The 63,833-nt window shown below is 38.9% G+C and overlaps 3 protein-coding genes across 3 annotated transcripts; 1 reads left to right on the top strand and 2 right to left on the bottom strand.

Moving 5' to 3' along the window:
• Window positions 1–8,010: 8,010 nt before the first annotated feature.
• Window positions 8,011–10,547, bottom strand: LOC119650162 (nuclear receptor coactivator 5). Its single transcript, XM_038052709.1, has 3 exons — window positions 10,426–10,547; window positions 9,913–10,361; window positions 8,011–9,858 (listed from the first exon to the last, which is right to left on the bottom strand). Exons 2-3 carry the CDS (start codon window positions 10,347–10,349, stop codon window positions 9,099–9,101), a joined length of 1,197 nt encoding a protein of 398 aa, XP_037908637.1. The 5' UTR covers window positions 10,350–10,361; window positions 10,426–10,547; the 3' UTR covers window positions 8,011–9,098.
• A 5,005-nt stretch (window positions 10,548–15,552) lies between these two features.
• On the bottom strand, window positions 15,553–29,713 carry LOC119648674 (cell division cycle protein 27 homolog). The gene is made up of 3 exons (XM_038050465.1): window positions 29,146–29,713; window positions 28,980–29,055; window positions 15,553–18,458 (listed from the first exon to the last, which is right to left on the bottom strand). The coding sequence occupies exons 1-3, from the start codon at window positions 29,167–29,169 to the stop codon at window positions 16,051–16,053; spliced, it is 2,508 nt and encodes an 835-aa protein (XP_037906393.1). The 5' UTR covers window positions 29,170–29,713; the 3' UTR covers window positions 15,553–16,050.
• Window positions 29,714–32,065: 2,352 nt separating this feature from the next.
• LOC119647756 (protein KIAA0100) lies at window positions 32,066–53,333 on the top strand. The gene is made up of 14 exons (XM_038048874.1): window positions 32,066–32,273; window positions 32,336–32,459; window positions 32,521–32,730; window positions 32,785–32,946; window positions 40,155–40,292; window positions 40,348–40,620; window positions 40,673–40,816; window positions 40,869–42,284; window positions 42,336–42,479; window positions 48,657–49,114; window positions 49,171–49,651; window positions 49,711–50,734; window positions 50,788–52,859; window positions 52,925–53,333. Exons 1-14 carry the CDS (start codon window positions 32,191–32,193, stop codon window positions 52,976–52,978), a joined length of 6,783 nt encoding a protein of 2,260 aa, XP_037904802.1. The 5' UTR covers window positions 32,066–32,190; the 3' UTR covers window positions 52,979–53,333.
• Window positions 53,334–63,833: the final 10,500 nt, after the last annotated feature.

Below are 63,833 nucleotides of genomic sequence, written 5' to 3' on the forward strand. Positions count from 1 at the left end.
AGTTATGCATTCATAATTATCAAAGGCGCAACAACCGGTAGTCGGTCTAAGCCTGCCTTAATAAGTAACTCCTGATACCCCGGTTTTGCGCCGAGGTCCACCAATTCAATATCCCTAAAAGCTGCCTGGCGTCCTGACCTACGCCATCGCTCCCTCTCAGGCATGGTCTGCCTCGTCTTCTTTTTCTACCATAGATATTGCCCTTATAGACTTTCCGGACTGGATCATCCTCATCCATACGGATTAAGTGACCCGCCCACTGCAACATATTGAGCCGGATTTTATCCACAAACAGATGGTCGTGGCATCGCTCATAAATTTCGTTGTTATGTACGCTACGGAATCGTCCATCCTCATATAGGCGGCTAAAAATTCTTCAGAGGATTCTCCTCTCGAACGCGGCCAAGAGTTCGCAGTTTTTTTTTTGCTAAGAACCCAAGTCTCCGAGGAATACATAAGGCCTGGCAAGATCATAGTCTTGTACAGTAAGAGCTGTGACCCTATTGTGAGACGTTTCGAGCGAAACACTTTTTCTAAGTTTAAATAGGCTCTGTTGGCAACCAACAACCGTGCAAGGATTTCATCGTCATAGCTGTTATCGGTTGTAATTTTCAACCCTAGATAGGAGAAATTTTCAACGGTCTCAAAGCTGTAGTTCATCGGCTTTAGTCTTTCCAATTTCCTCGTCGTACTTGTGATATCTATCAATTTTTAGACTTCGTTATTCTCATGTGAATATAATCGCTGACTGTGTTTAATTGCATGGTCTTTAATGACCTCACTAACCATCAGTTTATTAGGAAATCTATTTATTTTAATGTATGTCCTCAGCTCCTTTGCTTTTGCACGCCGTATTGGGAAGAGATCTGCCTCACCCTCAATCGAGGGGCCAGTATATATATTGGCGAGATCTTTACACTAGGATATTATGTTGCTGACTTTTCTCAATGCACATATTTTGACAGTCGCATTGAAGATTACTTTTAAGTTATGAATTTTGTTTGGGTCTTCACTATTATCAATGTTGTCTTTTTGACACGTTGGGTATCATCCCCCCAACCTAGAGATGTTTATTGTTTTAAACTTCGGACTTCAATTGCTTCGCAACCCTGTGGATAGACCGGTTTGCTGTCCTGTAAGCATATCGGGCACACCCAACAGTGGAAACTCAATACAATATACTACTGACTCCCTTTCTTGAGCAATATGGCTCAAATTATTGCTTGCGCTAGTTTTGGTACAGTTCATTAACGATCTCTGTTTAATTCCTTCTTAATATAACCAAAATGATTTATAATATACAACATAACTTAACCCCAAACATTTGAAAACGGTATCTGTGTCTAAGTTTGTAACCCTTGTCCTGTATGTTCACACAAGCTTCGACATACTTGTGCTTGCAAGTGTCGTCACAAAACGTATTGAAACATACTTTTCTGGCAACACAGGCCCCAATGCCCAAAAACCGAGTAACAACTAGCAGACATAGGCCGAAAGCCTGGCCAATTCTCGTCCCCACGTACAATCTTCGTGGTCAGACCAGAGAACTTAGCTTGCCGGGATAACTAAAATCTACAACTACAATTTTGTCTAATAATTTCCGGTGAAAATTCTGCCTATCAGATCAGCCAATTTTTCTAGCTAGTTTTTCTTCATCGGTATAGTATACTATTAACTCGTTTACATTGGAGCTGGGAGTGAAATAGCCTGAGATGTTCTCTTAAAAGTTTCGTTTTCTTGCTGTAGTTCTTTAATTTGGGAGTTACGCTTTAACATAAGTTTCTCCAAACTGTTGAAGTTTCCTCGCTGTTCCTCATTTTTCTTTGCCTGAGGTTTTCTCGATACATTACTAATTGGTTTTATAACTTTAGGTATTCCTTCTGTTGCAGTTAGTGCGATATTTTCTGTACATTAATTCACATTGATGATCTTATAACCCTCGATCAATGCAATGAAAGGTTCTTCCCAGAATCCAACCGACTTGGGTGGACTTTCCAATGCAGCCATTTTCGAAAAAATGGCCCAAAAGAATTATATATATTGGATCCTTTTAAAAAATCTTAGACGTCAATACCCGCGAATCAAAGTAGCAAAATTTGCGATAGTTCGTTTACTGGAAGAAAAAAGCTAGAAAATATTATTTAGGCGTATATTCATGATCATTTATTTAAGAAGGAAAAACACCTGCAAAATGATATACAGAAGACGTGAAGATGAGAAAATAGCGCAAATTTGGAAGAATTCTCTAAAAACGTTAAACGCCGATATCTCTTAAATCATATGAAAGTAACTGAAAAGTACAGAAATATTGTGAAAAAATTTAAAATCCCATAGCTCCTTTGATAATGAGAGTTTGAATAAAGGCGGCTCTAGTTATCATTAATAAGAGAGGCAACACAGGCCCCAAACAAAATTCCTGGAAATTCGCAAACTCTTCTGCAATGGTTTAGACACCAACATCTCCGTTAATATTGAGTTTTCGACAAAAAGGAGCGAAATTACGATCACTAATTCAGTGGGAAAACAAACGTGGAAAATGCCTTATGTTGCTACAAACCAAGTGAATGGACATGAACTAAGAATTCTTCTCAGACATAAATGTTGGGACTATCCCAGTTCCCGTGGTACCATTATACCCCTCGGAAGGTTTCATGACCCAAAGCCACTTCAGATGAATCCCCGAGCAGACGCGAGTCTTATAGCCTTTATTAATCCCTGGAGCATTCGCCTACTGCTCACAGCCGGCAAGTCTAAGTTAGTACAGCGTTTCCCGATGCCACCACATGGAGATTCTCTTCTCTTCTTCTTCCATACCACCACCTCAGAACACAAACAATTGGGTACGTCGGATTTTCACCCGCTAAATGACCCCACCGCCACTTGTATTGGTAGTGCACCCACTAACTTGGGTGTAAACTTTTGCTCCGCGAAGTTCTTTTAAAGACCATTGAATTTATAAAGCTCAATTCTGGGGATAAGTAATTATCTCAAACATTGAGTTACTACAGCGAGCACAATCAAAAATATTGCGAACGATTGCCGATGTCCCATAGTACGTAAAGAGCCCAAGAATCCACCAGGACCTGAAAATTCCAACTTTCAGATTTTGCCTACATTAAGTTAGTATTTGTTGTACGTTCAAGATTTGAAGCAACTTTTCTGTTTAAAAAGTAAAATTCCGTTACATTGACAAATGGCGCTGTTTTACAGTGATAACATAGTAGCTGTGGTGTTTTTGCGATGGAGAAAGACGGATCGAAAATCAGCCGTGTCCTGAATGGCAAACGAATTTGAAAGCAATGAAAGGAGAATTAATTAACTGTTGTTGAACTATCAGGAAGGTTCAACGTACACCATTCCACCATAGAAAAAAGAACTCGATCCCTAAGTTATGTTTTGATATGAAATTGAAATTTGATACTTGGGTTCCTATGAATTATTTCTGAGAAACAAGGGAAATCACACATCACACATAGAAAAAGATCAGAACGTTTTCTTTACTGCATATTAGTCACTGCGGATAAGAAAGGGATTCTTTTCAAAAATAGCAAACGCCACAGGAAGAAGGGAGACCGCCTAAACAATTGCGTTTTACACCTGAATAGATAACATTTTTTACTATTTACTCAGTGGGAATGAGAAATGGTTTTTTTTTATAGAAATGGCAAATGCCGCAGAACCGTTTGCAACAATAACGAAACATCCCCATGACATGATTTCACCCCGTAAGGTCTTATTGTGTGTTTGGTGGAATATTCGAGGGATTATTCACTGGGATCTATTATCACGCAACCAAACCCTAACAGGAGAAGTGCACTATGCCCAGCTAGAACGTCTCGAGACAGCGTTGGAAAAACATCCATCCCTGCTGAATTGAAGTAATATCATATTCCACCATGACCAAGCCAGGCCTCATACTGTTGAATTTAGAGAAAAATGACGGAGTAAGGTTGGCAGTGGATCTAACCCCCGTATTTTCCTGACCTTGTCCCCATTAGATTTTTTTTTTGTTTTGTTCTTTGGGCAATCATTCGGAAGGAAGGGATTTTTTTAAAGAAGGCGCTGTAAAAATCTGGTGAGTTTCTTCTTATCAAAGTCGTCTGAATGTTCACATTCTCTAAATGTGGCAACTCCGCTAACAGGTTTTCTGAAATTGCCTCCTTTTTATCTACGCCACTCAGAGATTACCAGATTTCAAACGCTTTATTCCTTAAGCAAGTCGGGAAATCGGAAATTGGGCGCTTCAGGTATGAAAGGTTTTGTTTGCTTCTTGTGTGAGTACATTCGAGTGTAGAACTATCCTATTTGTACGTAGCCCGTTATTTACAGGGTAAAGACAACTTTGAGTTACTGTAACTTTGTTAGTAATAGTATGATTTTGATCAAGCTTGGAGATAATATGCTTCATATTATATTTTATACTACTACCAACTTTTATAACTATGAGATAAACCTAAAGGGGGTTTTACTCAATTTTCCCAAAAATATGGTAATATACTATCATTAACTTAATTTGAACAGATATCGATATGGAGAGTATTTTGAAGCCTGGGCACCATATAGAGGCAGCTTCATGATTCTTTTCAGATTTTTCGGTTGAGTAGTTTCTGAGAATGAGTCCGTTAAAGAAATCATCAATTTCCATCCCCCCCCCCCCCGCCACTCCCCACCTTTCTAACAAATCTCAAAACTAAAACCAGCTTCAAAAAATACTAATTAAGACCTTTCATTTGATACCCCACATGACTATATTTGGTGAAAAAAATGCTTACATCCCCCTTTTACATGTATGGGGACCCCCCCCCCTAAATCGCAACGTAGAAGGATAACACTCACTGCATGTCTGGGGGTTCACAGGTCCCACCTTCTCACCAAATTTCGTGTCAATTGGTGTAGCTGTTTCTGAGAAAAGTTCCTGTGGTAGACAGACAGACAGACATTGAACCGATTTTAATAAGGTTTTGTTTTGCAAACAAAACCTTAAAAAGAGAAACATTTTCCAGATTTTATTTTTGTTTGTTGTTAATCACTCGGCACACTGTTTTTCTGAGATAACTGTAATTTTCCAGGAAACATACAAAATGAAAGCAGAAAAAGTCTGTGTGCACTCATCGAATTAGAGAATTCTGCGGAATATGACGTTTCAAATGCACTTTCCCGAAATTGTCCTGCATCTATTATTAATCGGTTTTTATTTATGAATTGGAAATCAAGCAAAAGTTCAATAAGCAAATTTGACCGGATACCATCAGGAAATATTTAAAAAGGCTGGATACCGTGGACAAGCCGCGCTGCGAAAACCTTTCATTTTACCAATTAATCGAAAAAAGTGCGTTGCCTTTGCTAAACAATCCAAATCGTTTTGGAAGGATGTTTTGTTTTCGGACGAAAGCAAGTTTTGCATTTTAAGAATAAATGGCATTCCACAAAGAAAATTTACTTCCAACAGTGAAACACGGTGGTGGTGGAGTAATGGTTTGGAGGTGTATGTCGGTTAAAGGCGTAGGTAACCTTGAGTTTATTGAGTCAAAAATGGATAAACTAGCTTATCTTAATGTTTAAGGAATAATCTAGAGCAAAGTGCGCAAAATCACGGCTTGGGTCTGTTGGCCTCTATCAGAGTGTTGGCCTACTATAATGAACGACGCCTCGCGGTAATGGAGTCGAAAATGTGGGGTAGAGGCTAGTGGCGCAACATGCCTTGATCACATACGAAATAAGAATATCCACGATCGATATTTAGTTGCATTGATGGTAGAAAATTGGGAGGGAGGCGTCTTCGATGGTATGAACATGTAATTCGCACTGACGAGAACTCATTTGCCAAGATTGATCCGAACATCCAAATCTATGGAAAACGACTAAAAGACCGACATCCAGATCAGCCCTTTGACCGAGCAAAATGGCGAAACCGATCAAGACGAGCCGATCCTGTTTTTGAACGGGACGAAAGCTGAGGAAGAGGAAGAATCCTCCTATAACGCCTCCTTCATATCAATAAGACGTGTCAAAACGCATTTTTCTCATAACATGATTTGTCAAAATGTCGCGCAACATAACTAACAATTTTCAACATTTTTACATGAAAATTTACAAAGAAACACATAAGTAAGTTCATTGTAATTATCTTTAATGACTGATCAAAGTCATTTTTTTAGGCGAGATTGAACAAATTTAAACAACTGCTAGACAATTCTCTAAAAATCTATATATCTAAAATTCCGTACGTCATTCTCTAGCTACACTGATGCAGATTAAAACAATTAAAACAAGTTTATTGTAGATACACACAATTTTGCAACAACATAGTTGATTATACATCGCATGATACTAGCAGGTTTCATGGTAATCGTATTGAAATCAACAAAGTTATACTGCATCAAATTTGTACTTTTCATGAGAGAAGCCTACACCACAAATCATTCCATTACATTAGCAACTACTAAAACCAGCTTGCTATATCTGAGTTGACTCGGTGAGTAAGACACGCAGTCAACTTAACCACTTTGCATTCGTAAATACTAATACGAATAAATTCTTACGATGATTTTCTATGAATACGAGTGCATTCGTATTCAAAGAAGTGAATATTTCGACATTTACACAAGTGAATACGAATATGGTTGTATTTTTACGTCCGAAAGTGAATACAAACGTATTCATATTTGCGAGAACGAGTTCTGTTGGATTAATATTTCTAAGTCCGAATACGTTTTTTTTATAATGAAATGTTAGTATTCGCCTAGAGAGCGGATATTAACATCTTAGTGATCTTATCATGTTGTAGGTATGTACGGTGGAGTCGGCCTTAATTTCCAATAAGAAAATTGAAAGGCGTTGCAAGTGTAGACAAAAACGATTGTGCATGAAAACTTGAAAGATATTTTTAAGCCTAAAATTACAGAGCAAAGACATATTTTTCTTCCTCTGTGCTTGTGTCAGGTAAATATTTATGCCAGTATCAGACATCAGACAGACAAATGTCTGTTCCCGATGATTGTTTCAGACATAGTCTACTTCTGTATCACGCAAATGTCTGATCCTGCCTCAGCGGAATTAACGAAGCAATTATCTCACACAGTACGTGCATATAAATAATTGGCATTTACGAAATAGACACATATAAATATTTAAGTTTCTTAATGGAATTCAGCTCAGTGGTTAGAGCAGAAGGCCGCGGTTCAAATCTCACTGGTGGCAGTGTGATTTGTATCATGATTTGACATGGATACCGGTCGACTCAGGTGTGAATGAGTACCTGAGTCAAATCAGGGTAGTAATTTCGGGCGAACGTAATGCTGACCACATTGCCTCCTGCAGGGTACTGTAACCGTGTAGTGTACCGTTACGGTCTTGAATGAAGTGCTCTAACACACTTCAAGGCCCTGATCCAATATGGATTGTTGCGCCAACGATTATTATTATTATTAATGGAATTCACAGTGGACACTTACATTTATGCGCATCTCAATTCGCCATTTCAGCTTGCAACCAATAAGTAGTATTCACTTGTGTAAATACCGAAATATTCTCTTTTTCGAATTCGAATGCAGAAAGTCATCGTACGAATTTATTCGTATTCGTATTTATGAATACACAATTTGCCCAACGCTGCTTTGATCGAGGACCATATGAGATTACGTTGAGACCATATGGAATTTATATTTACTTTCTTTTTTGTTTTTTACTCAATTGTAAATTGAATTTATAAGAAATATATAATAATAATAATAATCGTTGGCGCAACAACCCATGTTGGATCAGGGCCTTGAAGTGTGTTAGTTCAAGACCGTAACGGTACACTAGGAGGCAATGTGGTCAGCATTGCGCTCCCCCGAGATTATTACTGTACTCAGGTACTCATATTCACAGCTGAGTCGACTGGTATCCGACGTCACCACCAGTGAGATTTGAACCGCGACCCGTATGACAGCCTTGCGCTCTAACCACTCAGCTATCCGGAAAATATATAGTACCATAAAGTTGGATATGAATATAAATTAAAAGTAGATTAACAAAGCGTCAAATTTATTTTCTTCCTTTGAATTTACTACACTCTAATCTAATCTAATCAAGAAATATCAGCACCACATTGAAGCCAATAGTCTGAAATACAATATACAAAGGTCCTATACGTATATAAGCCGAACGTGTCTTCCTACCTATAAAATATTGAAAAATTTCTTTCAAACGCTATCATCTGAAATTCATTTACTAAATGTATTACATTAGGAACTAATCCGATTTCTGAACCGGACAACGCCTAAATGAGGATAAGAAAACGGTAATTACCAATTATATGTCCACACCACCTACGCTTATCAAATACTCAAACCATTAAGGATTATTTTGATGGATAGTGAATGGTGAATGATTTCATGAGATCACAATGGTTAAACGGACATGGATTCCGAGATAAGAAATGTTTGCCCTTTTTTCGCTTTTTAAATTTTTTAGTAAGATTTTGTGCGGAACAAAACCAAATGGGAATTTTAAATAAATTTAACTACTATTAAAAACGTTATTGGGTGTGAAGATTTTGTATTTTATATGAATCAATTCACTCTATGACATGTATGACGTCATCCTCATATAAAGTGGGCGCATCCGAACTGTAGGAAGCATGGGAATGTTATTTTATGTTTATGTTAGATATTAACATACATATGTATAGCACCAGTGGATGGTCTATATTTATGAATTTAATGCCTACATGTATATATTTGCAGTTTAGAAATGTATGAGGGACTGTTTTTAACTTTCAGCTATGTACAGATAGGAAAACGTGCATAGAAAGTTCCTCACATAAGATGAACGCAAAACCTTTATACTCTAAGCGTAAAGCTTCCGGTATTCCGACTTGCTTGTGATTTCGCCGTTAGCTAGGTCAAAAAAAATCTCAGAGAATTTGTTACTTTACACTCTATATCAAAATAGAGGCCCTGAAAGTCACTTCTTTAAAGTTGGGCAAAAATTATAATAATGTTGATAACAACTAATAGAAAAAGATCCAAAAACCGAAAGAAATTACGTGCACAGTCTATGTAGGCTAACCTTTACTTAATCTCGCAAATACTTCATAACAGCAATATTAATTTCTAAAACTTATAATGAGCTTCAATCGTCGCAACTAGGGGTGATATTTTCATCAGAGAATCAAGCGCCTTCTGTACTCTGACATCTTTAAGTAATTCAATTGTTTCTGGATCACTTTGAATTGAATGAATCGTGGGATATACCAAATCATTCTTACTATCTGTTATCGACGGTTTATTGAGAATGTTCAATATTTTCTTCTGCAATTCGATCTCCGGGTCAGGCTTCACAACTGCAGGCTTTGGATTCAGCAATGGCGGAACAGGAGCACTGACATCTTCTCCGATTTCAGCCTTCACTTGCTTCTGCCTTTGCTCCATCAAATACTTGATAACCCTATCGTATTGCAAGACAGTAATTGGTCGATTCTCAGCGAGCAAGTTCAGTAAGGCCTGAATCGCTTCTGGGTGCCGGTGAGCTGAAGTGGAAGTACTATTACTCACAGACGGAAGAGATATAGGTAAACTTTCTTGCATCCGCTTCATATGGATTGCATTCAGCTTTTCTTGAAAATTAGAATAGATCAAATTAATAGCATCCTCCACTGGCATGTTGCGATGTTCTGCCGGTTCGCCATAAAGAATATTCACTGTGATGCTTCGGTGCTCCTCATTTTGCAGAGTGACAAGAATGGCGTATAAGCAACCTCGTCCCGATATATTCGCCAATACCTTACCTATAGGAACATCTTCATTCGGAAAAAGGAGATCAACTTTCAACCCTATCCGCTTTAGCCGCTGTTCAATATACTCAGCGTATTCTCTGGAAAATAGAATCGAATAAATTCGCAAATCGAATGAATACCCAGAAGCTTACGTGTTCGCTTTGTTCACTACAATTATCTCGCAGTCATTGTAGTCCGCTGCCACCGATGAATGGTATTGCTGGAGCATCGCTTGTAGGGACACTTGCGGATGAGACTCAGCGTTGTGGTTTTCTGCTTGATTTTTAGCTTTAGGCTTGCCCACACCTGCATTCCGCACCGTAATTTTGTTGCCTTTGAATAAGGAGCCACTCGTTACGGAAGCCGCTTTATTCGCTACCGCTTCTGATTCATACTGAACAAAACCAAAATTCTTTTGAACCAGAATACTCAAAATCGTACCATACCGCCCAAAGATACTCTCAATTTCGTCACGCGTCGTATTTTCCGGTAAATTACCTACAAAAATTCGATTTCGAGCGAAAGCCGGATCTCGTATCAAAGCATAGTTCCCCTGTTTCGGTTGCTCCATATTCACGATTTGGTTCATTTCCTGACACCTCTACAATGTGAGATAAGGGATAAACAAAAAACTGGTCCTCCAATTATTTATTTACGTTTCTAACCTCAAAATTAGACAGTATACAAAAGCATCTTCTTCTTCTCTATTCTCCGCAGCGGAGAGAATCAAAAGAATTCTAGGGTAAGGGTAAAGTGGCTAGTCCCGCTAGTCACAAGTAGAGCAGGAAACGGAAAACATATACAACAGCAACAACTTTCCGATTCTGCTCATACAATGAACTCACGGATGTTAAGTCAGAATAGCAATGGCTCGACTTATTGCTCCGAAGCGGAGCAAAGAGGTAAATAGTTCGTGAGAGATAAGACGCGGCGAACTTCATATGTATTCAAAGAAAAAAATCCTAAACTAGCAAACCATCAAAAGCTTGTTCTTTTCAATATTATTCCTAGAAATTGGAGCCAACTATAGGACAGAAAATTCATCCAGCACTGTAGCCTTGCCGAAACGACAAATGAATTCCCATCAGAAAAACGACCGCACTCGATACTTCCAACCAAAGGTTTGTTCTTTCATTTCTGCCAGAGTAAGTGAAAATAATTGAAAAAAAAAAACAATTTAATTGCCTAAAATTCCACAATGAACTATTTTACAGGAAAAGTCATCACCGCCACTGTTATCGACTGTAGGCATTATGGAGAGCGAAAACTACTTCCCGCTATCACAAAACAAACACGGTGCACAATTTATTAACTCCACTAAACGATTGCCACTGGATTCCCAATTTTCAAATAACAAACGATTCGCAAGTACGCAAAGCACAAGTCAATTTATAAAAAAAGAAAGCACCGCTTCCTACGTAGATATCAAGCTGAAATCGCTAGGGGACTGCAAGCCCAAATTTCAGAATAAAATTTTCGAAACAGAAGACAAGTTTACGCGCTATCCACAAAATAATCATACTCAATACCCTAACAGAGATATTGACACCATCTCCATTACATCCGAGGATATTTCAAACATAGTCGATAAACAAATTGCACTTCACAGGAAGAGAAGAGAGGAACGAATTCAAAGCAGGAGTCAATCTTCAAATCCCATTTGGCAAAGAATGCACAGTTTCGAAAGAAGTTCGAGAATTTGTGAACGGAACTCTTCCAGGAACCACAATAAACATTATCGAACAAGTTTCTCGCAAACGGAACACATGCCCCCAATAGTTGGAGCATTGAATATGGACATATCTTCAAAGCCAAAAAAGTATAAATTAACTGATAATCATATCATCGAAATTGCCAATTTTTTTAATATAAAAAGACATAAATTGAAATTGGCAATAGAAAATGTTACAAGTGGAATTGCAATTGGAACAGATATTTCTGATGATGAGGTAATTAAAACTAGCCAAAGCCCAATAAGAAGAAGATACTCTAATTCTCAACTCACGGGCCGATCAAATATATCAAAGTGAAGGTCAGGTCAAATTTACTATGCTTTCCGTATCATAATAAAGCGAAAATAGTCTTTCATTCAATGGATTAGTATCATTGTGGTAACAATGGATCACTTTTTAAGGATCGGTTTACTGTCGGTTACCAATTTTGGCGGAAAGGTAGGAACTGTGAACGTTCATCATATCGCATACGGTGAGTAACATCATTCTACGTCAAATTTAAGCGGGGGTTCCCATACATGCAAAAGAGGGGTGTACATTTTTTTTCACCAAATATGATACCTCACATGTATCAAATGAAATGTCTCGGTTAGTGTTTTCCGAAGCAAGTCTAGGTTTTGACATTCGTTGGAAAGATGGGGAGTGCGAGGTGTCGAAATTGATCATTTATTTCACGGACCCATTCTCAGAAACTACCTTACCGAAAAAAAACCAACAGGCTGCCACTGTACGGTGCCTAGGCTCCAAAATAACCTCCATTCCGATATCTGTTCAAATAAAGTTAATAATGATAGTATATTACTCTAATTATTATTAATTGACTGTAAACCCCCCTTAAGTTCATCCTAGAATCACGAAATTTTTATAATAATGTAGGCTGTAATATAGAGCATGATCCCCAAATTTGGTGGAAATCACACTATTATTAACAAAGTCTAATAGGTCAAATTTGCCGCTTCTGTGTGTTATTCAAAACTTCGAATGTCAATATGCGTATATTACGTGCTAGGTACTAATGGGGCAAATGTCCACTCAAATATTTCTATAAGAGAAATACACAAAACCTTTCGTGCCTGAAACTTCTAGAAGAATCTAGCAGTTACTATTCTATTTCATACTGGTTCCCAGGGCATAGAGGTACACCTTGCCAATGCAATAGCATCAATGCGACATCGGATTCACGCTAAACCCCAGCAAAATTTCCAGGGTAAAATAACAAAAATCCCATCCTCTTACCTCGCCTAACTCCAGAATTTCCAGCTTATATCGCTAAAATTCTTGCTGAAGTTAGAGCAAGCAAGCATTCAGGGCAAGCTCAGAACTTTCGTCGAGTAATTTTCACACATTTCAGAATTTAATTATAGGCCGTTGACGAAAGCAGATGGTAGCCGAAAAATCAACCTTTGAGGTATGGTAGTCGTTTCTGAAGCATAATAAAATTCGAGATTTGCAGATTGATAACTAACCAATCTCTATCTCTTTTAATTGCTGTCAACAAACAAATTGATTTTACTTTCCTTTTAGTCAATGAATTTAATTTAGTTTATTTCCACGAATACCTTCTTCAGCGGAATTCCGCTGTTTGTTTGGAGATGAATTTGGTCAATGTAAATACGCCGGGCGCAACACGCAATACCATAATTGCCTTTTTATTTACTTATTTGTAAATTGTGTCCGGATGAATGGTTAGACCACACACGTCGTATGGAAGGTCTCGATTCGAATCTCACTGGTGGCAGTGGAGTTTGCATCGTGATTTAACATCGGATACCGGTCGACTCAGCTGTGAATGAGTACCTGAGTACAGTAATAATCTCGGGGGAGCGCAATGCTGATCATATTGCCTCCTACAGGGCGTTGTTATCCTGTAGTGTACCGTTAGTCTCGAATGAAGCGCTCTAACACACGTCAAGGCCCTGATCCAATTGGATTGTTGTACCTTCCTTAAAGACTTAAGGATGTCATTAGATGTTTTTGATATAATATTAACGTAAATTATAAAGGTGCCACCTTCCAGAAGGAAGCTAGTGTAGCTCATTCAGTCAATGTCACAGAGATAAATTGACGCTCCGAAATGTCAATTTCCCATAGTACATCTAACAAGTAGTATCCACACTCAATGGACCGGACTTACGAATGTATTGGGGAAGCTTATCCATATACATCATAGGCACTAAACCACATGTAGATACTACCGGATGTTGTTCTTTTTACCCACATTTATAGAAACAACTATTAGAAGAGACGTCTAAAAAAGTGAAAGAAAACACCGGATCTGTAGAAGTGTACTATTTTCCATGTCATCGATTCTAAGCTGTTGAAACGATAATGGGATGGTGAAAGGCGGAAGGCAGGGTGCTTTTGAAGGAATTTACAGAGAATCCTCTTTTTCTTTAACCTTTGTTCAACTCTAAGTTTAAGATCGCCGTAAATTACGCTGATGTGTGGAGCGATTTCATAGCGCAATTCATCGTTAGCTGTTGTTGATTCGAGATGCTTAAATCGTTCAGTTCTTATCAGTTTTCTGGCGATGAGTACACGGTCAAACGACCGTAGCTCAGCAGCTCTTACTTCTGCGTTCAAAAATATCGGCAGTGTTTGTATAAGTAGTGGATAAAATCTTGCGTCAAAATTTGTTCGAAGTATTCTCACTATTTGTCTGTCGGGTCCTTTTATTCGCGAAGCAAAGTTTCTTGACATTAACACAACGTTCGATGTATTGTGTGCTTTGATGTCGGTATTTAGCAAACCGATGTAGATCTCTCTTGTCGTCCCGGACGTGTTATTTATCATTAAAATCAGCGCTATTAACGAAGAATTTGTTTTAGAGGTCTTTCTTCTCCACGTACCCAAGCATTTCGGTTAATAAACTGCTAACCAAAGTATGTAAACAATTATTTTTCATACCATTTCTAATTTCGTGCAGCGAATTAATGGTAATGTGTAAAGCAACGCAGTTGACTGCTAACGAATTGAACATTAAAAAAATCAGATAATAATAATAATTATTGACGCAACAATCCATATTAGATCAGGGCCTTGAAGTCTGTTAGAGCACTTCATTCAAGACCGTAACGGTACACTACACGGTTACAGTACCCTGTAGGAGGCAATGTGGTCAGCATTACGTTCGCCCGAAATTATTACCCTGATTTGACTCAGGTACTCATTCACAGGTGAGTCGACCGGTATCCATGTCAAATCATGATACAAATCACACTACCACCAGTGAGATTTGAACCGAGACCTTCCGTACAACAGCCTTGTGCTCTAACTACTCAGATATCCGGACATCAGATGATGAAGGAAAGTCCATAACAGAAATCCAGTCCGTTACTTTATTCAGGACTTTGAAAATTATGGCAAGAAATGTTCAAAAGAACTGTCAAGAATTGTAAGTCCTCGGTCCGAACTGAGAATTATTAGATTAACATTTAAGTGTACATCGTACAACAATTTGCGAAATATTCAAAACATTACTACACGAGGAAGCACCTTAAGTGCCGTAAATTGAAGAGAAACCCGTCTCTTGAAGAAAAACATGTCCAAAATGGCCTTTGCTGAAAGCTATTTGCGTTGGAAGAAAAAAATTGTCATGTATATTCTATACACGATTTCCAAGGGCCCGATGATTTCAGTTATCATTTGCATGGTTTAAAAAAAGAAATTTAAGTTTCGAATAAGAGACGCCACGGTGACGGAAGTGTAATGGTTGAAAATAAACAGCTCCCAAAATGTTAGGAGTTTAAGGATAATTTGGCAGAAACCGCGCGTTGTATTTTCCAGACACTATTCACACACACTGTTCTACACTATCCTCAATATATAACGACGTCGCAATTAAATAATAAAATAAAACCAAAGTTAAATTAGGATCATGGATTCGCACAGCAACTGCGTAAACTCCTGAGATAAGTAAAGAAATAGACACTAAAGTTATGTCAAAGAGCTTTCCATACAAGCATGATTAACCAGCTACACAGTTAACTGGACCACCATCCGAGTGCAAAAAAGTCGCACCCACATTGTTCTCGTCTCCCAGATTTAATAAAAAAAATGTTCTCTTTAAGACAATTACCTTTTTAAATTTATTTTTATTGAACACACAGTCCATCTCGACGCTTGTCGAGCAAGCATCCACTTAGCTTAAAAATAAAGTGTAATCTTACAATTTATCTTTTCCTCGTGGCGAAATATAACATGAAAAGAACGGCTATTTTAATTTAAATTATATTTGTAGTTTCAATAACAATTTACAGCGTTCCAGATAGTTTGCTATTCTCGACAATTTTCCATTAATAATTTCAATTATCATTTAAATTTCCAGACAATGTCCGCACATAAAATGAAAAACAGCGAAATTAAGATAGGATGAGAAGTGATCACAAAAGTAATTCGTTTTTAAATATAGATTTCAGTGCTGAATCCGTTCTTTAAAAATTATGATATTTATGTTTAAATGTTTATTAATTACTCCTTTACAATTTTAGCTATTTGTTATTAGTGCATTCTTTTTACATAGTACTCTAATTTATCTTCAGTTTAATCACTCAGAGTTCAATACGTATCACTATCATAGCTCGGGTCCTGTTCGATTTGAGCTTGCGTTGAATCGTCGCTTCTCTCGGAAATAGGCTCTAGGTCTGTTTCTACGTTCAAATCATTCCCAGGGGTGTGGTTAATAGAATCGAATGCGTCCTTCAACTGATTGTTGGCACCCTTCGGATCCAAGTCAGTCGCCCAACTAAAATGCATCAGTGCCAAGTCTACGTTACCCAAAGTTTTATGAATTTTTCCAATGAAGTAAAACACAACTGATTCTTTTGGCACAATCTGCTTCAATTCTTCCAACTCCTTCAGCGCTTCTTGGTGTTTTCCCAGTGAATAGTTCATCGAACCACGGTGAAATTTACAAAGCGGATTTTTCGGCTCTATTTCTATAGCAGCATTCAGAGTTTGCAGTGCTTGATCTGTTTTTTGCAAGAAGAATTGCATTGTTCCAATATGAACCATAATTACCGAATTTTTAGGATTAATTTTCAATGCCTGCCGATAATGTAGCTCAGCTAACTCATAGCGCGCTTGCCTCGAATAAATTGTACCGATTCCGAACCATGCATTGTAATGACGAGGATCCTTCATGATCGCCGTTCTGAAGTACGCTAGGGCTTTATCGAGCTCCTCTGTTATAACAAGTTCATGTCCTAAAAGTGTATAGCTGTAGACGAAATTAGGATTGACCTGGACCGCCCTCTTGAAGAATTTAATCGCCGTTTCATGTTCTTTGTGCAGAGAAAAACAATTTCCTGCAACACACCAAGTAATAGGTGAGTTTTTGTCTAAAGCCATAACACTTTGCGCTAATGCAGACAATGCTACCTCTCGCTGCAAATGCCACAGTGCTGTACTATAGATTTCCATGTAATCCAGGCGATTTGGCTCATTTTCATGAATTTCTCTAAAAATGTTTGCAGCTGCTTCATACTCCCGTTGTTCGTAATAGGCAAGAGCTATCATACTTTGAACCCAACTCGATCGAAAATGATGCTTTGGAACTGCTTGAAAAATACTAATCGCTTCCTTACAATTAAATTGTGCTAGATGTTGGTAGCCTTGTCCCAAATCGCGAAGCAATGCCATCAGCCCTTCCGCACTCTGCTTTTTCAACGAGAGTACGTGGTGCGCCATAGTCTGGGCACTATTAAGCGTATTATTAAGCAGAACTTTGCTGTCGTTCGATGTTATTGTCTCTATCTTTTCCTTCTCCTTTTTATCCTTTTCATTGATTTCATTATTCATTGAAATTTTGATCCGCGGCTTATTTCTGCGTTGCGGCGACTTCGGTGGTGGGAACTTGTTGATATTTGGGCTTTTATTATTTTCCTTCACGGAATAGTTGTTACTAAATAATCTAGAGCTACGGCGGACATTCTGACCTGCTAATTGTGCCGTTATCGTATTTGGACCACGAGGCGTAATATTACCAGTCTGAGTAAAAACTGCCGGCTTCGAATTTTGAAGTGGTGTGTCTTTTCGGCTAATAATGTTACCTACGTGACCCTTCAACTTCTTTCCTATTGATTTCTCTTGATTGGCTTCGACCAGCGTCTGAGGTATAGGCGAACTTGAAAGATTTGCAACTGAGGTTTCACTAGGACTAAGGGGCAGAACACCAAAACTCGGAGTCAGTGGACCCATTTTTGAAAGGTATTTGAATTGCTTTCTAAACGGTGTCACTTCACCGTAACTGTTACTATTTATACTGTCACAGAAATAACTTCTTTCCATTTGGATTTCATCTCCGTTATATGAAAAATTTCCCCCACATAGTACACCAATCGACGAGTTGTTTAGATTATTATTTGGTGTCACGAGGTTCGCGCAATTAGATGACATTTGATCGACCGGCGTTGACAAAATGTAATTACAACTATTTTGACTGTTACTCACTGTATCGGCACCAGCCGTTATACACGTATCTGGATATCCTCCTAATCCAAAAAGTACCATTGAGTTCGAATTATTTCCTTGGCAAGTATTGAAGATGTCCGTATTTGGAAACTGAAAAATCGCATTCGGGTCAACTTTCTCTCCGAAATTGCACAGATCAGCAAATGCTTGCCATAAAAAAGGGTTTAACTTTAAAGCCTTCTTATATGCTTCCGCTGCAATAGTGTACCGCTCAGTCTTTGCACATATCTTCGCTATCAATTGTAGCGCAAAGCATGCCACTTCACCAAATTCCTTACTGAGATCGTCAAAATTTTTCAATTCGCCAAAGTTTACATTCGAAAGTGCCGCTTCCGCCTCTGATAACTTTTTTAGTCGAAAGGCACATTTTGCAAGTAAATATCTACACTGTGGTGATCGAGGCGTTTTTGTATGCAGAAGCCAGTAGGCTTGATGTAAATTACTGGCCCGATAGTAACAAGTAGCCAAAATGAATATGGTTTCATCTGTTTCCACTGTAAAAGAAAAAGAACTTTGTTAGCACTTCCAATTTTGAATATATAACAACAAAATATATCTTGAAATTCTATAATAATCTTCTCAACTTCGTTACTATAGCTAGGAAATGAAAGTACCAAAATTTGATTGAAAGTCATTTATAAGATTGAATGAAGTAGGACATTAGACTTGTTTGTAAGACTCTGTAATAATAATAATGATCGTTGGCGGGGTAATCCAATTGGATCAAGGCCTTGCAGCGCGTTAGAGCACTGTAGAAGGCAATGTGGTCAGCATTGCGCTCACCCGAGATTATTACCAGCTCCAGTTGAGTTGACTGGTATCCGACATCCAGTGACGATACAAATCTCTCTGCCAAATTAAATGCAAACTTAAATACTTAAATTAATTGTAGAGCTATGAATGCTCTGATGAATCGCAGCTCCATAGCAGGAAAAAATGAAGATGCTACTTGGGATATACACTGTAATAGTCAAACCAGCGATTACCTAAGGGATAGTAATCTGGCCAGATACAAATGAATTAAGCACAACAACCAATGGGAGGACATGCCCAATGGCATTCCTGCACAATAGTTTTTCTTGGACCTAGTGCCACTTCTCTTAACATAATAATAATATTGTTTTGTAATGAGATCCCCAAATATCACCGTTCTTCATAATATTAGCGGCGGCGGCGAATATTAAGTGCCGAAGCGATGTCGAGCATCGAGCGAACATTACGCTCGAAGGATTCATAATACCCATCTTTGCTTATGAAAATATGTAGCTAGCCTATGGGCTTTTGCTTTTTTCTTCTCTTACATGGGTTTATTCTTCATTCATTACCTACTTTGGCACTACCTACATTTTACGCTCTAAATGTAAATGCATCGTAAATATGTAAAAATTTAACGTTTATTATATTGTAAGTTTTGTTTATGTGTTTGATATCAAATGAAAGACCTCCTATTAGTGCTTTGCGAAGCAACTGTTAATTTTGAAATCAGTTGTACGTGAGTTAGTTAATTCGGAGACCCATTTTCGGAAACTACCCCATCCGAAAATATGAAACAAGTCATGATGATGCTCCTATACGACATCTTCATTTATAAATACTGCCTATATTACCGATATCTGCTCAAATAGAATCAATAATAGTGTATTATTTATTTTTAAAAATCTACAAGAAAGCCCACTTAAGTTGATCTACGCACATTTTTTCGTCCGTATTAAACTACAAATCCACCACACACTTTCATATTTTTCCAAACTACGAGATATTACAGACAACAACAAACTGCCTATTTCGAAGTATTGTACATATACATGCACGTATATAAATTTATCATACCCAATAACATAATATATAATTGATCATGCCCAAAAGCCTACATATGCACATATATTGAATACCACTGGTTTAACGTACAAATATATCTATCTCAATGAGACACTATTCGCAAACTTCATTAGCACGTATAAATACCTACATAGACACATATGTATGTCTGAAGTAATTGATATATACAAATGATCAAAAAACTAAAAGAAAATATTCCTTTGTGACTCCCAATCCTATGAGCTCACTTTGTTCACGATGAATTGATATGGGATGATGACGTCATACACATTGTAGAATGCATGCAAAAAAAGGCGAAGTTTCACCCCTTATACTTTATTAATAATAGTTGGACTTTCTTCAAACATGGCCAAATTGTGCCTTATGTTATTTCTTACGCAAGTGCCATTTTGAACTTCTAGGGTGAACTTAAGGGGGTTATTGGCTAAATTTCTAAAATGTGGAAATGCACTATTATTAACTTTATTTGTGCAAATATCACAAAAAAATGTATTTCGAGGGCTAGATTTCGTAAAGCTGCACCACTGTGATTTTTTGGTTGGATAGGTTCTGAGAACGAGACCTGCTCCATTTTTCGGGTTATACATTTTGAACCCTCACTCCTCTATTTTTCACCTGATATCAGGAACAACATTTTCAAAAAGTAATAATCGAGCCCTTCTATTTGGTACCCCACATGACCATATTTGGTGCAAAAAAAAATTTACACACTCCTTTCAAATGTATGGGGAGCCAGGTTTTGTAATTTGCTGTAATTACGCAATGAAAGAAAGATACCAAAATTCAATAATTTTTTTGATCTATTAGAGACTAACTGTGGAGGATAGAATGGAAGGAAGAAAATAAAAACTTGAAAATCATCTTTGGGAAAATATAGCAGCATGCCTGAATAATTGAAAAAAGAAAAACAAATTCTACAAATAATATTTCCAATAGAAATCTTACCACAACTTCAAACAAGTCGGGAAACCTCCAGCTTCTGGTTTCCCCGCTTCGGGTATGAAAGATTATATGTACCACGTAATATATGTGCATATATTATATTATGTCAACGTATTCACTTTCGCGTGATACTGACATTTAGTCTTAAAATTTGTACTGATGCGATAGCTTTAACTTACTATAACTTTGTTAGTAATAGTGCGATTTCTAGCAAACTTGCCCTATATTATAACCTTTGCTGCATTTCAATTTGCAATGGTAAATCCAAGGGAGTTTTACAGTCAATTACTAAAAATTATATTTATTATATAATAGTACATTATTAACTTTATTTAAATATCTTTCGGTTAGGTAGGTTCTGAGAATGGGCCCGTCAAAGAAAGGACCACTTTCCAGCCCCCGCTCTCTCCACTTTTGCATTAAATGTCAGAACTAAAGCATTGAAAAGTACTCATCATCATAATTCATTTGATACACATGACTATATTTGGTAAAAAAAATTTGTACTCCCATTTTGCATGTATAGAGACCTCCTTAAGTTCCACGTAGAACGATGTAAGCCACTGTATGTGTGAGCGCTCGCAATTCCCACCTTTCCACCAAATTTGGTGTCAATCAGTAAAATCGTTTCTGAGAAAGAATGCATGTGACAGACAGACAGGCAAACAAACAAACAGATGAATCATATCATCACTTCCAAGCCGACCAATAAATACTTGGGGGCGATGATAGACTGGAACCTGAGTTATACGGCCCTGGCAAGGATGATGCCGAAGGTGGGAGGGTGACGGTATATCTCTAGGTTGTTTATAGTCGGGATAACGTGCTCGATCATGTTCTCTCTCTTAATATTTTGAGCAGTAATTTTGCCAGCCCGATAGCATAGTTCATTATTGAAATACAAAGCAACTTATACATCCATTTCCAAAAAGGGTGCTTTTCTGCTACACCGCTAGAGGGCGCTGTGATCATCTTAAAGACAAGTCGGGAATCCGGAAGCTGGGCACTTCAGGTATGAAAGGTTTTGTTTCCTTCTTCTGTGAGTATATTCAAGTGTAGAACTATCCCATTTGTATGTAACCCGTTATGTATATGCATTTAGCATGTCAGACTACCCACTTTGTGTGATATTGATATTCAGTTGCAGTAAATTTACATGGTAAAGTCAACTTTGAGCTACTGTAACTTTGTTACTAATAGTATGATTTTGATCAAACTTGGGGATAATATGCTTCATATCATATTTTATTCTACTACCAACCTTTATAACTCTGGGATAAACTTAAGGGGGTTTTACTCAATTTCCCCAAAAATATGGTAATGTACTATTATTAACTTAATTTGAACAGATATCGATATGGAGAGTATTTTGAGGCCTAGGCACCATATAGAGGCAGCTTCATGATTTTTTTTCAGATTTTTCGGTTGGGTAATTTTTGAGAATGGGTCCGTTAAAGAAATCATCTCTTTCCACGCCTCCTACTACCCGCCTTTCTAATAAATCTCAAAACTAAGGCCGGATTCGAAAAGTACTAATCGAGACCTTTCATTTGATACCCCACATGACTATTCGATGGACAAAATTTGTACACCCTCCTTTTACATGCTTAACTGCCAAAATGATTTTCTTAAATTTATTTTTTGGATAGTTTCTTCCCTAATTCAAGTGGCTTCTTCTACCCCCAGAAGAGTCGCTGCCAGTTCTCTGCTAAAGGTGCACACACATTTCAATTTCGACGTCTTTTTCAAACAACAAAAAATCTTGCTAAGGATGACTACTGTTTTCGTACACTATTGCCACCGAAACGATCCGATAGAGAAGAAGATTTACAACTGTTTAAGGTAGAAACAGCATAGCATAGGAAACAACAAATTTATCGTGATAAATCCAAGCTACTTACCGATAGTCTGATCTTAGATGATCAATATTTCATCAGTCTGTTGTCAGTCCTAATGACAAAATTATGACAAATTGATCGTCTAGTGTATTTTTATGGCAATGACTGATGGACTGATGACTAGTAGCGGTCAACTTATAATACAATACCAAGTTAATAGCAAGAGGAGAAAGGTTATAGTTGCCTCTGCTTATTTTCTCTATAATTCTTTGTGACCTCCGCCAACGCAATAACTAAGGAATTTGATAGTGTATGCAGAATAAAATGGCCTTGAACTCTTAATTCATAATTGATTGCAATGCGAACGCTCAATAATTGGTGAGAAAGTAGTAAATGAAAAGAGAAGCCATTTGATTTTACCACCCCAACTAATCTAATAACTGCGAACGTAGGGTGCGCCACTACATCCCCGGAGCCAAGAAGAAGTTAATTAATTGACCTAACAATCTGCACTGGCGATGCGAGGCCAAGTCTAGACTCCCAGACCACCGTTACTTAGAATTTACTCTGAAAATGGACACCCCGCGTTAGAAAATGACTATATTGTTTTTTACGCCGAGATAGTAGTTTCACCTACCAAATTACCATATCCGCTTAAAAACCAATTCGGAACGCTCATTTGGTAATTATAATGATTTAAAAATTGAATTCTCACAAGGCGGAAAAGAAAACGCGGTGACGTCATTGAGCGAGCAATTTAAATCTTATCTACGTGAAGGCATCCGGTTTAGGGTTTATTATTTCTTTCTTTTCAAATAGTCAGTTTTTAACAGGAAAGTAGGTATTTGTTCAAGTTACTTTACGTTTCGTTAATAATGGTAACAAGCTATATAGCAAATTATACATCACATTTTCACCTAAACGGCAGTAAAATATACGTTTGTGAAAGATTCACAGGCCGCAAAAAAAGTATTTCCACTGAGCTAGATTCGAACCTTGGGCACGTTGAATATACTGCGGTATCTCTTCTCTGGTGACTTCATTTGAATTTGAATAATAGTGACACAAAATTCTAACGCAACCGTATATTATCAATTACGATTGGAGTTAAAGTTTAACAAACCTTAACTCACATAGAAATGATCCTCACAATTTGAACTGGACTCCAAAGACCGATTCCGTCGGACGATGGCAATCCATTTCTTCCGAAAATCTCCTTTCGGAACAGCCAACAAAGCTTTCTGCGGGGTTTTTGTGCAGCAGGGTACGAAACAATATTTCATCGTCCTCTTTAGCATTTCACGAAGTTAATTTTGACAGTTTTATATTTTTATGAGTAACTGCCAGTTGCCGGACTACTGAAGTTTCTTGACTCGAGTTGTGACATCATCCAACATGGCGCGAACTTTTAAGTCTGTTTGAATTTGGTTGAAATTCAAAATGCCGATAATTTCAAAAATACAGAAACGGTCTTTGAAGAGATAGATAGAAGTGATTTCTGTCATTAATTGTAAGCGAACAAACTGTAATACATACAAAGCCGAATATGGATTGGAAAAAGTTCAATGAACTTCTTGGCAACAAAGTGCAGCTTTGTAGGCGACTACAAACAACTAGGAACTTCGAATCACAAACTTTTAGAATGCTTTGAAGGAGCTTATCCTATTACTCGGCAAACCCAGTAAAAGAATTCCCTGGTGAAATCGGGAACTATAAAAACGCACAAAATTAACCAGACAACTTCGAAATCGTTCTAATAGAAACAATAAAAATAGACTGATTAAATTTCAGGAGCTTATATTGTGAATATAATGGGCTCATAAAACGTTCGTACTGTGCGGAATTGGAAGGCGAAGGAGAAAGGAGAGGAGTCCTTGAAAGAAATGGATCAACAAAGTTACACTCCAGATGGGAGTCGGATGGAACCTTCACGAACTCGAGAGTTGAATCTGTCTTTGGAGTACACCATCCGGTAGAACAGGAGACAGAAATGGAAAGCAAAGAGTTGGCAAGCAATTTTTCTACGCCATTTTTTAGTACAATTTATCTTTAGCCTCAGGTGCTAAATTTCTTTCCAGCGAGCATTCTCTTGAAGTCTGAGGACAGGAAAAAGTCACCTGGGGCAGATCTGGAGAATACGGAGGATGCGGAAGCAATTCGAAATCCAATTCAGGAAATTTTGCCATTAATTTATGACACGTCGTTTTTGGTCGATTGTGAGCTCACGCGGCACCCACTTTGTACGAAACTTTCGCATACCCAAACAATCATGCACGATATATCCAACATGTTCCTTTCATGCACGATCAACTGCACTTTGCGGTCATCCAAAACATGCTTTCATTGTCCTGCTCATTTCGCCTCGTTTCAATGGTTGATTTTCCAAATAATGTTTATCAAGCCAAACCTTGGCTTTAACAGTATTTTTTCGGTGAATTCTTTAACACCATCTGACTGACTAAAAAGTACCACAGTTCCAAAATGAAAAAAGAAGGGTAGTCCAGCAGAATGTTCAAATTACCGTCCGATCCGGTTACTTTCACATACCATGAAGATTTTTCAACGCATTCTTGGCAACCGTATTCGCGTATCGTTGAAACGGATTCGTCAAATACTGCGGAACTATTGACTAATACACTATTGACGCAATACACGCTGCACGGTTACTCATGGAAAAACGCCATGAGAAGCATCGCCCTCTTTATATTACATGTCTGGATCTAGAGAAAGCGTTTGACCGTGTGCAACGCAAACTCATCTGGTATGCTTTACGACAGCACTTAGTGCGCTGGGTTCAATTGCTCTACCACGATCCGAAAAGTGCAGTTATGGCAGGTATATCAAAACCACTTCGTGTCTCTGTTTGTCTCATGCAGCACGATCTTAGATTGAATCTAAACAAAACTGAATTTTTGACGACCGGTCTCCATGAAACAGGCACAATCACTGACAGCGGCAGTGATCTGCCCAGAACTGAGCGATTTAAATACCTTGGATCAACGCTATCAGCAAATGGAGAACTGCGTTATGAAATTGCTTCACGCATTAACGCAACCTGGACGAAGTGGCGTTCCACAACTGGTGTTCTTTGTGATCGGCGTATCAACGAACATCTCAAATCTAAAATTTACCGCAATGTCGCCCGTCCTGTCGGCCTCCATGGTTCAGAGCGTTGGCCGAATATAAAAACAATGAACGCCGTCTTGTGGTAATATAGAGGAAGATGTTACGGTGGACTGGTGGCGTGAAACGTTTTGATCACATCCGAAATGAGGATATCCGCGATCGTTATGGGGTTGCACCGATCGTGGAAAAATTGCGAGAGAGGCGTCTTCAACGATATGGTCAAGCAATTCGTGCTAACGCGACTTCATTTACCAAGATTGGTCTGAACATCAAAGTCGATGGTAAACAACCAAAAGGCAGGTCGAAACAACGGCGGCTTGATACGCTGGGTAGGGATCTAAAAGCGTCGAGATTGCACCCAGATCAGGCATTCGATAGACCCAAATGGCGAAACCGATCACGAGGAGCCGACCCCGCTTGTGAACGGGACAAAAGCTGAAGAAAAAGAAGAGCGCGGTAATTTTTCATTTACTTCCGCGATACCTAGCCTCCTTAATTATTTTTCAAAGATGTGTATATTTGAAGATTTTCATGTTTTAAAAGTAAAATTCATTTGTAAACCATTTCTTGACGTTAGTTTTGTAATGACCTAATTTTATACTTTTTAATTCGATCGTTAATATAAAAATTACCGCAGACTACTGCAGTAATTTTTATATTAACACTACAGACCATCACCATATTAAAAAGGGAATCTCTAATATGGATGCGGGTGTACGATTCATTTGGCCGCTGGGGCCAGTAGATCCCAAGACAAATTTCGCGAACTGTGCACAAATGTAAAGATTCTGTTACATTTATCCCAAGGATTTTCAATACGTTAAAGGATTCAACAAAGGATCTGAAGGAAAACTTAAGTTTATTCTTTCTTCATTCAACAACACATAATCCTCGGACGAACTTTCCAGTAAAATTCAAAAATATATTAGTATATATACTATTACTAGCTTTCCATGAACAGGGTTGATATGAGATCCATTTGAAGAGCTAGATTTTACATAGATACATCTTTATATTTTATCAGATTTGGTTGGGTATAAGAATGAACCTTCACCCTACTTCAAATCTGTACTTTTTACCCTTTACTTCACTACTTTGCTACCGGTGTCAAATCTGAGACATGCCTCGTAAAATGCTAATCGAAACTCTTCATTTGATACCCCACACAACTATATTCAGGGAAAATAAATCGAAATGAAAACGAAGAGAGACCCTCCTCTTTTTCATGAGAACCCCGCCTAAACTCCACGCAAAATAATTCATTTCACAGTATTAATGGGATTTCACAATCTATATATTTTCAATTTCAACTCAAGAAATGTAGCGGTTTCTCAGTTAAGTAAATGCGCCAGACAGGTAGACGGACATATGCCTTTGCCCCGTTTACAAACGGAGTGGGCTCGCCGTGATCGGTTTCGCCACTTTATTCTATCAAATCCCTGATCTGGATGAAATCTCGAGGCTTTCCCACCCAGGGTATCAAGCCACCGTTGTTTCGGCCGGCCTTTTGGTCGTTTACTATCGACTTCGATGTTCAGACCAATCTTGGCAAGTGAATTCTCCTTAACGCGAATTACGTGACCATATCAGCTAAGACTGCTCTCTCGCAGTTTTTCCATGACCGGGGCAACCCCATATTGATCGCAGATATCCTCATTTCAGGTGTGATCAAAACGTGTCACGCCACTAGTCCAACGCAACATCTTCATTTGCACAAGACGCCGTTCATTATAGACGGACATATAATAGACAACAAACCGATTTTAAGAACGCTTTGTTTTACACAGAGCCCTAATATTGGAGTTATAAAGCAGTAATCGAAAAAGTACGTACGTTGTTAATTTAAAAAAGCGTCGGTTTCAATAATGACTGTAATAGTACAAGATTTTTTTTTCAAAAACCGCGTCAAATTTATTCAAATTATTCACACAATCGACAAAGAAGTTGCTTTTACCAATAACTTCTCATCGTTATATTTGTGTCCCATCGTGTGGGGTATATTCGTGACTGGCGTAAAATTTACTACAGAATAGGCTAATAAAAAAGTGTTTCCACCTAGATTGGTCATTCGTCTCACTTTGGGCCGGAAGCAGCAATTGGAGTGTTAGCAATAGTAGCTAATACTAATAGCAAAAACTGGAATGATGGCAGGTGGCGGAACCTTAGTGCTGCAGACACGTCAAATTTTCCCTGTCAAAACCAAACAACCATACTGGAAAGTTTATCGTGCCGAAAAAGAGGAAGACTTGAAGTATTTTGGTCATTCTGGCTGGCTATGATTCACTAGCTGGACATATACTCAGGATTCTACAAAATGATGTGTGTCCATTATGTAAAGAGAAGACGGGATCCACTTTCGATGTGAATTCCCGGCCTATGGACAGATCCAATATCAAATTTTGCTGCTGATGTATTTCTGCTGCAGCGGGTAGCATCACACACAAATAATGGAATCTGAGATATTCCACGAAGGGGAATTGTCCGCAGAAACTCTTTTGATCGCGAACATATGCAGTAAATGCGTAAAGCTCCAATAAGCTGTATATGTGCAAATCAAAAGCCTCGGTGTCAATGAAGCAACTAAAGCGGTATCTTGTTCTTGAGTGGGCAGAAATTTGTGTTTTCCATCCCGGAAAAATGCTAAGTATTTTCCACAGTAAGTAAAAAAATGCGACTTAGCTGCCCACAAAAAAAGCTTTCTAGCAATTCAGAATACCACAAAATCTGATAACAAAGTCAATGAGACATTTCAATGAAAACTTATCAATTTTTAACAATTTCTATTTTCCGCGATGTATAATCCTTTCCCAAAACAGAAGTTCTAAAGAGCAAAATAACAGTGTCACAATTACTCATTACCTACGAAAAGTGGCGAAAATTGCGTGAACGGATTTCTAGGATGGTAAATTCACATTGTCTTTCACAATCACTTGGAAGTAGTGCTAAGCTGAATGGATATTCCTCTGATAACAGTTGGCAACCCAATATCTGAATAACTCAAAACTGGGGCGTTACTTATGTTTTCGGTAAAGTTAACAAAACACAAATAACGATAAAGCTAATATAACACAATAATCCAATGGTTCGGTAGTCATCGTATTACGACACAGTTACAGCCAGAGAAACATTGCAAGCAAATTAACAGCCCAGCGATTTATCGATTATTCCAAAATGACTTCCACATATTCAAAACAATCGGAAGAATGACCCCAATGTTTCACTTCGGATAAGAATCTGCCACTGAGTAAGTTTCCTAAGATACTTTATTACCTTCAGCACAGAGTCGCTCCGCGAGGAATATCGCGTCCTGGTAGTCGTAATGATTCAAGCAATGCCAGATGGCTGCCTAGAAATGAAAAACCAAATCGTTAGCAAGGGAATGCAAATGTTATCCCTTATGTGAAGTTAGCAGGCCATTTCCTCAGTCTCTATTTACCTGAACAGGCTCTTGGATAATCATAATTTCCCGTTCGATCCGTCCGTTGTTTGGTTTACACCTTCACCTCCTGCTGCCAGCTTCCACTCATAACTTCACCAAAAACAATTCAAATTATCACCCCAAAAACTGCTCTCGCACGTCTTCCAGGTTTTACGAATAAAAGTTAGAATTACAGACTGCGATTTGCTCACTTGAAGGGGAACAAATTAGTTGATTTCAGAGTAGAAAAACTTGAACAAAATCTTCGATTGATAACTTTTCCTCGTTTTGACGACTTATCACCAACACAAACACATGAGATGCCATATTCTCACCTATTGCCCGTTTTGTGGATCCATCACCAATGACGGTTCGAATTTCATGCCACCGTCTCAAGCGACACCTATCAGTGACGGTTGTTAAATAGCTGGGGAAGCAATAAATGCTACAAGGAAAAACCGGTGAAGAAGTTATTGAAATAAAAAAAAATTATGAAAAGAAGGTAAACACAGAATTTTATTTTCATTCACAATGAAGAAAGTTCACCCGACGAACATAAGATGCGCCAAGTGCTCGAATTTCGACTTACAGAAATTTTATGAGAATACGAAAATCAGTTTGCTTAAATATGCTACAACAATTTTGAGACAGTATCCGATATGAAAATAACATAAGTCAGGTGCTCGTTTAAAACGGCATATATTCTAACAGTTTTGAAAGAAAGGCTGAATTATGCAGTTTTCTTCAAGTTAAATCTCCTTTCCATTGACTCATACAGGGCTGTGGAGAGAAAATCCTGGTCGGGATGAAAATTATATGGGTCGGAGGTGATTATTAGATGGACTGCATATTATCCCTTTTTTCCCGGAGCCCCCGAAAAAATCCGGGTCCTTTTTCACACCCCTCTCGTCAGGCCTGGACTCATAATATAACCATAATAATAATTCTGTTATGGAAAATGGCACTGCATCCTAGAAAAACTATTGTGCCGACAAGATTTTTAGTATATTCCCTAATTCCAAGTATTTCAACTTTTCATCAGATATTAAAGGGTGATAGGGTTTTCAGCGCAGTGAAAGTGTACAGTGAAAGAATACACTTTTTTCCGAATTATTTTTTTAGAAAAATGGTTTGGTACGATTTTAAAAGTATTCTGTGAAATTTTAATGCAAAAATGTTTACAAAGAAGCCGGCGACAGAGCTTTTCCCAGAACGCCTTTGAAAATAGGCGTCTTCATTGTATCTCAGTTGAAAATTATTTGAAACGAAAAACCATTTAAATTTAGTCAAAGTATTAATATATCAGCCTCCGCCCCCAACGGGCTCAGATTATTTTTTTCCATTTTAACATTTTTGGCGCCATTTAATATGAAAAGTGCTATTTTTCACGAAAAATTCCGCCATTTTCTAAGAAAGGAACTCCAAAAATAAAAAGATGTGAAACCCACCGTTAAGGGGATGTATTTTATATGCAAATTTTCAAATGGAAGTGAACACGGACTTTCAAAGAGTAGTTTTGAAAAAAAAACGTGTTTTAAGTTTTGGAAGCATAGAACTATAAGTTGAAGGAGTGAAAATTAACTTATACCATATTCTTAAAATTTTTAACTATAAGAAAAGACACCAAAAAGAAAATGGATTTTTTGAAAGCGCAAAACCCTTTCCAATCTCAATTCACTCTCATGAAAATGTTACTGCACGTTATCCAGGTTATCCAAAAAAAAGAACGGCTTTGACCGGTAACAACGAGTAACGGGAACAAAACCTGCTTCAAAAAATTCGAGAGCCAACTTTTCAAAATTCCTCAAAGCTCGTGGGTTCCAGACTTTACCAATGAAAGTGGTGATATGTGTGTGTTCCTGTGATATTGCGTTTTGTTCATGCAAGCAAGAAATGTAATCTTTTATTTGTTAGTTTTCACCCCTGGTAAAGCCTCAGGAACAATTTCCAAACTGAAGTAGTTTCAACCTCATTGTAGATTGGGATGGGCTGATAAAATCAAAACCACCACCCACCACTTTTTAGCAATACTTTTATACGAATAAGTGAATTTACTGATTCTTTGTTTGCAGATAGAGTTCCGCCAGTAATTTTCAAGTGATGCATATTGAATTTATTAGAAGACTCGAAGAGTTTAATAGACACTGATATCAAACACTTTAGTTACTAAAATGACATCTGTTTGCTTTTCCGCCGAGTCATGGACTTTCCTGAAATTATTTTGGATCTAGATAGATCGTGTTGAAGACTAATGCCAAATCCTAAAGCTGATAGATCATCACTCTTTCCCTATTTATATTGACGAACAAATTTTGAAAATGTAAAATTATTTATATATTTAGGTAGCGTTACCTCTGTGGTCGATGGCGACGGGCTCGACATACCTCAACGCATAAACAGCAGTCTCTGCTATATGAAAATGCAATGCCGCAACATCAACTACAAGCTCAAGCAGGTTTACACAAATGTGTCTTCCGTTCTGCTATACGTAAATTCCTTGGGTGGAATCATTTAGAAGTGCTCCAGCTTGGAAAAATATCCCGTGAAGTAAATGCTCGGCTGTCGGACTGGGGGAATGTCTGTAGTGGAAGGTGGCAGTTTTTTAGTCCCAAGCTAAGAAAGGCAACAGTTCTATTGCAGGTTGTAGCATGGCAATCCACTATTCTAGCAAGAATGAGTTATTCCCTTATTTACATTATGCAGAAGGTAGCTCTGCTCCTATTTGATGAAAAAGCTGAAATAGATTCTTGACTCGTTTTTCTCATAACCGTGTATGTCTATGTATAATAGACATTATTAATTATTAATATTTAAATATTTCTTGATACAAAATAATATCGCAATGCAGCTTACGACTTTTCGAAGTACGATTCCTTCAGCGTGTTGGCAATGCCTACGAAAATGACATCATTTTTGAATCAGTTGTTTTTGACAGCTGTCTAAGTTTGCTGGTGGGACTTTGGGCTCGGCTTTTATTTACGGTCTTGAGGGTCAATAAAGCGTCAAAATTGCCGAAAAGAAGATGTATTTCTCCCCCGGTTTTATATTTTGGAGTTCCAATTCATGGTGACAATAATTAAAGCTAATATGAATCCCCTAATTTTCGTGTTGCTGGTTTGCATAGCCGTTTACTTGGGCATAACATGGTGCGTAGCTCTGTGAACAGTTCAATTTCACTTTCGCAGTAAACTCATTAACCTGCTTCCAGGCTGCTTCCACGAATCATCGGGTGGTTGCTTATCAAGAAATTCAAAATCAAAGTACGAGTCGGGCGAATAAGTTTGCCTTTTTCGTTGAAAAACGTGAATATCTGCAAAAACGGCTTCTCGGTGGTAAGTCACTGCCACGCTCGAAAAACGTTCGCTTTCACAACTGTAAATTTTTCTCTTAAAGCAAATTGAGGAGATTTGCGTAAGAAGCAGTTTCTTCAACTCGGAGGTTACGAAGTTGCTTTCGATCAACGTTCGAGATGTTCGAATCAACAAAGACATCAATGGCAGACAAAATGCAAAGGAGGAGGTGCATGAATTGGACTCGCAGCTCAAAACCGTCCCGGACTTCCGGTTGACGAAAGTACCACCGAGCATAGTGACTTTTGCACAGGTGAATTAACTATGACCCGCTTATAAAATTGAATTTCAATGTCGCTCATTTCAGTTTATGGCTGTAACAATGAACAACATCTCAGTTGTCCTAATGTACAACGACTTCGACCCGGAGTGGTTTCTGCATGCCACCGCGAAAGAGTTACATTTGGATGGAAGTATTGTCCACAACGCGAAAACGTTACTGGTGAACGCCGCACTAAATGAAGCTCACGTAAGACAGTTGTGATTGCAAGCAATTCTGATTTATTTTAAGGGGTGCCATCGTTGCAGACGTCTAGAATTTAGGGTTTTTTTTTCGATGTAAGGGGAAGTAGGGGATGATGATTAACGTCATGAAGTCAACAAAAACTTTTTTAAATGCTACTTGACATATTTTTCCAAAATATGCTTCATGTGAGGTTTTCTACGGCAACAACACAATTGTCGCTAATTTGAATCAGAAAAGATACATTAGTGTAGCTAGAAAAAGTACGGAGGGAATTTGAAAAAAATAACTTTCGTATGGCATGAAAAAAACATCAATATTAATTTTTCATTTGCCTTAAAAAAATCGTCCTATAAGTTGCGACTTAAGAATACACTAAAAATCTTGCCTGCTTGTCCTTAAATGCGACTAAAAGGGATAGAAATATGTGGGCTAGTAACCTGCAAATTTACTGATACCGAAACGTTAACAGCGGTTCAGATAGGGATTGACCTCATGGCTACGACCTTTAGCTATCAAAAATGGACTATGATTGGTTTCTGGAATGTGCTCACGATCCTCGAAAACGATATCGAGGATCGCCAGAATGCTCCCTTTATCCAACATGATCGAGACATTCTGGGCTTTAGCGAAATAAGCTGGTGAGTAGTCTTGTGGAAATGTTCTACTGTACTCTGGAGTGCATGGACTGCGGTAGCAGATGTGAATCCGATGTCGAGTTGTTTATGCCCACTACCGCAAAGCGCACTCTTGATCTGAGAGCAGGCTTCTGACTACTAGATTCCGGTCGAGGTTACGGAGCATCACAATTGTACAGTGCTTTGCACCATCGGAAAATTCCGATAGTGGAGAAGGATGCTTTTTACGAACCTTTAAAAACAGTTCAGAAGAGACTTCCTAAAGGTGACATTCGTGGTGAATCGTGGTGAGTGATCTGAATGCCAAGGTGGACTCTGACAATATCTTGCTCAGACATGTTATGGCAAAGTATGATCGTGGTAACCGTAACGATAATGATTGGAGGTTTGCGGATTTCTGCAGCTTCCACCGCCTCGTCTTTGGTAGCACATTGTTCGAGCATAGAGCTTGTCATAAGGTCAGTTGGATTACAACCAACTGACAGCGTATAAGCAATCAGATTAACCACTTTTCACTCAGCAGTAGATTAAGGAGTTGTCTCCTGGATTTGCGTAACAAGAGAAGCGCTGATATTGGCCTCGTAAGATATCACCATCTGATGATGATTTATCTCAGAGGCTGGAAGAAGGGCATGATCGTTAAAATTTCAAAGAAAAGCACCCGGTTTGAGTATGGTAATTGCAGGGCCAATACAAAAACTAAAATAATCCTGCAACGCATGAAAGAACACTCTAGAACCTGGTCGACAGGTAGCAAGCTGGTTTCCGCTCGGATCTTCATCCATTGACCACTTCAACACCCTACGGCCAATGTTGGAACAGTGCGCGGAGTTTAAATCCTGCTTTTTATCAATTTCGAAACAGCCTTCGACAGCAGCAGAGAGAGAAACTAATAGCTGCTATCGGAGGATCGAACGAAATCTCAAAGAAATTCGACATTAAATGCCGTTATCTCAGCACCAAGACCACCAATCGAATTGGTAAGATTTCGATATGTCTCTTAAGGGAAAGCCTTTCAAATAACTTACCGGTAGTTGGAAGCAACGATATTAGCCGTAAAGGGTAATGATCAGCTTGTCGGACTGAGGTTAGGCTTGTAGACGCTTGTCTATCTTTCTAGATGCTTTGTAGAACGAGCTCAGTTTCCGTTTTCTTATTTAATAAATGGGATTTATTCTCCTGGTCTAATTTAGATCATTCGCAGCCTTCCATAGTGTCTTTGTGCTTGTTTTGATTTGAAATATATCTGTCTTCCTTTTATTTATTAATTAAAGCCTGTAGTTTGTTTGACAGAAAGTTCAAGGTTTTTTCTTTCCATTGTATAATTTCTTTGCGATAGTTTGGCTGCTCTACCTCAACTTGGGAGAATAATATTTTAGCCTCACTTTTGAATGATCAGCATCGTAACAGGTGAACGATCGGACATTACGTTTTCATTACAAATAACATGCATCTATTCTTCCTAGATCCCCTTGGTAACGTAGAAGGTGCTTTTTTCACATCAGTAGTCTTACCCCTGCATTGGAAATTGCACTTTTGTGCTCATCACACTTCAAATGATATCTCTGGATGTTGTTATCTCCAGAATTCAAATGAAGGAACTCCTAATAAGCTCAAAGAGTCGAACCAAGTATTCCTTTTTTCAGTAGATCTGGGCGACATTATATTCATGAGACCTTCATACCTTCATTAAATAGTTGTACACCAACAGTCACGAGTTGCATTTTCTGGCCTTCAACTTTGTGTTCCTCGTGTTGACTGGTATTTTCTTTAATAAAAATTGTAATTTTCCCTATAACTTGCGGACTGAGATGTGCTGCGTGGTACGAGCTAAAGCTACAACCCTTGAAGATGCTGATGTAAACTGTTTGCATTCCAAGTTATGATTTTCAGGACATTCGTCATTTGGTTAGATTATTCTACAATTGACCAGTCTTGATGGAGTTATGTTGTCTGTGGAATCAACAAATCATGTTTCAGAAAAATCCATTTGATGTTTAAAGTAATCATATAGATTGAAAAAATATCAAAATTTCACTATTTAAATTTCTTGCTAGTATCTACTGTCTGTGTTTTTTTTATCAAAATATTCCTCCCTATTTTTTTCCTCGTCTGCTTTATGCTGATTTGTGCTTATGGAAGATAGTTTAGCATACTATATTCGCCTAGCATCGGCTTCAAAGCAAAATTGTACCATTATACATCAATATATGTACTTGTTTCATAATCCATAGAATATTGTTGGCTTTGAAGTTGCGCACGACGATAGAAGGAAGCCTTTATATAATTATCGTGTCTATTGGTGACATAGGCAATTAACCTGCCATTATCTTGCTATATCAAGTCATCATGAAGTAGAATACTCACCGGACACCGTGAACTTCCTCAAACAATATTAGTTGTTTCAGTTAATACTCAAGTGGCGAAAACTTGAGTAAGCAGTTGTGCAATTCATGAATGAATCGACCCAAATGTGCCAGTAGTTCATTCATGTGAGGATTGTGACTCATTATAAAAGAAGCGAATCGCCACAGAGAAGTTGAACAGATTCAATAGAGGCCACAGATATCAGCCCTCCATATTACACAGTGCACGATTAAGTATCCGGTGGTGAGATGATATTGAGGGGCCTGTTGATGTTATGTAATGTCAGGTCATGTCATGTCTGTAATACACATGTGGCAAATATGAAGTATTACATGTATGGATGTTTACAGTACGATCTCGTACTGTATCTTTAAAGCATCTGTATATGCATGTTTATGTCTTTCATTAGTTGCCAAGCTGTTGTAAAAAAAATCAACTTTCAACGCAATATTTTTGTCTCTTTTACCGCAAGGCGCCGTCCATTAACATAGTCGGCCAGCACTTAAAACCATAGAAGCCGACGGAATGGCAAATTTTGCTTTTGAGACGTTTACGAACTCTACTTTAGATCGCGGTAAAACAATTTAACACAGCGTACCTTTGGCACTAGGTGTCAAATGCTATCTTTAAATTCATAAATGCAATGTCGAAAGGGGGTGAGTGATCGCGCAAGGTGTATTGCGTCAGTAATTCCGCTATTATGACATACTCGGCCTGGTTCCCGGTTATTTGAAAGATGTCGCGAATAGGGTTGTCAAGAATACATTTAAAAATCTTCATGGCATGGGATAAGAATAAGATCGGACAGAAATTTTATCATATTGGCACGATAGTGCTTTATTGCTAGTCAAATGGTGTTCCACTTTCTTCAATAACGCGCTTGAAAAACTCACTGAGCCAAATTGTTGATTCCCATCGCTTTGTCTTTTAGAGCTCAGCTATGATACCGCCAGGCTCTGTTGTTTCCTATATTTTATTGGTTCGTTTCCTTGATTTCAGTGGCGCTTGTAGGTGCAATTGCTCCAAATGTCGGTAGTGGCTATCTATCCGTACCGGCTCGTTGGTCGGTAAACAAAGTACCATTCTTGTCATTAACGCAACAGTATTCGATATCTTGTGTGCGCTGGAGTCGGCTTCTGACAAGTCGATACAAATTGCTAATAGAGGCATTTCTTCTGATGAACTTTTATTTGGATATCGTCATTCCAAAGCCCAGTATCTCGGTTGATGATCCTCTTGACCCCGAGAATGACGTAAGGCGTTTTGATGATCATTTTTTTAGATGTGTTGTATTGTTATGAGCTATTTTCTAATTTTTGAAGACGAAACTTTCCTCATAGCCAATCGTATTGCTGTAGATGAGGTGAAAGTAATACTGGCTCTTTTGAGGTACTCTTTGTATCGACTCAATAAAGTGACGAACGAGAGCCGACGTCCTGAGAAGAGTCACATTCCCTACCACTAGTAGAAGCTCCGAGTTCAAACAGTAGCATTCTCATTCTCAAAACGAGCATTGCTACCTTCATTGACGATTTGCATGCAATTGTAATAAGTAATATTTCGCAACTCAGCTTTTTGTAAATCGATTTGAAAGGATCCAAAATTCCTTTTAATAACGGGAAATCATGTTAGATATCTAAGAAATTCTTTGTTTGCCTCTTCCACTAGTTAAATCAAGACCGATCATTTCTGGTGCTGCTGGCATTTATCAGTTGACATAATATAAAATAAGGCATCTATATTTTCCAATTAATCCAGCATATTGACAAGTTATAATAACTTGTATAACTTTCTTCAAGCAAATTTGTAATTTGCCCAATCGAACTCGTTTTTCCGAATAAATTCGTATTTACCCCAAACAATATTCTGAAAGTGGAACGCGGAATCACAATTCAACTTCAAATAAATGGGCCACTGCTTCGTCTTGAGTCAATTTTAACACTTTACTCACTCAAGAGGATATTCGCCACGATAATTTATATACAGAGAGAGAGATAGTGATATTCTTCTATACATAAACTGATGCTTTATTAAAAAATCTTTGGTCAAAACAACTAAAGGATTTCAAGGCCTCGCTGATCACACAGTTCAGTTACCATGATGAAGTACGAAAAGTACAACGTGGCAAAAGGAAAATCACCATTGCGTTGGTGTTGGTGAGGGAAGCAAAAGCTGCCCCTAATAACAATGATTTTAATAATATATATCGCATCAAGAAATACCTTGCAGGGGATTATTAACGCATCTAAGGTCCCACGACCATCCTATAAAGTTCAATCCCTAGGAGAGGTGTGACATGCAGATAAAGGTTGTTTGGGCGGTACGGCCACCATCTTCTTCCTGTGAGACTATTCATTGCAGTTTCTGCAGAGTTGCTACTTCCTGCTATTGCTAGTATTTATACGGAAGTCTTGGGAATTTTCGGATTTTGCCCAGGTGATGGAAGAAGGGGATGATCGTTAAGATTCCGAAAAAGGGTGCGACAATTGAAGAGGTATTTGCATGCTCCCAGTTGCCGCAAAGATAATAGTTATAATAATCCTAACGTCATAGAACAACTTGAAAGTTTTTTATGTTCTGAATCCTCCTGAACTTTTACCAATATCAATTTCTTTACCGTACGATTTTGAAAAGTCTATCTAATAGTCATCAGAGCAGCCAGTACGGCTTTTGATATTGTTCCTATATATAGTGTTTCCTCGTTAATTTGGATTCGAACTGCACTCCTAGGTACTTGACTATTGGCACTGGGTAAGCCCTTACTGTTTCTAATTAACGTAACTTTGCAATTTCCTTAGCATTCGCCGTTAGTTCGAAACGGAACCACCAATAGTGGATGACATGCAGTGTAGTACTCATGCAGTTATGTGACCAGAAACTTGCCGATAGTTTCTATAACTGACCGTTCGCAAATACTTGCGAAAAAATTGTCCGTCCTCCAGAAGCGCTGTCAGGCTTCCGTTACCAGGCACCACAATATAAAAAAGAAAACCCCTCCGTGTCGACAGTCTCTAAAATTCTTGCCTCAATAGACTTCTGTTACCGTTCTATCATAGATCGTGTTTAACATAATTTATTCATCGCGAAAGCTGTCAGTACCTAATGAATAAAAATGAATTTACCATACTAAGATTTTTTCTGTTGATATTGGTCCTTGGTCTCCCAAAATCTTCGTCTGCAGTCTTCTCGTTCAAACAACTGTACTCTCCAATTTCGGGAACCGAGCAATTACAATACGTTATCCACTAAGTCGTATCATCTGTTTCGGGCGGCTTCTTATTGAGCCTAAAATTCTCCTGAGCAATCAACGTTCGAAAGCATTGATTTTTTGTTCTCTGGCATCGTTTATATTCGACGGCTAGCTGCCGTAATACAGGACAAATTGAATCAAAGTTTTATACGTTGTGAACTTGCTTTTCCTGTGTACATTTTTAATTTTTTGAGTTCGCAGTACGAGATAAAATGTTTTGTTGGCAAGCATGATTTCGTCTTTTTCGTTGCCTTTTGCGATAGTTGTGCCTAAGTAGTCCCTCGCTACTTCGTCAAACTTTAACAGGGTCTCGTACTCTCTTCTCTCAATATCCGGGATGATTTATACAGTATCGTACCATTTCAATCCACTGGTATCTTTCGGATTAGGTACTCCAGAGCGATGTTAAATAATGTTGGATCTAGCCCATTGGCTTGCTTTAATCCGGACTCTATGCCGAAACATTTTGTTAGTTGGTTTTATATCTTTACTTGAGCGCTAGACTGAATCATTGTCATTCTAATGAGTAAAATCCGTTTCTATGGAAAAAATTCAGACAATATTTTGTAGAGTACCGATCCATCGCTAACGTCGTATGGCTGTTTAAAGTCAATTAAAATTTGATGGACTTCTACGTTATATTCCCAGCAGCATTCTCCAGTATTTGCTTTACTGAGAATATCTCACCCACCGTTAATTTTCCTCTTTGAACAAGGCCAATCTTCTGGCTTAGTTTCATTAGACCAAATAGTGTTTATATATACCAAGACTACTACTTCTAAAGTATTTACCCGACCTTGATATGATGCGTTTCATAATTTTAGTACCACCTCTGATTTCGCTGATTTAATCTTTCGGTAATTGCTGATTTAAGTAAACGGTAAACATCTGCCCACAAAAGAAAAACAATATATTTTAGCCAACTTTTGCAATTCCGTTGCGTTCGTTTTATTTTGCAGGCAAAAATTTTAAGCCATTGTCCAACACGGCGGCAATCATTGGAAAATTTGACCAAAGTTCGTCCGTGTTTAGCAGAATTAAGCTTCGACGTAGCCTTAGATGCTGTACTGATCGCTCAAGGTCCCCTGTCTGTCGAGGTAACTATTTTAATTGATTTAAATAAAGGATTTTTTGTGAGATTTGATTTGGCAGAAACTACAATTATCAATGAGTAACACGAAGGCTACAATTCACGGTGGACTCTATGACTTCATTCGCGAAGCTCGCCCCAACAGCGGAATAGAAAAGGAACAGAAACAGATAATATTTCCTCGGTCGGAACCAAAGAAGTACAGCAATGAATCTTATGAAAAGATTGCCCCCATCATTCCGAAAAATTTTACATTCATTGTTAAAGCAGCGACGTTTCTAGCGGCGAAAGAAAACACCCAAAACGACTTTAGCGCCAACATGCAGCTTTTCACTGTAATAGAAAACTAAAACTTTTATTATGAACGCACTCCAATTGTCTACTTAGATTACAGGAAAATTCAATTCAAAAGAGCGGAACGAAAAGGCAAACCTTCCAACGCTCTTCACCAAAGTTCAATTGCAGCACCTGGATATCGACACTAAATTCGAGAAACTTTTATTCATTGAGCAGTTCACTATCGATTCCAAGGTAATCATGCATTCCAGTCACATGAACGTTAATAATTTGGTTCTTGTTTCAGTTGGAAAATGATGTTCTAAATTTGTATTCCAAGCTAAAAACGTTCCAACTTATCTACAACCATAGCGAGATATATGGCTGGATTAATAACAACTTTTTATCCCGAAAAAAGTCGATATCGCAACCTTTGCTACTTTCTGCTCCAATTGAGATAGATTCTCCAGGCAAGTCTAAATTAGAGAAGAGCAGCATATTCGAATGGCTCTTGAAACGGATAGTGGTAAAAGGCTGCGCTGAGTTATGGAATGTTTCTACGTTACTTAAGTTGGACGAACAAAACGCAGCAGTCAGTGTCAGTCACACGAAACTCCTTCTAGAGCAATGTGATGAAAAGCGTAGTAGTATCTACAGCAATAGATTAGCTAACTTGCTCTTAGATAACCGCCACTGGAGTACGGAACTAATGATAGAATCGCTTTGGTGGTCTCTGGGCAATGCCATCAACGACACCAATAATTTAAAGAAAAGTCATTCGCGTGGTAGTCCTTTCTTCCTAGGTGTCAGCCTCATAAAATTGAGTAGCTATGCAAATGCCACAAAACTTGATCTATCAATCCATACACTTCGCACGGAATACAGCATTTGCTTAGCCGAATTCATAATCAAAGCAATGTCTTGCTTGCAGCAATACGGATGGGGCAAACTTAGTACTAGTGATAACGTGCTACCTAATATCCCATCAGATACTAGTCAATCTTCCTCAGGACTTTTGATCAACGCTAAAATAAAAGATATAACTTCCTTTTTCATCAACCACCACGAAGCATGCATACTAGCCAGCCTGTCGGAAATCAGTCTAACTAGAACTCAACAAATTTCTGTGTTTAAATTGGAAGATTTCCAAACTGCAATAATGCGATCAATGTCCGCATCTTCTCTGTGTTTGAATGATTTTACCGATATTTTCGGTAATGTTAAAGGCATACGAATTGAATATCAGAAATGTTCTACTATAACTAATAGCCCACAGCTGTCGATATTTATCCTGGACGACACTGATGTAATGTGGAATTCAAATCTTCATATGCATATTGTAACACTTTTATGGGACGTGAAAGAATTCCGCTCTAAACTACCCATTTGGAAACCACGCTCGAAGCCAGTGCAACACGCAGCCTCTGAAAAGTTTACCATAGATATATCAGCCGAACATAACACTGTATTCGAAATTAAAATCTCCGAGAGGCACACGATGCAATTATTTTTTGAGAATATGTTCATCAGTCGCAAAGATCAATTATTACTTTCCGTTGAAAATGTTTATGTGAAAATAGACGATCAACATATATTTTCATTCAAAGACGTCGATATGCGATCACTAGCTAAACACGATATGCTTACGCAAGAGCGTCAAAATTGTGAAGGGTTCCTGAAACAAACAAATAAAGTTTGGGTGACTAGGATTGGTGTGCTAAAGGTAAGCGTTTTTAATAGACTTTCAAGCTTTTTATAAGTTATATATTTTCAGATTATATTTCCTTATGACCATGACTTTTCCGATGCGATTCAAAATGAATTTGTCTCATTATTTAAGTGGCTAAAAGCTGTACACAACGTAAAGAAGAAGCCCTTCACAGCTGATTCACCACTCCCAAGTGATATGATTATACAGGTAATTATATTTGATATTTGTTAGAATGCATTTTTCCGGCAACTTTTGTAATTTGGGAGGGAGGGTCACGCAGTGCAGCAATTATAGAGTTATTACGTAGCTGCGTACTATCTTTATGATTTTCTGCTATCTTACTAGGTCGGATAGCCCGGTCACAAAGAGCCTTCACCCCTAGTAAATCAGAAAGAGATCAGACTTGCTTTATGGGGCAGTCCATGGGAAAACTAGTGCAACCTCTTCATCGAATTTATAAATTGATAAAGCTGATTACGCTGACCTTAACAATCACATATAAAAACAGCAGGATCATTCTCGAGACCCTTAACCATCAACAACAGTCTAAGACCTATTATGCACTCTTTTTAACCTGTCCCTGGATTAGATGATTCATGATGCTGATGTAAATGCGAGATATAACATTCTCTTCAAGCCCACCCAACTACTGGCGTATGCTGACGACATAGACCTTATGGGAAGAAAAACCCGAGATGTACAAACTGTACTTATCAAATCGTAAACGAGTTTTCAAATTATCATTCAATTTACAGTTCTCGTTATTTACATGCTTGCATTTCTTTCTACTGTTCAATATTGGTAAGAGAGTATCTAGTTTTTTAGGCTCTTATAACACACTTTTATGAACACCGTGTTTTTCCCTTCAGCGCTGGCATTCTTTCTTTTAGCTGGAAATTCATGTCCGTCTGTTGATCGGCAAATGCGCTATGTAGTCAGAGGGTGATTTTTAGTCTATTGAAATATATCGCTTTTCGACTTTTTCTTATTGACTGTAAATTATTCTTTATAATCTTAAAGCCATTTGCACACGCTTTTTGGTTTTCAGCTATTAATGTTTGAACGTAAACATATTTCAAGATTTTCGTAAATAGAACAGGAGAAGAAAACGCGGCGACTAAATCGAGCGAGTAATTTGAATCTTATCTACGTGAAGCAATCCAGTTTAGTGTTTGTTATTTTTCAAGTAATCCATCAATTTTTAACAACAAGCTATTTAGCAAATTCTGACATTTTTACCTGATCGGCAATAAAACGTACATTTCTGAAAGATTCACAGGCCCAGAAAGATGTATTTGCACTGAGCGGGATTCCATGGGCACGTTGAATGTTCAGCGATTTCTCTTTTCTTGTGACTTGATTTGAATTTCAATAATAGTGACACAGAATTCTAACCCAATCATATGTTATCAATTACGATTGGAGTTGAAAGTTTAAAAAATGTTAACTCACATTGAAATGATCCTTACGATTTAAACCTGACTCCAAAGAAACTGGATTCTGTCGGGCGATGGCGATCTACTTCTTCCGAACAATCAAAAAAGCTTTCTGCGGGGTTTAATGCAGTTCTTAGTGCACAAAGGCACGAAACAATATTTCATCGTCCTCCTTATGAGTAAATGTCAGTTGCTGGGCTGCTGAAGTTTTTTGGGTTGAGTGTGACGTCACACAACATGGCGCGGGCTTTTCAGTCTGTTTGCATTTGGTTGAAATTTAAAATACTGATAATTTCAAACACAGTTTTTTTTCAAAAACGGTCTTTGAGGGTTCTGTTAGATTGCACCATAGAAGTGATTTCCATCATTAGTGAAAGTAAGGCCTTTCCAAGAGCTTCTTGTCACTTCTCCTTATAAACACAAGATTTTTAATAGTAATCGCGATAATCAAACTGGATCTGGGCCTTGAAGCGCAGTTCATTTAAAACTAGGACAGTGAGGACAGTACACTGTAGGACGCAATGTGGCCAACATTGCGTTCGCCCGTGATTATTAGCCTGATTCCACTCAGTGACACACAGCTGAATCGACTGGTATCCGACATTAAGTCACGATACAAATCCCTCTGCCATCAGTGAGATTTAAACCGCAATTTTCCGCTGCGACGGCCTGATGGACAGATCGTCCGCCGAAATTATGCCAGAATAGGCAGAACCGTCTTTGTTAGAAGTTACTTAGGTTGCAGGAAAAAAATGATATCGTGTACTTTTTTACGAATGAAAAAAAAAAATAAAATCCCGGCGGGTCCATGGTTCCAGTTTCACAAGGTGGTGACGAAAGCGTAATGGGTTGAGTTTCTATATGATACAAAGGAATGAAATATGTGAGTTTTAAATTGGAAATTTATGGAAATGCTTCATGAGAAGTTTGACGATAGTTTGGTAAAAATTGTAGATCAGTCTTCAGCATATTTCTAGCAGTAACAAATTGATGTTCTCGAAAATTATTCTCGTCAGCCGGACTGAGTCGTTTACGCAGAATCGAAACAATTTCAAGATACCAATAAATTAGGAACAGTTATTATAACACCTCATAAAAGTTTACGAAATAGAATGATGGAAATTATAGAAAGAAAAGGAAGCCTTACTTAAATGTCATTGCTTAAATTCCATTCCACAATGTCACAAATATAAAGTGTTACGTACCGGAACTTCGACTTTATTTGATTATAGGTATTAACCGAACAACCCCAGTTGGTTACTCAGAGGAGTTTAATACAGTGTGATTATCTCAAATACATACCCGGCTTCTTGAAATGGTTTTTTCATTTTGCGTTTTTTTTTTGAAAATATGGGTTTTATTATGTGACGCTCGATATTTCAACCTTTGATTTGTTTTACAGAAAACCTTATTAAAATCGATTCTGTCTGTCTGTCGGTCACATGCACTTTTCTCAGAAACGGTTGTATCGATTGGCACCAAATTTGGTGGGAAAGTAGGAATTGTGAACACCCACCCTTGCAGTGAGCTACATTGTTCTATGTGGAACTTAAGGTGCAGTAATATGTATATCACTAACAAAGTTATAGTAGATCAAATTTGTGCAAATTCTAAGACTAAAGTGAATATTCTGATATAATATATGCATGTATATTACGTGCTGAGTCAAAGATTTTTATATAAGAAATACACAATACAACTTTTCAAATGCACGCTTCAGTGTACAGCTTGCGGTTTCCAAATTTGTTTAGATTTTTTTTGGCAGTAAAAATAAATGTAATCTTTTCAATCTTTTTGAATTATGAAACCAAATTCTCAATTGACGAATTTAATAATCGTTTAGAAAAAGGTGGTTTACTGGTGGGAAGTACATTTCCATTTATAGAAATCCGAAACCAAAAATTCAAATGTTTTCTTACGTTTAAATACTTGCTGCTATCATTCGCACCATGATTTTACTTTTACGTTACTACATATATATTGGAAAGGCGCATTTCGAAAATCGGGTCAAATTTTTATTGAAAATCCAGAATAAAAATAAGAAATTATTAACGAAAGTACATAATCGTGGTTCGAACTACTGATGTGTGGAATATTATGGAAAAATTTCAGGCCGATCGAATGAACGGAATTTTAATTGTGGTGCCCCCCGTTGAAAAAATGTGGTTTTGAGAAAACGCATTTAAAGTTCGCGGTTTGTATCGTCAACGTCAACATGGCCCGTGCTGTAACTTGGTAAACATTTTGAATTCCAGTCTGAAATTTTTGTAGCATACTCCCAATATATTTTACTTTCAAAATATATATAGAAGAGAAAATCAAATTGTGGAAATCGTCACATAGGAAAACCCCGTTAAGTAAAAGGATTGGAAATGAGGCATTGAAATCTATTGTAAGCTCACAAGTTACCCAACAAGGCAGCAAAAAACTATTTTCCTGTTACTACCGCGATCGTACGTTTACAAAACATACTCTTAGAGGAGCGAGACCCGCGGAAAATCGGGAGCTGAAATTGCCTGCCTCACATATGCCATTAGGTTAAAGTAAATCTCATAATTTTTACCCCTCCGTTCAGCAAAGAAACTAATCTTTCTTGCCTTTTTTCAAAACTTCTATTCCAAATTTTTGATATCGTTTGAAATTGCTTCCGTTAGCATAACCGCGATTACATTCATCGCCCCTCAAATTAACGAAAGGCCTAAATTTTTATGATTGCGCTTATTCAACAAGAATTTAGAAAATAGTCGCACAAACCGACCCTTCTTCGGAATATTTCAGCAGGTTAGCACCTAGTTGAGGGGAAGGAAGGCTTGAAGTGGAATTGAAAAATCTCCTCACTTCAATATTTGGTACCAACAGTATACCTAGAACAACATTTTCATAAACGGCTAACGATAATAAGCCGACCAGAGCATATTCATTCACAATACTTTTGAAGAGATATAAGCAATTTTGTATTTCAAGCTACGAGTTGTTACTTTACTGGATCGAGGAAAATCATACCGCTCTCATCTTTTGTTCTGTTCTAACCTGACTTCTCTCAATAACAGTGATCGTGCCGGTCTCATGACTTCCTTTGACATCAGATATGTCGCAGTGCACACCAGATGAGCTTGGGGGGCATGCGGTCAAATATCTGTTGTAGATCGAGGGAGGTAATGTAACTACAAAACATATATTACATCAATACTACCACAGTTGACCCCTAAGTGGATATAATGCGTCTGCCAGGCCCGCCCAATCGTTGTCGATTCTGATAACAACAAAAACTACAACTCTGAGGGGACCCACTGGTTGGACGATGACCTGTCAGTCATATTGTCACGGAAGTAGTATCGGTTTCAGAATTTAATCCTGCCCAAATCCCTTTTATACTTCAAATTCCTTTGAAATTTTGTCTCGACGCAGCCCATAGCATTTGAAACCGCTATATATCGCTCTGGCTGTGATTTCTCTGAAGTACGCAACCTGCATGAAGATACACTGACTATTGATGCTGTTGAAAGCTTCCTTGAAGTGGAAGAAGCGTCGTAGGATTATTATTCGAATAAGTGGGAGTAGCATCCTTTTAGAAGCTGCAGAGCGTGCAAGGAGTAGTTTCGGGGAGAATCTGCCCAGTGGGTTTATCCGCTTCAGTGTATTAATGTCTAGGCTGCTTTCGGCATGATGGCTAGCCATTTCATCGACGGGAACTGAAAATTCACCGATCTTCTACGATTGGAGATTGTGGTGAAGTGCGTCGTCCTTAACCAACCCAATCTTACTGGTACCTGCAAATTCTTTCGTGATGTGCGGTATATGGTGCGAAAATTAATACTATTTTTGCAGCTTCAGCTTTCCTCATTATCGCTGTAGTACATTCCTTTTTATCATGACGCGTGTTACCCTACGGGGATTTGTCAATCTAGCATTTCTTGGTCGTTCAGACTATAGTAATTCAACCGTCTCCCTTTCTCAAATTGGGAGCTGGGATTGTCTTGATCCTAGTTAAAAAATCATCAGAAAAAAGTGGCAGTGCATTGACAAGTACTTCGAAGTGTTCAAACACCAATTAATATATATCTTAAACTTTTGTACGATGGACAATGACATTTTCAGCTTCAACAATCATATTTGTAAACATTTTTCGAACGTCAAGTTTCTTAGACAAGATGTCATAATGAATGCCACGATCAATTCTCATCAAACAATTACTCTACATCTCATCTCCATCTCATACTATTGCTACTGCTACTGTTTGGTCCTTGGTCCACATACAGGATCTATCCCAAAAGTTCCTGGAATGACTTTTTACAAAATCGTTAATAAATTGTTCAAAACGTTTCAAAGTATTGTCCCTCTGATTCGTTGTGCCATTACCAACAATTCACCTAATGATCGGAGGCACTATGGAAGCCGATAACTGAGGTGTGCTTTAGTGGTCATCGTAGTTACTTTTACCGCCTTCAGTGTTCCGAGTCTTTTAATCCTTGAGAATAAAGAGAAGTACGCTGGAATCAGATCGAGGCTGTACGATGTGGCTAAGCGCGTTGTCATGGTGCAACATCCAATTGTTGCAATTAGTTAGATGACAATTCGAAAGGGCGAGGTCATTCACTAGTGCAACATGATCATCGAGAGTCGAAAATTTTCGGCGTCCTGCACGATGATGTCTGTGATTGATGGCTAAATATCCATCCATTAATGTTGTTTACACCATGTGATAAATGTCGTTAACCGTTTTCCTTAATTTTACATGAAATTTGACGCAAACCCATTAATCTTCTTTTCCTTCTATCACGAACAACAACATCATGCAATCGTCAAACGCGGCAAAATTTATTCACCAAAACAACTATTATTCGTTCATGATATTCAAATCATTTCCCCGATTTTTCGGGCTTAATTCTATCTTTATGCAAACATCTATTTCTTAACCATTTATGCTTATGATCCAATTTGATTGCAGGTAAAGGAGTTCCTCTTTGAAATGAGTGATGATCCATTCGAAGTTAAACTTCGTGATAACTACGTACTTCTAGTCGATGAATATCTTGAAAGCTTAAAGCGAAAAAAATTATTTGAAAAGAAACTTGCCGAAAAATGCCTTGAAAGACTGTTGGTTCCAGCGAGTACAATTGATAGTCTTTACGCTAATCTAACTAAAAAGAATTCAGAAATTTACATACAACGCTCAAAAAAGATCAATGAAAGTGGACCTACGAGAACTCGGCTTTTCGCATGGATTCTGACAGACTTAGAAATTATGGCTATGGCAGATCCTGCCATACACGGTACCGAAAATGTTACCAGAATTATGCGAGAAATAGATTCTGAAAGTCCTTGGCCTGAGGAAGGCTTGGAGTTTGTAACTTTGTGGTGTAGATCCGTTAGCGTTAGCTGTTCTGAATGGAAGCTGCTTCTAAGGTAAGTTATGGATAAAGAATATATAATCTACGAAAATTAATGCCCCAAAAATGTAGAGATTTTCCCCAACCTATGTTTTATGTGAAACAAATGCGTCTTTTTGGCACGCTCTGCGGGGCAGAGCAGGCCGCCCCCAAACGGGCAAAACGTGATGTCCAAATCGAAATTGGAGATCCTTTTGGCACAGATGTCATCCAGCGGGGAATGACTGCATTAAAGTTTTACCATGACTTCGATTGCGAACTAGAACACTGCAGTTATGCTTTTGGACCTTGTTGGGAGCCAGTCATGGCGCAATGCAATTTGAGTTTCGAGAAAATTTCAGCCCCATCGCGTGATCCAAGTCCGGTCATACCTTTCTGGGACAAAATGCGCCTGCTGTTTCATGGAAGGTTAACAATGATTGTGAAGCAATTCACGGTACTTCTGCATGCTTCATTAGATCCTTATAATACGACGGAGGAAATGGAGTTAACGTGGAACAATTGTGGAATTGTGTGGACCAACGCAAAGATAATGTTTAAGGGCGAACTTAACGTGAGAAACTTTATATTACCTTTTATCATTTGTTTATACTTTCTTCACTATAATCGTAGGTTTCAGTTCGCACGGCTTCCAGGTATGATGATTGTCGACTCATGCATTTCCCGAATCTGAAGCTCACATTCAAATTAAACTGGATATGTCTCGGGAGTCCCAACGATCATCACGCTGTGATACCCTGTGCTCCTGACAAGTTACCTGAATATTCTAGCAATCAAGTGCATGATTCTTTCAGAGCTTTCCGGTCACAGAATTTAAATATTTGGGTTTCGTTTGAAACCAAACCAGTATCAGATGAGCCTGAGATAGATATTCCAAGTCTTGTCTTATATGGGAGCACACTCAGATGGTTTGAGAGCCTGAAACTTATTTTATCGGGTGTAACACGACCAACAAGAAGAGGACCAGTATTTAATAATGTGAGGCCACGTAAAAAACAATTAAGTCGACATTATAAGAAGGCAAATTTGCAAATGAGCTTACATAAATTTCAAGTACTTCATTGGATGTCCCATGCGCTGCATCGCGGATTTCAACTTAATGGAGGTAGAGTTTCTTTCAGTTCTGAGCACAGTTTAACACTCTACCCAATTGACGACGGACTGATACATCGTCCCCGAGCGGAATGGTCAACCGTATATATGAACTGTGAATTAAATGATGCAGAGATATGGCTTAAAAGTATATTAACTGAAAAAATGGATGTTAGCTCGGAAAATATCGCTGCTACAGGTGACACTTTCAAAATAGTGCGATTTTATTTTCTCAGCGTTGCTAAAGTGTCTTATGGACGAGAAGCTTTACTACAAACAAGTAACAGTGAAGAACAAAAACCAAAAGCAATAACACCAACTCACAAATTGGTGGTGTACGATCTTAAAGGAGCTTGGACAAAAAACAATCGGGACGTTGCTTTTGCTCTCTTCGACTCGTTTATGAAGTCCCAGAAACTGAAAAACAACTTGGCCACGGAGGCACTGAAAGGTTTCCGCAAAGAAGGAAATTCACTTTTAAAATCGAGGCGTGTTAACGAGAGCACCACTTCTTTAGCTTCTACATCAACTGACATAATTCCAAGTAAGTATTGTAATTTTTAATTTTACTAAAATATTATAAATTATAATTCTAAGGGCCAAACCCAACTACTGGCACTTTGACGAAACCACAACAACCCAGTCATGCCACAGCCATGTTACAACAACTCATTGCCGAAGCAGAGCATAAGTTTAACGTATACAGTGATGACCAATCCACTCAGCAGAGAGAGCAGCAATTACAAGGCCTCCAAGCATGCAATTCGAACGATGTCATTCATGAAAATTGGTTCATTTCGCTTGTTAACTCACAAGTCTTATTGAAAGGATGTGAAACCTCTGGTTATGTGATCCTTTCCGCAGCGAAAGCAGAAATACTACAACGTGTCCACAAGCCTGTGTGGCGCGATAGAAGCTTGGTCTCGAAAACTACATGGAAAGGTTCTTTGGAATGCATGCAATATTATGCTACTGTTAGCGCTGGAGAAAATGATTCGTTGTTAGAAAAAGAAATAATGTGGTTAACTGTAGATAATATACAGGAAAAAGATCAGGATGCAACTGAAATCAGTGATCTTCCGGACCTTCCTCATTTAGTGGGCAGCGGGCAGAGCGTTGGGGGTGTAGTTTCCGAAACTGTTGGAGCTATGGGAGCTCCTGGATTGGGCGAATCGCAGCCTATTCAACTTCAAAGAATCGTGTCTCGTTGTAAATGCGAGTTTTTCTATGTAAGTTACGGTGATACAGTCGACCCGAGTACAATAACAGAGGTGCCACCACCGCCTTCCGAAGAAACCTTGAGTCCCTGGGAGCAGCAAGATGATGCGGTTGACGCTTTCACATTGATGCATCACGACCTGGATGTATGCACAAATTCGCTACAGTACGCAATGATCTTAGATATAGTGAACAATCTAATGCTGTACGTTGAACCGCAAAGAAAGCAGGCCTTGGAAAATCTTACTCGTATGCGATTTAAATTGCAGCTATATAGCAGTGAGGACCAGAAACGGCCTATACAACATTTGCAAACGCAAATTAGAAGCTTAATGTTACGTATACGCTCTCTTGAGAAAGATATACATCTGATAGGAAAGGCTCGATGTGAGGAGGGTGACAATGAAGAACTACAGTTAGAATACAAAGCAGTTCAAAGCGAAATCCAGAAAAGTAAAGACGAGCTCAATACAAAAAGTGAGGAATTAGATATGATGCTGCAGTGCTATAAGGAAACTCAACTGTCAGCTATGAGCAAGTTAGCTACAGTGCAAACAGATAAGCCTGCAACAATCGTACGCACCAACGAAATTTGTTTCAAACGTGCGAAATGGCGATTGAATGATGCTGACGGACAAATTGGCATTGCAGATCTGGTTCTAAGTGACTTTTTGTATACAAAAAAGTCGAAGAGCGATGACTCGGTAGAACATTTGTTAGAGTTGGGAAACATACGCATGAACAACCTCATTCCATTTGAAAAATACCGGGAAGTTATTCGGCCTACCGAAATACAAAAAGAAATGCCAGTCGATAAACATAAACGAGTTCTACGTGTATTTTGCCGCGAGAAACCGCCCGTCGGAGGCATTTCGGTCAAAGAACATTTTGAAATCAATGTGGCTCCCATAACAATTGCGATAACTAAGAAATTCTACAGTACAATGCTGAAATTTTGCTTCCCAGACCGCGACACATCTGATACCGACGGTGGTGATGATATCGAAGATAATACCGGCAGTTCAACATCTTTGAAAGCTGCAAAAAAATCTTCAAAGTCAAAGAAAACTTCTAAAGATTCTGAGTTTTATGTGAAAATTCAGGATGATGTTGAAAAAATGAAGGAGCGTGCCGAAAAGAATAAGTTGTTCATTTATATAAAAATTCCTGAAGTTCCAGTCCGTGTTAGCTATAAAGGAAACAAAGAAAAAAATCTGGAGGATATAACTGATTTTTCATTAGTTATCCCCACTTTGGAATATCACAACGTAACGTGGACTTGGCTGGATCTGCTAATGGCTATGAAGTCGGACAGTAGAAGAGTTATACTATCTCAGGCAATTAAACAGAAACTTCAGATACATCGGAGGCAGCCTTTAGCACTGACAGAAGAAAAACCGAATCCTCAGGAAGAAGATAAGGCTAGAATGCTTTTCGGGAACAGACATGCGGTACTTTGAAAAATTTGCTATCAATTCATGTATATATATTTTGATTTTCTCCTTATGCTTTTCAGAGCGAAAACCGGAGCCAAAGAAAGGGAGTTTTCAAATTCACTTCCAAACCATAATCCCGCACTAGGTCGAGTTTTAGCAGAAAAACATATTTTTTTACATTACCGAAACATTAAGTATTATATTTTACGATGGGCAATCCACTACATTTTTTAGGAACGAAGGAGAACGAAACTTCTTAATATCTTTTTTTAAGAAAATAAATCGACGCAACTCACATTAACACGAAACGATTAAGCAGAAATATCAGCTGTAAACGTATTTTGAACGTCTATCTAACGATTAAGTAAATATCATCGTTGTTGTTTTCTATGGGTTGTAATCCTGTCTGTATTCCATTATTCGAAATTGCAAGTATTTCATTGACGTTAATTTCGGACTAAATAATCAAAATATATTTATTTGACATGATTTTTGACTTTTAGTAAAGACAGAATATTTTATATATACTTGCCTGTACGTTGGACATGTAAGTTGAAGGTTACCAGATGATTTGAAAATATAAGCGGGGATGCCCACTATTGCCCGCCTGTAATGATTGCCGCTTTCTAAAAATGGATTTCGCCTTATAAGCATTTCCTGAGAAGCCCATATACCTCCTCAACTATTAAGTCACTAGCATGGTCGGTATGCTTGAAGAATGCTTCATTGAACTCCTCTGTGTCTCCCAGACAAGGCATTATATACCTCTACGATGCAAAATAGGAATACATCGATATAGTGTTTTTCTATTCACCGCTGCCAATGTAGCGACATATCTCGAGAAATATATCGATATATTAAATGCATATGAATAAACCATTTCATTAAGTGATCTGAAAAAAATTACGAATAGTAATTACACAAAAATTGCGCCCTATTTGATCTAGCGTAACCTATGTATTGCTAATTCTCATTGCATTATATCTACAACGAGTTTCGTTTTGAGTTTTTTGTATTTTGAGGCAAATAACAGAAACCGTTAAAAATCAAAATGGGAAATCAAAATGAAGTTCAAGCCAGGATTAAGATTGATTCCAAATTTATCAAAATAAACAATATGGTATGGTATATATATATCATAAGTAAAACCAAAAAATTATTACTTAGAACATGTTCAGTACAACCAAATATTCCCAGATTATGACTTCTGCGAAAAAAATACGATCATTTTGATGGAAAAAGCCTCATGATTTTGTGATATTAATTTAGTGGTATGGCAGCAGTGGTGTGTATCAAATCATATGCATATAGGCATGCCCTGGATCCGTGCAAATCCTGGCTTTACTAGCAAAGTTATAGCCATGAATTTCGTGCGAATTTCCTGCATCTTAAACCACAGAAATGCAATATAGACGTCATACTACATCCAGTTTAAATGTTTACTGCCTGTTTACTGTCTGTGTCTCCTTTTTGAGTCGATGGAGGCTGGAAAACTGCACCAATGATAAATTGTATTCTGTTCTATTTGTTATTTATATGATTTGTTTTTTTTTATTATCATTTCTACATGAAATGCATGGTTCAAGTTATTTGCGAAAAACGGTTGAAAAACATGCATTTTTTCGATGAGAAAACGTCATGTTTAAACATGAATAACTCGAAAGCTACTAGTTGTACGAAAAATATTCATAAAACATTTTTTGCTTAGAACCGACCATCGATTTCTGTGGTTATTTGGAAAAAAATCCACTTCGAAGGGGTTCCCACACCCTAAAAGTTAAAAAAGGCGGCATATTTTTTTCACCGAATATATGACGTATCAAATGAAAAGTCTCGATTAGTATGGAATAGGTATTAGTTTTGACATTGGTTGCAGCTGGGAGGAATGCGGAGGTCCGGGGTCAATTACTTAAAGGTCCCGTTTTCAGAAACTACCCAACCGAAAAATCTAACAATAAATGTCTAGGCTCCGAAATATTCTCCGTTACCTTTGTTACCCCTTAAGTTGATCATAGATCCGCAAAATATAATAATATAGGTTTTAACATGAAGCAGCATACTGAGAAGTGTGGAGGAAATCCTACTATTACTAACAAAGTCATAGAAGGTCAAGGTTGTCTCTTTCGCATTAAGCTACTACACCCGACGAAATAAGATGTCAGTATCACATCGAATTCAAAATCGGCCATATTCAATGTATTCACTATGAACTATATATAAATGTAACCGCCCTGTACTCAAATATTCTTACATAAAAAATTCAGCAAAACCTTTCATACCTGAAGCGCCGAACTTCTGGTTTCCGACTTGTTTTTATTGGACTATGGTCGTGTGGGTCAGGAAGTATCAAATGAAAGGACTCAATTGATACTTTTTAGAACTGGCGTAACTTCCCGCATCAGCTTGGGGACAAGGGAGTAGGGCCCGAAATATAAGCACCATAAAGTGTAACAGCCCCCGTTCTCAGAATCTACCCAACCCAATAATTTGAAGAAAAATCCGAATAATGCACCTATTTAAAATTTGGGTCTATTTGGGCCTATTAACTACTATCATGTATGTAAAATATGTATGTATGTGTTCAAAATATTTTTCCAATTCATGGTTCATTATATTATATATTATATAAAATATGCACGCAAGTCGATTGTCCGTGTACAAAATCGCGGGATTACACATAATTTTCAAGTTTCTACAATTAACGTATGCATCTTCCTATATTTTGTATTGTGAAATTCATACAGTTAAATACCACTAAGTGCACATACTTCCGGCCTAGTCCTTGTTAATTACATACTGTTTCAATTTAGCTTCGTATCACTGCCAAATATTTTTACCCTAATTGATAGTTGAAACCGCTCACCAAAAAAGGAATACGAATTAATCCAGCTTTCTTATTTTCATGATTCCCATGGTTTACACAAATCCTCTACTAGATTCAGAGCTTGTAATAGTTCTGAGATCGATTGCAAGTTTTTTTTCCGACATGCCAAAACCATCAGCATGGACATGGTACTTCATCATCATCAACGGCGCAACAACCAGTATCCGACCTAGGTCTGCCTTAGTAAGGAACTCCAGACATCCCGGTTTTGCGCCGATGTCCACCATTCGATATCCCTAAAAGCTGTCTGGCGTCCTGACTTATGCCATCGCTCCATCTCAATCAGGGTCTGCCTCGTTTTCTTTTTCTACCATAGATATTTCCCTTATAGACTTTCCGGGCTGGATCATCCTCATTCATACGAAATGGGTGGCCTACCCACAGCAGGTTGAGCCGAATTTTATCCACAACCAGACGGTTGTGATATCGTTCATAGATTTCGTCGTTATGTAGGCTACGAAGTCATCCATCCTAATGTATAAGTCCAAAAATTCTTCGCAGGGTTCTTGTCTCGAGCAGGGAAAAAGTTTGCGCTTTTTTTCCTCAGAACCCAAGTCTGCGAGGAATACATAAGGACTGGTAAGATCATAGTCTTGTACAGTAAGAGCTTTGACCCTATGGTGAGACGTTTCGAGCGAAACAGTTTTTGTAAGCTGAAATAGGCTTTGTTAGCAACCATTGTCATAGCTGTTTTCGGTTGTGATTTTCGACCCTAGATAGGAGAAATTTTCAACGGTCTCATAGTTGTAATCGCCTAGCTTCATTGTTTTCGTTTGACCAGTGCGATTCGATGTTGTTCGTTCTTTCGGTTTTGGTTTTGGCGCTGAAGTTCCCACCATGTACCCGAGATCTCGCGCCGCCTGCTCGATCTGGATGAAGGTAGACTGTACATCTCGAGTTGTTCTTCCCATAATGTTAATATCGTCAGCGTAGGTCAGTAGATGGGTGGAGTTGGTCGCCTCCATATTTAATCAATTCGGCTATAATTCCATCGGCTCCTGGCGACTTATGGTTTTTAAGCTGATGAATTGCATGCACAGTTTCTCCCATGCTTGGTGGTGGCAGTATTTATCCGTCGTCTTCATGAAAATTTTTGTTTGGGATGAGTTGTCCTGAGCCCATCATCTACTTGATGGCGGACTGCACATTTTCAGTTGGCGGGACTTCCAACTAGGCGATATTTTGGTTGTCAATCAGTTCATCAAAATACTCAACCCATCGCTCCAATATGCCCATTTTATCGGAAATCAAATTTCCGACTTTTTTGCGACTGGGGCCAAATATGTGCCAGGTCGTTTCAATGACAACGTTCTTCAGGTGTTGACTGCCGTTATTGCGGGATCCATTTCCTCCTTATATGTTTCGCGGAGGACTATGCTGTGGATGGGTTCGGCATTAAGTCTCACCTAATTGTCAGAGGGGATCCTAGGTGGTGTTGTTATTCGAGCCCGGATCACCATGTCAACGAGGTAGTGATCCAAGTCTACATTGGCCCCCTTTTATGTTCTAACATTCATCAAGACTGAAAGATGGCGGCGTTCAATCAACACGTTGACAATTTGGTTGAAAGTGGTCCCGTCTGGAGAGGCCTACGTTTATTTTTGGACCGTTTTCTGCGCAAATCAGGTATTTCCAACAACCGTTTCGTATGACATTGCTAATTGAAGAACCCGCAGTCCGTTATCATTGGTATCCCTATGAAATGACTCCCATAGGCCAACGTATCGCTTGAATACGGTCTACGTGGCTGTTCTTCAGGAAATCGGTGCGTGTCCAACGCATCTCCTGCAACGTTATTATATCAACCCTTCTAAGAGATTGAATTTTTGTTTGCTACTTATAGTCTAGCCTAAATTGATAGACACAAGGTAGCTTCCTCCAAACTACAATTTTTAGTTTTAGTTTTCTATGCAAATATATATTTCGGGAGCTACTTACCCCCTTCATCAATACAAAGCTACTAAAAACAGTTGCCATTATACGGTTTTCTCATACTTATTCGCAATTACTTAATTACTTTTAAAATTTTTTTAAACCATCAACCTATTAATTACCGCGGCGAGTCTTATTAATTTTGAGGGACAGTTACCTGAATCTTTTGTGTCCAGTAACTGAGTGGTTAGAGCACAAGGCTGTCGTACGGAAGGTCGCGGTTCATTGGTGGCAGTAGATTTGACGTCGGATACCAGTCGACTCAGCTGTAAATGGGTACCTGTCAGTCAAATCAGGGAAATAATCTCGGGCGAGCGCAATGCTGACTACATTGCCCCCTACAGTGTGCCGTAGTGTGCCGCTACGGTCTTGAATGAAGTGCTCTAACACATTACAAGGCCCTGATCCAATCGGATTGTTGCGCCAACGATTATTATTATTAGTTATCTGAATCTGTTTTTAATAACCGCGTCGCGTCTTCTGTCAAAATTTCTAAACTTTCCCAATGGTCCAAGGTTGTTGTTCGGTTTGTATGACGTAAGAGCTCAAGATTTTCCCATTGAATGGTATGGGCTTCTTCGACTATGTGCGCTGCCACTGATGATCTTATGCACAAATTTTGTTTTCGAACAATACTTACCGCTTCCTTGATGTGTTCATTAAATCTAGTCGTTATCAGGCGTTTTGTTTGTCCTATGTATATCTTATTACAGTCGCTGCACTTTATTCGGTTCATTCTACTTTTTTCCTCCGCTGCCAAAGGATCCTTGGCGCTTCCCAGTAAATTCCGCAAGGTGGACGATCGACTCAAACCTACGACTTCCAGTTGAAACTTCTTTATCCAATTCCTGATCTTGTTAAATAGATAGGAATACGGGTATTGTATAGGCGTGCCTATTGTGTTGCTTGATTTTCGTTACGATCAACTTCTCAATAGTCTGAGGATAATACCCATTCTTAATAGCGGTGTCAATAATATGTTGTCGTTTCTTATTGAAATCGTATTCCAAAAGAGGGTATGTAATCAGTCGTTGAATCATGCAATTATAGGCTGCCATTTTTTGGGAAAATGTATGGTGTGAAGTTGCTTGTGTCGTTCTCTGTGTTGCTGTAGGCTTATATGTAGTATATCTCGAACTTAAACTTCCGTTAGAGTTGACGATATTCAGATCTAGGAAGGTTAGAGCCCCATTCTTTGCCACCTCTAGCATAAACTCGATTTTATGATGAATCTTGTTTATAGAGGAGATGACCATCTCGATATCGTCTCTTTTAACAATCGCAAATACATGAGAAAATACGCAAATCATTACTCCCTTTTTCGTTGCCGAGTTTGTCGTTACGCTTTCAATTCAGTCCGAGGCTCCTTTTGTAGCTTCGTAACGAGTTGCTTTCTGTATAGAGTTGTCAGCCCTACCCATCCCCCAACATGGAGGACCAGTTGGTACAATTTGTCCCGTTTTTAAGTTCGGGAGACTCGCATTCATCCTTCCCCGTCTCCAGCTTTTCGTTCGGCACTGACATCTCTGTGAGTTTCGTTGACCTCTTGAAGGAATAGAGCGATTTGTTAACCAGTTAATGAAGCTCACAAATCAGGTCGATCCGATGCCAAGAAAATAGTTTCTGGCAAAGCGACCTGAATGTGCCTGCTGACAAATACAGAGTGCGGCAGCATAACTTCCTTTTTTAAAATGCGCGCCACTCAGTTAGTTGATGTCATAGCGGAGCGGGGGGGGGGGGGGGGATACTGTAAAGTTTTATACCGACACGGTTCAGTCCCCATCATGCGTTGGAATAGTGAGGAGCGTGCCTTTGCCGTTGAGGTTTACTTTTCAAGCGGATGTTCGGTTATTGCAACACAGCGTGCATTTCGGAATCGCTTTAATTTAGCCCCCTTGGCTCCCGTCCCAGACCGCAAATCAATTGTTACATGGGTCACTACATTCAGACAAACTGCAAGTGCGAGGAAGAACTGGAGTCCCTCGGCCCGTTAGATCACCTGAGAACATTGAAGCAGTGAGAGCGTCAATGTTACGATCGCCACGGCGTTCTGCGCGCAAACACGCATCTGCCCTTGGACTGTCCGATCGTTCTGTGAGAAGAATTCTTCGTGATGATCTTCATTTTCATCCCTATAAGATGGCGATAGTGCAGGAACTTTCAGAACGTCACTTCAATTCTCGGATGAACGCGTGTGAGCTTCTTCTTGATGTCGTTCCCGAGGGTGCTATTGTTTTTTTTAGCGATGAAGCCCATTTTCATTTGTGTGGGTCGGTTAACAAACAAAACATGCGCTACTGGGCTAACACCAACCCTCGAGAATTTCCTCAGCTGGAATTATTGGCCCCTGGTTTTTTGAGGAAAATGAGGTTACAGTGACAGTGAATTCGGACCGGTATGTAAACATGCTACAGAATTTTTTTTTCCCACGGTGGCTGTTTTGAGGGAACACTTTCCAGAGTGCCTTATCTCAATTAGAGGCGATTTGGGATGGCCGGCACGCTCTCCCGATCTGTCCCCTTGTGATTTTTTTCTATGGGGTTTTTTGAAATTCCGTGTTTATGTCAACCGTCCAAGAAGCCTACAAGATTTGAAGACCAACATCCAAGAAGAAATTGCCAACATAACACCTGCTAAGCTAACAAGAGTCATGACAAACGCCAGAAATCGGTTTACGCAATGTATGGAGAATGGGGGACGTCACCTAACACATTTGATCTTCAAAACAATGTAAATAAAAACTTTAGACATGTACCTACATTATAAAAAATAAATAAATATTTTCCGATGCATACAATAGTTTTTATTGAGTTTTGAAAAAAGGAAGTTATGCTGCCGCACCCTGTATATCGTCATTGCGGGTAACCTCAACCGTCATGTCAGCGAAGAAGCAGACGGCAACCGCTGCTGTGGGAGTAAAAGTTTCGGTACCCACAATGCGGGTAACAAGTATATCGTTGATTTAGTATATAACACTCATGACCTTGTACTTATCAATACATAATTTATTAAAGGGTTGTCTCAACCTCTTACATTTTATAGTGGGAACAGTAAGACACAAATTTCCTATATCCGCATAAGGTGCAACCATTTTTTCACTATTATAAATAACAAAGTTGTATCTTATGATTCCATTCTACCACAACATCGACTCCCCTATGGACTAGTGCCCCGTGCAGAACGCGGTGATCTTGTATGCACTTGCAAGCGTCTGGCACCGGACCTCTCGTGATTGGGCTGTATTTTAAGCGAGCCAAATCTCCTTTGGCACAGGTAGTAAGCCTTTGCCATCTGAACCTGCGGCTGCTAAGTAGTGCGAGTAGATTCCCCCTTGACAGCCGCAAGCGAGGCACCGACTGTACCCGCCAAAGGACTGTCAAGAACAGAACCCCGCCTGGTCAATCCGTCATCCCGCTTATTTCCTCTATGTTCCTACGCCCGGGAACTCGGAAGGAGGTGGCCTTGAGCGTGCCGCCCAGACTGTTGAGCTGGTTTCTGCACTGCCCCACCAGCCTAGAGGACGTTGCTGCTGAGTACAAGGCCTTAATGGCCGCTTGGCTGTCGGTCGGAATGGCTATGTTATGCTTGGGGCTCGGATCATGCTCCAGCCATCGACAGACTTCCAGTATCACCAGTACTTCTGCTTGGAATATACTGGTGAAACCCAGGAAACCATACGACTTAGATACACTGTATATACTCGAGAAAACCCCAACACCGACTCCACAGACTATTTTCGATCCGTCGGTGAAGAATACTGTGTCATAACCTTGCAACACGCCGCTGGTCTTCCACTCTACCCTGGTTGGAAAATCTACAGCGAAGTTTTTCATGAAGTTCAGCTTGCGTGTGGCATAATGCATGGGGAATGCCCAGATTTCCCGAGGTACTTCCTCTAGGATGTTACTATGGCCGTAGGGCTTCGCTGTCCAGTATCCGGACTCACGTTGTCTGACGGCAATGCACGCGACAACCTATTTAATGCGGAGGTCTAGGGGAAGGAGACGCAGGGGTACATTGAGAGCATCTGCCGGGCAGGACTGCAGAGTCCCAGTAGCACCTGCACATGCGGTTCTTCGAATCCTAATAAGCTTCGTTCTACTGTACTTTTTGCTCAAAGCCTGCCACCATACAATAGAGTTGTACGTTTCTTTGCGAAGGTTTTCTTGCAGGCATAGAAGGCTATACAGGCCTCCATAACCCTCAGTTATATGCTCAATCTCCAATTTAGTTTTGGATCCAGAATTAAAAACAGAGACTTTACATTGGAGGAAAGAAACAATCTTTATTCCCTCAGCCGTGGTAGGTACTCAAGTACTCTTCTCTTGTTGGTGAACAGCATCAGTCCCGCTTTGGTTGGGTTTATGCCGAGTCCGCATCTTGCGGCCCACAGGCACACCATTCGCAACGCTCTTTCATGATGTCGCTCATAATGGTCGGAAACATCCCTGACACTAATATCACCAAGTCGTCGGCCATTATCTTCACCCCGCTGCTGTCCAATTTTCATAAAATTATTAACCACATAATCCAACCAACCAACAACATCAAACCGCACTGGTCAAACGGGAAGAATAAAGATAGGAGACTAAAACTTTGAGACCGTTGATAATTTCTCCTATCTAGGGTCGAAAATCGCAACCTATAACAGCTACGATGATGAAATCCGCGCACGGTTGTGGGCAGCCAACAGAGCCTATTTCAGCTTACAAAAAGTGTTCCGCTCGAAAGGTCTCACCAGAGGGTCAAAGCTCTTACTGTACAAGACTATCATCTTGCCAGTCCTCATGTATTCCTCGGAGACTTGGGTTCTTAGCAAGAAAAATTGCAAACATTGTTGCGCCGTTGATAATGATGACTATTAACCAGAACACTGAAGAGATGGCGTCAATACTGGTCAAGGCGTCCTTGATTATATGCAGAGTAGCTGTTTATAGCCCAGCCAATCTTATCTTCGATAATTACCGATTTGATATTCTCGCACGACTGGGGTGGCCACAAACCCTCCAAGCAAGGCTCTAACTCACAGTCCTGATCACTGGCAAGAAAGTGCGTCCGAACCAGCAGCTCCAAGGTTTCACCAAAAGATTCGGTCCAGGAGCCTTCCGACTTTTTAAGAACTGATTGGCTTTTACGTTCCTTGGATAGAATCTTACTGAGCCTCGCGGATTCGCTGGTGCTCTCGATGTTCTGACAATAGTCCAACCAATATTGCCTCTTGGCGATCTTAATGGCTAACTTGTACTTCTTCAGGCAGTCCTTGTATAGCTGTCAATATTTATGCCTGTAGCAGATGTTGAAAATTTCCCTGGTCAGCTTCCTGAGGCTAGAGAGAGATCTTCATTCCACCCCAGTGGCAGTGTCTTCTTGCTGTATTTAGCAGGGAGTTTGGAGACCTATGCGGCGGGATCTGGACTGAAAAGTATCCAACTGTGATCTGAGAAGGATCTCTGGTCAGACACTCTCTAGTACTCCTCCCTAATAATCTTATTGTCGGTTAGTAGGGTGATATTAAGGACTCCCTCCCAACCGTCAGAGTTCTCTGACAGTGATTCACCTCTTTCATTAACTTCCGAGCATATGCCTTACATTAGTATCGCAGCCTATCAACAGATTGGCCCTCTTTGTTGCTGTGATGCTCGTCAAATGTTGTAATTCTTCTGACAGAGCTGATCGGTTATGAGCCATGTTCTCTGCCCCCTTTTTTTCTCGAGAATACATGCTTTAGGTATGTCTTGATCATTTGCTTTGGAGCCCTTTGATGGTTCGCTCGCCTCTGACCCAGGGCTACTGTGTTAGTGCAACGTCGATGTCTTCCTCTAGGAGGAATTCAAAATTTTGTTCACAGAATATGGTCACGTAGAATATTAAAATATCAAATGAAACTTATCTTATTTCTGATATTGGGTGAAACATAGGGGAATGAGGGCTCAAAATATGTTCCCCAGAAAGTAAAACTGGTCTAGAACCTATCCAGTCGAAAAATCTGAAAAAAAATCACAATGGCGCATCTATAAGAAATCTAGCGTCCTAGAGCGTCACGAGCAATTTGTTCAAAAATGGAATAATCGCCTCATGCAACACTGTCTCAAATTGAATCTGAATAAAACTGAGTTTTTGACGACCGATACCAGGACTGAGCGATTTAAATACCTCGGGTCAATGCTATCAGC

This window comes from Hermetia illucens, chromosome 2 (assembly GCF_905115235.1).
Source record: "Hermetia illucens chromosome 2, iHerIll2.2.curated.20191125, whole genome shotgun sequence".
Classification (NCBI taxonomy): domain Eukaryota; kingdom Metazoa; phylum Arthropoda; class Insecta; order Diptera; family Stratiomyidae; genus Hermetia; species Hermetia illucens.

Coding starts and splice junctions, on each gene's coding strand:
- LOC119650162 (XM_038052709.1), bottom strand. CDS start 10,349: ATGAACCAAATCGTGAATATGGAGCAACCGAAACAGGGGAACTATGCT. Junction 9,859..9,912: donor GTAGTGAACAAAGCGAACAC/GTAAGCTTCTGG, acceptor TCTATTTTCCAG/AGAATACGCTGAGTATATTG.
- LOC119648674 (XM_038050465.1), bottom strand. CDS start 29,169: ATGATTATCCAAGAGCCTGTTCAG. Junction 29,056..29,145: donor TTATCCAAGAGCCTGTTCAG/GTAAATAGAGAC, acceptor TTTCATTTCTAG/GCAGCCATCTGGCATTGCTT. Junction 18,459..28,979: donor GGAGCGACTCTGTGCTGAAG/GTAATAAAGTAT, acceptor TTTCTTTTACAG/TGGAAACAGATGAAACCATA.
- LOC119647756 (XM_038048874.1), top strand. CDS start 32,191: ATGGTGACAATAATTAAAGCTAATATGAATCCCCTAATTTTCGTGTTG. Junction 49,652..49,710: donor TGTTTAAGGGCGAACTTAAC/GTGAGAAACTTT, acceptor CTATAATCGTAG/GTTTCAGTTCGCACGGCTTC. Junction 50,735..50,787: donor ATCAACTGACATAATTCCAA/GTAAGTATTGTA, acceptor TATAATTCTAAG/GGCCAAACCCAACTACTGGC.